Source organism: Haematobia irritans, chromosome 3, assembly GCF_050003625.1.
Source record: "Haematobia irritans isolate KBUSLIRL chromosome 3, ASM5000362v1, whole genome shotgun sequence".
Classification (NCBI taxonomy): Eukaryota; Metazoa; Arthropoda; class Insecta; order Diptera; family Muscidae; genus Haematobia; species Haematobia irritans.
Window position 1 is genome coordinate 127,014,616 of NC_134399.1, and position 72,089 is coordinate 127,086,704.

Below are 72,089 nucleotides of genomic sequence, written 5' to 3' on the forward strand. Positions count from 1 at the left end.
TCGTGACCACCCTCAAAAAATTGAAAAATCCACCCAAAACCTAAATAATTGAAATTTTTACATGAAAAACTTCTTTTGGCCATATCTCCTTAAATATACGTCCTAAAGCGAAAAGGACTTTAATTCGTGACCACCCTCAACAAATTGAAAAATCCTCCCGAAACCTAAAAAATTGAAATTTTTATATGAAAAACTTCTTTTGGCCATATATCCTAAATTAAGCGTCCTAGAGCGAAAAGGACGATAATTCGTGACCACCCTCAAAAAATGAAAAATCCACCCAAAACCTAAAAAAAATTTAAAACTTATTTTGCCCATACCTCCTAAACTTTGCGTCCTAGAGCGAAAAGGACTTTAATTCGTGACCACCCCCAAAAATTGAAAAATCCACCCAAATCCTAAAAAAAATGAAATTTTTATATGAAAAACTTCTTTTGCCCATATCTACTAAACTAGGCGTCCTAGAGCGAAAAGGACTTTAATTCGTGACCACCCCCAAAAAAATTAAAAATCCACCCAAATCCTAAAAAAATTAAAATTTTTATATGAAAAACTTCTTTTGCCCATATCTTCTAAACTATGCGTCCTAGAGCGAAAAGGACTTTAATTCGTGACCACCCCCAAAAAATTGAAAAATCCACCAAAATCTTAAAAAATTGAAATTTTTATATGAAAAACTTCTTTTGCCCACATCTCCTAAACTAAGCGTCTTAGAGCAAAAAGGACTTTAATTCGCGACCACCCACAAAAAATTGAAAAATCCATCAAAATCCTAAAAAATGGAATTTTTATATGAAAAACTTCTTTTGGCCATATCTCCTTAAATATGCGTCCTAGAGCGAAAAGGACGATAATTCGTGACCACCCTCAAAAAATTGAAAAATCCACCCACAACCTAAAAAAATTTAAATTTTTTTATGAAAAACTTCTTTTGGCCATATCTCCTAAACTAAGCGTCCTAGAGCGAAAAGGACGATAATTCGTGACCACCCTCAAAACAATTAAAAATCCACCCAAAACCTAAAAAATTGAAATTTTTACATGAAAAACTTCTTTTGGCCATATCTCCTAAACTAAGCGTCCTAGAGCGAAAAGGACGATAATTCGTGACCACCCTCAAAAAAGTGAAAACTCCACCCAAGACCAAAAAAAATTGAAATTTTTATATGAAAAACTTCTTTTGGCCATATCTCCTTAAATATGCGTCCTAGAGCGAAAAGGACGATAATTCGTGACCACCCTCAAAAAATTGAAAAATCCACCCAAAACCAAAAAAAATTTAAATTTTTATATGAAAAACTTCTTTTGCCCATATCTCCTAAACTATGCGTCTTAGAGCGAAAAGGACTTTAATTCGTGACCAACCCCAAAAAATTGAAAAATCCTCCCAAAACCTAAAAAATTTAAATTTTACATGAAAAACTTCTTTTGGCCATATCTCCTAAACTAAGCGTCCTAGAGCGAAAAGGACTTTAATTCGTGACCACCCCCAAAAAATTGAAAAATCCACCCAAATCCTAAAAAATTTAAATTTTTATATGAAAAACTTCTTTTGCCCATATCTCCTAAACTATGCGTCCTAGAGCGAAAAGGACTTTAATTCGTGACCACCCCCAAAAAATTGAAAAATCCACCCAAATCCTAAAAAAATTTAAATTTTTATATGAAAAACTTCTTTTGCCCATATCTCCTAAACTATGCCTCCTAGAGCGATTAAACTATGCGTCCTAGAGCGATTTAATTCGTGACCACCCCCAAAAAATTGAAAAATCCATGAAAATCCTAAAAAATTGAATTTTATATGAAAAACTGCTTTTGCCCATATCTCCTAAATTATGCGTCCTAGAGCGAAAAGGACTTTAATTCGTGACCACCCCCAAAAAATTGAAAAATCCACCCAAATCCTAAAAAATTTAAATTTTTATATGAAAAACTTCTTTTGCCCATATCTCCTAAACTATGCGTCCTAGAGCGAAAAGGACTTTAATTCGTGACCACCCCCAAAAAATTGAAAAATTCACCCAAATCCTAAAAAATGGAATTTTTATATGAAAAACTTCTTTTGCCCATATCTCCTAAACTATTCGTACTAGAGCGAAAAGGACTTTAATTCGTGACCACCCCCAAAAAAATTGAAAAATCCACCAAAATCCTAAAAAAATTGAATTTTTATATGAAAAACTTCTTTTGCCCATATCTCCTAAACTATGCGTCCTAGAGCGAAAGGGACTTTAATTCGTGACCACCCCCAACAAATTGAAAATAACAATAATTCGTGACCACCCTCAAAAAATTGAAAAATCCACCCAAAACCTAAAAAATTGAAATTTTTATATGAAAAACTTATTTTGGCCATATCTCCTTAAATATGCGTCCTAGAGCGAAAAGGACGATAATTCGTGACCACCCTCAAAAAATTGAAAAATCCACCCAAAACCTAAAAAAATTGAAATTTTTATATGAAAAACTTCTTTTGGCCGTATCTCCAAAATTCCACCCAAAACCTAAAAAATTTAAATTTTTATATGAAAAACTTCTTTTGCCCATATCTCCTAAACTATGCGTCCTAGAGCGAAAAGGACTTTAATTCGTGACCACCCCCAAAAAATTGAAAAATTCACCCAAATCCTAAAAAATGGAATTTTTATATGAAAAACTTCTTTTGCCCATATCTCCTAAACTATTCGTACTAGAGCGAAAAGGACTTTAATTCGTGACCACCCCCCAACAAATTGAAAAATCCACCCAAAACCTAAAAAAATTTAAATTTTTATATGAAAAACTTCTTTTGGCCATATCTCCTTAAATATGCGTCCTAGAGCGGAAAGGGCAATAATTCGTGACCACCCTCAAAAAATTGAAAAATACACCAAAAACCTAAACAAATTGAAATTTTTATATGAAAAACTTCTTTTACCCATATCTCCTTAAATATGCGTCCTAGAGCGAAAAGGACAACAATTCGTGACCATCCTCAAAAAATTGAAAAATCCACCCAAAACCGAAAAACATTGAAATTTTTATATGATAAACTTCTTTTGGCCATATCTCCGTAAATATGCGTCCAAGAGCGAAAAGGACTTTAATTCGTGACCAACCTCAAAAAATTGAAAAATCCACCCAAAACCGAAAAACATTGAAATTTTTATATGATAAACTTCTTTTGGCCATATCTCCCAAACTAAGCGTCCTAGAGCGAAAAGGACGATAATTCGTGACCACCCTCAAAAAATTGAAAAATCCACCCAAATCCTAAAAAAAATTTAATTTTTATATGAAAAACTTATTTTGCCCATATCTCCTGAACTAAGCTTTCTAGAGCGAAAAGGACTTTAATTCGTGACCATCCGCAAAAAATTTGAAAAATCCACCCAAAACCTAAAAAAAAATTAAATTTTTATATGAAAAACTTCTTTTGCCCATATCTCCTTAAATATGCGTCCATGAGCGAAAAGGACTTTAATTCGTGACCACCCAAAAAAATTTAAATTTTTATATGAAAAACTTCTTTTGCCTATATCTCCTTTACTAAGCATCCTAGAGCGAAAAGGACTTTAATTTGTGACCACCCTTAAAAAATTGAAAAATCCACCCAAAACCTAAAAAAAATTAAATTTTTATATGAAAAATTTATTTTGCCCATATCTTTTAAACTAAGCGTCCTAGAGCGAAAAGGACTTTAATTCGTGACAACCACCAAAAAAGTGAAAAATCCTCCTAATTTTTATATGAAAAACTCTTTTTCCTTATATCTTCTAAACTGATCGTCGTGAAGCGAAAATGATGTTAACTCGTAATCATATCCAAAAGATTGAAAATTCCCTCCAAATTCTAAAAAAACTAAAGTTTTATTTTATGCCGAACTAATTGCGTTGCTTTAAGAATTTACATAAATGGGCTTATATTTCATAAGGAGCTTATTGGAAATACCGTTTTCCATCAATCGCATAGTATCACCTATTCATAGAAATCGTTCAATTTCATTTGATGTTAAATGAGGGGGCTTAAATATTTAAAATGAATGTAGGATCAAATGTAGCACAATATTAAATTCTTCTCCATCATTATCCACCTTGCTTATCCTTCGCCTATTGATAGACGTGAAATTCTATGTGATGAGCTTTAAGCAGATTTCCTCACTTAGATGGAGAGAGACAGACAAACAGACATCGACACTGTAGACAAGTGTGTCGGCGGAGGGTCTTACCATCATTTGAATAAATTTCCTTAGGAAAATTTTCGCTGCAACTGCAACAGCCATATTTAACGTTGCACCTTTTGACTTGAAGCATTTTTGCTAAGGTTGTTTGTTTCCACTCTTTGCATAGCACCTAAAGTAGTGAGTATGGGTCTTAAGACATGGATAGGAGGGTGGAGGAGATTCACTTCAAAACATCGACAAGATTTTGGCATAAAGCCAAAGTCAAAGCCACCATAAAATGTTTGAAGCCAACGCGACGATTGCACTCTGGTTGCACAAGAATTGCGCCTTTTGCCCATCGAGGAGTAGAAATGCTTTGCGTAATGTTAGCCAGATAGTCAGTCAGACAGTGTTAGTGTTAGTTGTAAAGGACACCAAAAGGATATTGGTGGCCACAAATCGAGGACAGGGTGTGGAAATTTTAAGTTTTATTGTCTTTTTGATGTCTAACGTTGAAGTTACCTTCTTAGCCAACCATTGTTGGCCATAACCTTAAGTGCAGTGGAATTTGTCTGCAAATAAATGGGACTAAGGGAACAATGCAAAGTTGCTATCATCCGCCCAGGTTGGTGATGGCTTGGCTTTGATGACGATATACTTGATTTTACATTTAGATTCTTGCGAAGGTGAATTGTTCACTTTTTGGATTTAGCTATCTCTTGTGAAGAGTCCACAGTGTTATGTGAGTTTAAAAAAAAATCAAGGGATAAATTGTTCAGGGATGTAAAACATGGTGGGATAATGTTGAACACAGGGCAATCCTTATTTTAGGACACCCAATTTACCAAATATTAAGGTAAAATTTCTTAAAAATAAAGGCACTTTAATTAAGTTGAGTTAATTCGAGATTTCCAGTATTGGAGATTTCCCCCAATTGGGTATTGGATGAAGACTAAATTTTTGAGTTGGGGACATGGAGATTTGATGGGAAATTTGGTACACTATGTTAAAGGGTGATACGGTCAAAATTTGGTCAAGGGAAAACGCGTGTAAATCGGTGAAATCGTTTATTTAAAAAATCAAATTAAATTTCTTTTTTCAAGTTCAATTATTATAAAATTCAGGAAAAATATTCAGTTAGGCTTTCGCTTTTCCGAATCCGAATTGCCGGCCCTCACGCTTGACACCTGCCATCAGATTTTGTACAGCCACCTTGTCCACTTTCTTCGCCGCAGGAAGCCAGTTTGCCTTGAACTGCTGCTCGTCCTTTTTGGTCTTCTTTAGGTTCCGCTTGACAATAGCCCAGTATTTCTCAATTGGGTGGAGCTCTGGCGTGTTGGGAGGGTTCTTGTCCTTGGGAACCACCTGCACGTTGTTGGCGGCGTACCACTCCATGGCCTTTTTACCGTAATGGCAAGATGCCAAATCCGGCCAAAACAGTACGGAACAAACGTGTTTCTTCAGGAAAGGCAGCAGACGTTTTTTCAAACACTCTTTCACGTAAATTTCTTGGTTGACAGTCCCGGAAGCTATGAAAATGCTGATTTTCAAGCCACAGGTACAGATGGCTTGCCAAACCAGATATTTCTTTGCGAACTTTGACAGTTTTATGTGCTTGAAAATATCTGCTACCTTTCCCCTTCCTTTTGCCGTATAAAACTCCTGTCCCGGAAGCTGCTTGTAGTCGGCTTTGACGTAGGTTTCGTCGTCCATTACCACGCAGTCAAACTTCGTCAGCATCGTCGTGTACAGCTTCCGGGATTGCGCTTTGGCCGTCGTATTTTGTTTATCATCGCGATTTGGAGTCACTACCTTCTTGTAAGTCAATGCACGGCTATAGACGATACACCCAGCTTATTTGCGGCATCTCGGAGAGAGAGGTTAGGGTCTCGCTTGAAACTACCGGCAACTCCCTTTGTCGTCTCAGCGGCTTCCGGTTTTCGATTTCCCCCCCGATCCAGACTTTCTGGCTGTCGACAAACGTTCCCCAAACACTTTAATTACATTTGATTTGGCAACTTTTAGCGATTTTGCCAGCTTTGCGCGCGAGTAGCTCGGATTTTCGCGATGCGCGAGCAAAATTTTGATACGCTGCTCTTCTTGCTTGGACGGCATTTTGACAACTGAAGAGTGAATTCCAAATTCAAAATAGGAGCAACATTCCACACACTCACACCTTCAAAATGAGGGGTGTTCAGGTTTTTTAAATGCAAAATTGAAAGAAATACGTCAAGTTTATATTGACCAAATTTTGACCGTATCACCCTTTATTTTAATTCTACTCCCTGTGCAATATTTCACGTAAATCGGACTACAACTTTGAACTCTGTGGTCATATGACGGAAAATCGATATATATTTATATATATATATATATATATATATATATATATATATATATATATATATATATATATATATATATATATATATATATATATATATATATATATATATATATATATATATATATATATATATATATATATATATATATATATATATATATATATATATATATATATATATATATATATATATATATATATATATATATATATATATATATATATATATATATATATATATATATATATATATATATATATATATATATATATATGGGAGCTATATCTAAGTCTGCACCGATTTCAATCAAATTTAGCACACTTGACTACACTACTAATTTTACTCATAGTGCAAAATTTCAACCAAATTGGGCTAAAACTCAGGCTTCTGGGGCCATATAAGTCTATATCGGGCGATAGATATATATGGGAGCTATATCACAATCTGAACCGATTTCAATCAAATTTTGCACACTTGACTATACGACCATATGTTATGTCGTCAAGCAAATCAGGGTAAAACTCTGGCTTCTGGGTCCATATAAGTGCATATCGGGCGAAATATATATATGGGAGCTATATCTAAATTTGAATCCATTTCAACCAAATTTGGCACGCATAGCTACAATGCTAATTCTACTCCCTGTGTAAAATATCACCTAAATCGGAGTTAAAAATTGGCCTCTGTGGTCATATGAGTGTAAATCGGGCGAAAGCTATATATGGGAGCTTTACCTAAATCTGAACCGATTTCAACCAAATTTGGCACGCATAGCTACAATGCTAATTCTACTCTCTGTGCAAAATTTCAAATCAATCGGAGCAAAAATTGGCCTCTGTGGTCATATGAGTGTAAATCGGGCGAAAGCTATATAAGGGAGCTATATCTAAATCTGAACCGATTTCAAACAAATTTGGCACGCATAGCTACAATGCTAATTCTACTCTCTGTGCAAAATTTCAAGTAAATCGGAGCAAAAAATTGGCCTCTGTGGTCATATGAGTATAAATCGGGCGAAAGCTATATATGGGAGCTATATCTAAATCTGAACCGATTTCAACCAAATTTGGCGCGCATAGCTACAATGCTAATTCTACTCCCTGTGCAAAATTTCAAGTAAATCGGAGCAAAAATTTGCCTCTGTGGTCATATGAGTGTAAATCGGGCGAAATCTATATATGGGAGCTATATCTAAATCTGAACCGATTCCAATAAAATTTGGCACACTTGACTATAGTACTAATTGTTCTTCTTGTGCAAAATTTCAAGCAAATCAGGGTAATACTCTGGCTTCTGGGTCCATATAAGTGCATGTCGGGCGAAAGATATATATGGGAGCTATATCTAACTCTGATCCGATTTCTTCCAAAATCAATAGGGTTCTATTCTGACCCAAAACAGAAACGTGTGCTAAATTTGAAGTCGATTGGACTTAAACTGGGACCTAGACTTTGATCACAAAAATGTGTTCCCAGACAGACGGATATGGTTAGATCGACTCAGGATGCCACCCTGAGCATTATTGCCAAAGACACCATGTGTCTATTTCGTCTCCTTCTGGATGTCGCAAACATATGCACTAACTTATAATACCCTGTTCACAGTGTGGCGCAGGGTATAAAAACATGCCCGGTCCCAAAGATTTTGTATTTAAACTAATAATTTTGGTATTGATTCCTAGTCAAAGAAGCGGATAAATGAAGTAAAAATTTGTCAACGACAACTTAAATTTCCTAACTTAGACTCGACTTCGAGTAGAGTTAATGACATCTTTCAAGTACAAAATGTCTTTGAAAGAAGGTATTGAAGAACATGTCCCATTTTGTAACTTTTTTTTTTGCTTTTTGGTCAAGGCAATTGCTTTTAAAGAATTTTTCAGAATTACTAAAGGCAAGTTGCATCTTCTTCGCATTTGAATTTCAGGAACAAGAAATCCTTAACCTCACGACAATATATTTTTCGTTACATGATGAAAACAGACAGACAGACGGACATGGTTATATCGTCTTAGAATTTCTCTTGATCAAGAAACCGATATTTTGGTGTATTACAAACGGAATGGCAAATATATTATTTTTATACCGACATTTATTTGTATGTGAATACTTTTGTTGATATATCGCAAAAAGGGAATAAAAATGCGTCAAATTATTATTAGTATCCAAATTTAAATTTCATAGATCCTAGATGTGAAGGCAAAAAATTTCTTTACTTTAAACAATTGGGAAAAAAGTCTTTATTTTAAAGAAGCCTCATTGGTGTTGGTTCGGAATCAACTAAAAACCTTATGGGACGGCCAAATTCTTGGATTCAAGTAAACTTTGTTTTAGAGTGATTTTGGTATGGCAATGGACTAATTATCTTAGAGAAAATGAATTGTGGAAATTCCACCGTTTTCATAGAGGTGAAAATTGATATTTACAAAATTTATCTACTCTCGTCCCACTGTGCTATGCTTTGGGGTTTCGTTGATTTTTTTTTTAACTTTTTAGTTTTAGTTGGCAACCGGATAAAATATGAACTTGTTGTTTGCGGTAGCTTTAGGAAATTATAGACTCTTACCTCTTAGGCTGCATTTTTCTTTTGTTTTTTTGTTGTTTTATGCAATACCGGCTAAGGTAAACACCCTTCGGTATTGTTTGCCTTTTTAATATATGTATTATTTTATTGTAGGATCTTGGCTTTGGCATTATTTGGGGTAAACATTTTGGCATGCAAATCACAATAGTAAATCTTTGGTGAAGAAAATCATCTCAGTGTTTTTCTTTGAGAGGGGAGAAGGTTTTGGCAGCCAAAGGATTTTTAAAGATTTATTTAATGTTGGTTCTTTAAACATTGGTCGGTGGTCATAGTTTCACTTTTGTAGTAAGTAATACGAGTTTAGATTACACAGCCCACTAAAAGAAAGAAAGAAAAATAAAAAAATCAATTTAAAGTAATTTTAAAATTCTCTAACATACTACACACAAAAAAATAATTCTTTCCTCCCAAACGAAATTTAAGACAAACAAAGTTCGTTTCTTATTTGTTTTTCGCTGTAAGGAAGTGTATTTGGAAGAAAAGTATATACTTTTTGTGATAAACATTTATTCTTTTCCAGGATTTAACAACAATTTCATAAAGACTAACTAAAAAAAATTTTTTCTTGCTAATTGCATTTTCCCTCACATCTTTCTCACGTCCACGAGATTTTTTAGTTCTTAACACCTCTTCCTGTAATACCAACAATGTAGAAGAAATTATACGAATTTATAAATTTTTAAAATTTTTTTACCTTTCGCCTGGACAGAGAATCGAACCGCGGACCATGCACTTTGTAAGCCAACACACTAACCACTGAGCTATGTACCTGTTATGGTCATCAATAGATTATTATCCATATAAGTTATATTTATATAGCATAGCTTGCGGCGCCCACGAACCGAATAAACAAAGTTTATTTAACAGAAACAAACATTTAGTTTGGCACCGTGGAGCAGTGGTTGCTACGTCTGACTCTCATGCCAAGGGTCGTGGGTTCGATCCCTGCTTCGACCAAAGTTTTTTTTTTTTGTTTCTTTTTTTTACATACATTCTACATATGTTCGGAAGATTCCGAAAAAATGTTCAACATTACATTGTACTATATTAAATTTTGAACTGTAAAATGTGTTTTATTAAAGACCAAAATCCAGAAAAGAACAGTGTTTGATATAAACGAAATGGACTCTGTTGTTGTTTCAAAAATAACTTTTTTTTATTGAAAAAATAAAAATTTTCTAACAAACGAATTTTTTTGGTGATAAAAGTTTAAAATTTTCGAAGCAATTCAAAAAACTCTAACAAAAGAAAAACGTTTTCGGTACACGTTTTCCAAACGTTTTTTTTCTTTGCGTGTAGTGTAAGAAATATGTCTCTAAAAAACACAAGCAACTTTTTCTGTGTACGCTTGAGAATCTTTAAATTGTTTGTTTTTGTATATACACACAGAATAAGAAGTCTTAGACCCACACGGACGAAAAAGACTGTTTTTCATATGTTTGGGTCTAAAAATTATATGTTTGGAATTCAAAATTTTTAACACAATATTTTTAAATGCAAGCATATAATGTTCATAAACCAGCATAACATGTCTGGGACATATATGTTAATATGTTAGAACATTTTATGTTTGGGACTTAAAATGTTTGTAAATATAATATGCTTAGATGCAAACATATATTAATTTAGAAATAGCCTATAAACATGTATGTATTTAGAAAGGGAGATCTAGAGGGTATGCAACAAATAAAACAAGTATATACGGCCGTAAGTTCGGCCAGGCCGAAGCTTATGTACCCTCCACCGTGGATTGCGTAGAAATTTCTACTGAAGACTGTCATTCACAATCGAATTACTTGCGTTGCGGTAACACTTGCCGATGGCAAGGTATCTTAAAACTTCCTAACACCGTCATCTAAATTACAAGGTAGTCCATACGTAGTATATATTAAACTAAAAAAGGCCGATTAAATACGTATATAATTAAGTTTAAAGTCTCTATAGAAATAAAATTTTGACATTTTCTATAGAAGTAAAATTTGGAAAAAATTTTCTATAAAAATAAAATTTGGAAAAAAATTTCTATAGAAATAAAATTTTGACAAAGTTTTCTATAGAAATAAAATTTTGACAAAATTTTCTATAGAAATAAAATTTTTACAAAATTTTCTATAGAAATAAAATTTTTACAAAATTTTCTATAGAAATAAAATTTTGACAAAATTTTCTATAGAAATAAAATTTTGACAAAATTTTCTATAGAAATAAAATTTTGACAATGTTTTCCACAAAACTAAAATTTTGGAAGATCATTTTTGGCTCGAGTGGCAACCATGAATATGAACCGATATGGACCAATTTTTGTGTGATTGGGGATCGGCTATATATAACTATAGACCGATATGGACCAATTTTGGCATGGATATTAGCGGCCTTATACTAACACCACGTTGCAAATTTCAACCGGATCGGATGAACTTTGCTCCTCCAAGAGGCTCCGGAGAACAAATCTGGGGAACGGTTTATATGAGGGCTATATATAATTATTGACCGATATGGACCAATTCTTGCGTGTTTGTTAGAGACCACATTCTAACACCATGTTCCAAATTTCAACCGTATCGGATGAATTTTGCTCCTCCAAGAGGCTCCGGAGGACAAATCTGGGAATCGATTTATATGGGGGCTATATATAATTATGGACCGATATGGACCAATTTGGCATGGTCATTAGAGAACATATACCAACACCATGTGCCAAATTTCAGCCGGATCGGATGAAATTTTCGTTTCTTAGAGGCTCCGCAAGCCAAATCGGGGGATCGGTTTATATGGGGGCTATATATAGTTAAGGACCGATGTGGACCAATTTTTGCATGGTCATTAGAGAACATATACCAATACCATGTACCAAATTTCAGCCGAATCGGATGAAATTTGCTTCTCTTAGAGGCTCCACAACCCAAATCGGGGGATCGGTTTATATGGGGGCTATATATAATTATGGACCGATGTGAACCAATTTTTGCATGGTTGTTAGAGACCATATACTAACACCATGTACCAAATTTCAACCGGATCGGATGAAATTTGGTTCTCTTAGAGGCGATTCCGAGGAATCGATTTATATGGGGGCTATATATAATTATGGACCGATATGGACCAATTTTTGCATGGTCATTAGAGAACATATACCAACACCATGTACCAAATTTCAGCCGGATCGGATGAAATTTTCGTTTCTTAGAGGCTCCGCAAGCCAAATCGGGGGATCGGTTTATATGGGGGCTATATATAATTATGGACCGATGTGGACCAATTTTTGCGTGGTCATTAGAGAACATATACCAATACCATGTACCAAATTTCAGCCGAATCGGATGAAATTTGCTTCTCTTAGAGGCTCCACAACCCAAATCGGGGGATCGGTTTATATGGGGGCTATATACAATTATGGACCGATGTGAACCAATTTTTGCATGGTTGTTAGAGACCATCTAGCAACACCATGTACCAAATTTCAGCCGGATCGGATGAAATATGCTTCTCTTAGAGGCTCCACAAGCCAAATCTGGGGATCGGTTTATATGGGGGCTATATATAATTATGGACCGATGTGGACCAATTTTTGCATGGTTGTTAGAGACCATATACCAACATCATGTACCAAATTTCAGCCGGATCGGATGAAATTTGCTTCTCTTTGAGGCTCCGCAAGCCAAATCTGGGGATCGGTTTATATGGGGGCTATATGTAATTATGGACCGATGTGGACCAATTTTTGCATGGTTGTTAAAGACCATACACCAACACCATGTACCAAATTTCAACCGGCTCCGCAAGCCAAATCGGGGGATCTGTTTATATGGGGGCTATATGTAATTATGGACCGATGTGGACCAATTTTTGCATGGTTGTTAAAGACCATATACTGGCACCATGTACCAAATTTCAGCCGAATCGGATGAAATTTGTTTCTCTTAGAGCGATCGCAAGCCAAATTTGGGGGTCCGTTTATATGGGGGCTATACGAAAAAGTGGACCGATATGGACCAATTTTTGCATGGTTGTTAGAGACCATGTACTAACACCATGTACCAAATTTCAGCCAGATCGGATGAAATTTGCTTCTCTTAGAGCAATTGCAAGCCAAATTTGGGGGTCCGTTTATATGGGGGCTATACGTAAAAGTGGACCGATATGGCCCATTCAATACCATCCGATCTACATCAATAACAACTACTTGTGCCAAGTTTCAAGTCGATAGCTTGTTTTATTCGGAAGTTAGCTTGATTTCAACAGACGGTCGGACGGACGGACGGACATGCTCAGATCGACTCAGAATTTCACCACGACCCAGAATATATATATATATATATATATATATATATATATATATATATATATATATATATATATATATATATATATATATATATATATATATATATATATATATATATATATATATATATATATATATATATATATATATATATATATATATATATATATATATATATATATATATATATATATATATATATATATATATATATATATATATACTTTATGGGGTCTTAGAGCAATATTTCGATGTGTTACAAACGGAATGACAAAGTTAATATACCCCCATCCTATGGTGGAGGGTATAATAATGGAAGTAACCCAGTGGCGCCTTAAAAATATATTCACACAAAGAAAATTTCATTAAAATTTTTACTACCAGTGTATGCCCTAAGGTGAAACATAATATGTTTGAACAATACAAACAATACTTTGTTTGGTCCAATCCTGAAAATATGTATGCTTGAAGCAAAATGTGTTTGGGGTATATGTTACAGAAGCGATTTTTTGATGGTGTAAAAAAACCAGTTTTGATTTAAAGATATAACCTTTAAATTAAATGAAATTATAATTCTGGGAACAACGATAAGAAGTATATACGTTCGAATGTTCGGTCAGGTCGAATCTTACGCATGCTGTTGTAGTTTTTTATTTACAAAACACTGCTTTGAACAAAATTCATATAGATCTACTTAACACCGTAAATTCATGTTAAAAAAGAAAATAATGAAATATAATGACAATTTATGTGAAATGTTCGTTATTTTAAAGCTGGCTCCAAGAATTTGATCAATTTTTTCGAATCGCTTTCAAAGATTTTGTCTTTACACTAATGATTTCAAAATTCAGATTCGACTTCAAGTAGAAATTTTACTATGTTTCAAGTAAAAAACGTCCTTAAAATAAAGTGTCGAAAAGCTTATGCTATTTTAAACGCTTTTTATACCCTGCGCCACACTGTGGAACAGGGTATTATAAGTTAGTGCATATGTTTGCAACACCCAGAAGGAGACGAGATAGTCATGTCCGTCTGTCCGTGAACACATTTTTGTAATCAAAGTCTAGGTCGCAGTTTTTGTCCAATCGACTTCAAATTTGGCGCAAGTATGTGTTTTGGCTCAGAATAGAACCCTATTGATTTTGGAAGAAATCGGTTCAGATTTAGATATAGCTCCCATATATATATTTCGCCCGATATGGACTTATATTGTCCCAGAAGCCAGAGTTTTACCCTAATTTGCTTAAAATTTTGCACAAGAAGAGCAATTAGTACTATAGTCAAGTGTGCCAAATTTTATTGAAATAGGTTCAGATTTAGATATAGCTCCCATATATATCTTTCGCCCGATATGGACTAATACGGTCCCAGAAGCCAGAGTTTTACCCCAATTTGATTGAAATTTTGCACAGGGAGTAGAATTAGCATTGTAGCTATGCGTGCCAAATTTGGTTGAAATCGGTTCAGATTTAGATAGAGCTCCCCTATATACATGTTTTTCTGATTTCGACAAAAATGGTCAAAATACCAACATTTTCCTTGTAAAATCGCCACTGCTTAGTCGAAAAGTTGTAAAAATGACTCTAATTTTCCTAAACTTCTAATACATATATATCGAGCGATAAATCATAAATAGACTTTTGCGAAGTTTCCTTAAAATTGCTTCAGATTTAAATGTTTCCCATATTTTTTTACTTAAGGACTGTCATCCACAGTCGAATTACTTGGGTTGCTGTAACACTTGTTGATGGCAAGGTATCTTAAAATTTCTTAACATCGTCTTCTTCGGGAATATATTAAACGAAAAAAGGCCGATTAAAATCGTATACAATTCAGTTTGACAAAATTTTCTATAGAAATAACATTTTCTGTAGATATAAAATTTTGACAAAATTTTCTATAGAAATAAAATGTGGACAAAATTTTCTATAGAAATAAAATTTGGACAAAATTTTCTATAGAAATGAAATGTGGACAAAATTTTCTATAGAAATAAAATTTTTACAAAAAAACTTCTGACAAAAATTTCTATAGAAAAAAAATTTGGTAGATTATTTTTGGCTATATGGACCAATTTTTGTGTGATCGGGGATCGGCTATAAATAACTGTAGACCAATATGGACCAATTTTGGCATGGTTGTTAGCGGCCATATACATTAGCTGAATGTGTCAAATTTCAAAAAAAATCAAATGAAATTTACTCCTCCAAGAGGTTCCGGAGGTCAAATCTGGGGATCGATTTATATGGCGGTTATATATGTTATAAGTTATAGACAAATTTTTGCACGGTCGTAAGAGACCATATGCTAACACCTCGTACCAAATTTCAAGCGGATCGGATGAAATTTGCTCCTCCACGGGGTTCCGGATATTAAATCTGAGGATCGATTTATATGGGCTCTATATATAATTATGGACCGATATGGACCATTTTTTGCAAGGTTGTTAGAGAGCATATATTAACACCCCAGCAAAAAAAAAATTGGAAGTGCTTCTAAAGGCACAACTTTAAAAGCACTTCCAAAAATGTTCTCCCAAAGATGTTCTTTATTTTAACTACTCAGGAAGCTCTTTTAATTCAATTTTTTGTAACTCGCTTTTTTATATTTGTGAAAGGAAATTTTAACTTTTTCTGTTTCAAATAGGTTTAAAACAGAATAAGGATTAATGAAATGGTACAAATTGTTAAAATTTTGTCGGAAAAATGCAAAATCCATTCTTAAAAATTGGCAATTTTTTTTTTTATTTGATGTTAGACTTTTTATGCTTTAAAATTCATAAAAAATTATAAAAAATTATTTATTTGGAAAATTATTGCAAAATTTTTTAATCTACATCCAACACAAAAATCGGATATCACCTTAAGAATTGCCGCAAATTCAGTGCAACGGCATTTGAAATGGTAGACATCAGTCCTATGACAAGCCCGTGTTAAATTCATCACTTCTGCGCCAATTTTGCACCACTTCCGGATCCAAAAAGAATATTTTCGCAACTTTTTTGGCGATGCTTTTTTTTTTTGCTGGGACCTCGTACCAAATTTCAAGCGGATCGGATGAATTCTGCCCCTCCAAGAGGCTCCGGTGGTCAAATCTGGGGATCGATTTATATGGGGGCTATATATAATTATGGGCCAATTTGGACCATATTTTGCATGGTTGTTAGAGATCATATACTAACACCATGTACCAAATGTCAACAGGATCGGATGAATTTTGCCCCTCCAAGAGGCTCCGGAGATCAAATCTGGGGATCGGTTTATATGGGGGCTATATATAATTATGGACCGATATGGACCTATTTTTGCATGGTTGTTAGAGGCCACGTGCCAAATTTTAACCGGATCGTGCCAAATTTTAACCCCAAATCTGGGGGTCGGCTTATATGGGGGCTATACGAAAAAGTGGTCCAATATGGCCCATTTGCAATACCATTCGACCTACATCAATAACAACTCTTATGCCATGTTTCATGTCGATAGCTTGATTTGTATGGAAGTTAGCGTGATTTCAACAGACGGACAAACGGACATGCTTAGATCGACTCAGAATTTCAACACGACCCAGAATGTATATTTTCTGGGATGTTAGGTCAGTATTTCGAAATGTTAACAAAAAGCCGCAACAATAGTTTTTTATTTGTTATCAAATTAACCCATTTTACTGTACCAAAAAATTTTTCCAAATGCACGAGTGATCTATTTCGTTTTAATATTGGCCTTAAATATTTTGCAAAAAAAAAATAATCAATATCCTCATCACAAAGTGACGTAGAGCACAAAAAGTACACTTTTAAATCCTAATGTTTTGATTTACAATTTTTTTCGAGCCACAAATGTGTTTCTTTTCTCAGTGCGGTAGTGAGTTACCCTGGCATTTGGTGTTAAACAACCAAATGAACAAAATTGCCATCATCGCGCCATAACAAATGCCATTATATGCAACGTGCAATGATACTTCCAACGATAGACATGACTACATCCTTTCATATCCCATGTTGTGGGATATTCGAATATTGCTTATACATGCCTCAAAGTAGCTTAATGCTACTTTACGATGATATTCATACATGACAAAATCCCCATCTTATGCCATTTTATGATTTCGCGATATGATAGATATGAAAGTGTAGAAAATTGGATGAAAACGGCAACTAAGTACTCTATACCATATAATAAGGTATCGAGTAGAAATCTTTCAATCGTCCAATAACTCTCAAAAGTTTTGTATATCACCTAGAGTACACAGAAAAAAACATGCCCCGTTCCAAAGATTGTGTCTTCGTCATAATATGTACGAAACATTTTCTTTGAAATAACGAAGAAAAAGAATAAAAGTGTTTTTGATAATGTGCTTGATTGTATTCCTTTATTCAATTTTTATACCCTCCACCATAGGATGGGGGTATATTAACTTTGTCATTCCGTTTGTAACACATCGAAATATTGCTCTAAGACCCCATAAAGTATATGTATTCTGGGTCGATCTGAGCATGTTCGTCCGTCTGTTGAAATCACGCTAACTTCCGAACGAAACAAGTTATCGACTTGAAACTTTGCACAAGTAGTTGTTATTGATGTAGGTCGGATGGTATTGCAAATGGGCCATATCGGTCCACTTTTACGTATAGCCCCCATATAAACGGATCCCCAAATTTGGCTTGGGATTGCTCTAAGAGAAGAAATTTCATCCGATCCGGCTAAAATTTGGTACATGGTGTTAGTATATGGTCTCTAACAACCATGCAAAAATTGGTCCATATCGGTCCATAATTACATATAGCCCCCATATAAACCGATCCCCCGATTTGGCTTGCAGAGCCTCTAAGAGAACCAAATTTCATCCGATCCGGCTGAAATTGAGTACATGGTGTTAGTATATGGTATCCAACAACCATGCAGTAATTGGTCCATATCGGTCCATAATTATATATAGCCCCCATATAAACCGATCCCCCGATTTGGCTTGCGGAGCCTCTAAGAGAACCAAATCTAATCCGATCCGGCTGAAATTTGATACATGGTGTTAGCATAAGGTCTCTAACAACCATGCAAGAATTGGTCCATATCGGTCCATAATTATATATAGCCCCCATATAAATCGATCCCCAGATTTGATCTCCGGAGCCTCTTGGAGGAGCAAAATTCATCCGATCCGGTTGAAATTTGCAACATGGTGTTAGTATAAGGCCGCTAATAACCATGCCAAAATTGGTCCATATCGGTCTACAGTTATATATAACCGATCCCCAATCACACAAAAATTGGTCCATATCGGTTCATAATCATGGTTGCCACTCGAGCCAAAAATAATCTACCAAAATTTTATTTTTATAGAAAACATTGTCAAAATGTTATTTCTGTAGAAAATTTTGTCAAAATTTTATTTTTATAGAAAATTTTGTCAAAATTTTATTTCTACAGAAGATTTTGTCAAAATTTTATTTCAAATAAAAAATTTTTTCCAAATTTTATTTCTATAGAAAATATTTTAAATTTAATTTTATTTCTATACAAAATTTCTTTCAAATTTTACTTCTATAGAAAATGTTGTCAAAATTTTATTTTTTTAAAATTTTATTTCTATAGAAACTTTAAACTTAATTTTCTATAGAAACTTTAAACTTAATATTTTTTTAGTTTAATACATACCACACGGATGAAAAAGACTGTTTTTCATATGTTTGGCTATAAACATTATATGTTTGGAACACAAATTTTTAAACACAATATTTTTGAGTGCAACATGTTTGGGACATATATGTTAATATGTTAGAACATATTATGTTTGGGACATAAATGTTTGTAAATATAATATGCTTGGATGCAAACATATATTAATTTAGAAATAGCCTATAAACATATATGTGTTTAGTAGCTTGGAGCGCTATTTAACAGGGAGCGATATTGAATTAAGTTGGTGGTTGTTGCTTGTTATTACAAAATTAACATTTTATTTTTCCTTGAGCAATTGATCAGCTACTTCTTTGATCCTTACAAACTGTGTGGTCCGCTGTTCGAATCCCCTTCCGGCAAAATGTAAAATTAAAATAAAAAAAATCATAAAATTGAATAATTTCTTCTAAAATGTTTGTAAAGGGTGATTTGTTAAGAGCTTGATAACTTTTTAAAAAAAAAAAAACGCATAAAATTTGCAAAATCTCATCGGTTCTTTATTTGAAACGTTAGATTGGTCCATGACATTTACTTTTTGAAGATAATTTCATTTAAATGTTGACCGCGGCTGCGTCTTAGGTGGTCCATTCGGAAAGTCCAATTTTGGGCAACTTTTTCGAGCATTTCGGCCGGAATAGCCCGAATTTCTTCGGAAATGTTGTCTTCCAAAGCTGGAATAGTTGCTGGCTTATTTCTGTAGACTTTAGACTTGACGCCCCACAAAAAATAGTCTAAAGGCGTCAAATCGCATGATCTTGGTGGCCAACTTACCGGTCCATTTCTTGAGATGAATTGTTCTCCGAAGTTTTCCCTCAAAATGGCCATAGAATCGCGAGCTGTGTGGCATGTAGCGCCATCTTGTTGAAACCACATGTCAACCAAGTTCAGTTCTTCCATTTTTGGCAACAAAAAGTTTGTTAGCATCGAACGATAGCGATCGCCATTCACCGTAACGTTGCGTCCAACAGCATCTTTGAAAAAATACGGTCCAATGATTCCACCAGCGTACAAACCACACCAAACAGTGCATTTTTCGGGATGCATGGGCAGTTCTTGAACGGCTTCTGGTTGCTCTTCACTCCAAATGCGGCAATTTTGCTTATTTACGTAGCCATTCAACCAGAAATGAGCCTCATCGCTGAACAAAATTTGTCGATAAAAAAGCGGATTTTCTGCCAACTTTTCTAGGTAATAAAATTCAATGATTTGCAAGCGTTGCTCGTTAGTAAGTCTATTCATGATGAAATGTCAAAGCATACTGAGCATCTTTCTCTTTGACACCATGTCTGAAATCCCACGTGATCTGTCAAATACTAATGCATGAAAATCCTAACCTCAAAAGAATCACCCTTTATTACAGAAAAAGGTGCTAAGAACTAAAAAATCTCTTGGAAGTGAGAAAGATGTGGGGGAATATACAATTAGGCAGAAACAAAATTTTGAGCATTCAGGTCGAAAACCTATGTTGTTAGCACCTATATTACCTGTTTATTTTCATAATTCATTATGATTGTAAATATATAAATAAATAAATAAAATTTTGAACACAATATTGTTTGGGAGAATTTTTTTAAGCATATAATATTTTTGGCTGCAAAATGCTTCCAAACATATTATATGTTCACATAATAACATATTGTTTTTTGGAAGACAACATTATTGAATTTGGATGCAAAAATACAAAATGTTTGGAACTTAGACTACCCAAACATATATTGTTTAGACCAATATGCTTTCAAACATATTATATATTGGAAGAGATCAAACATATAAATGTTTGGGCAATACCCAAAAATGTATATGCTTGAAGCAAAATATGTTTGGGAGTATATGTTACAGAAGCGATTTTTGGTGAGGGTGCACGTATGGACTATGTGGTATATATTACGATGTTAGGAAGTTTTAAGATACGTTGCCATCGGCAAGTGTTACCGCAACCCAAGTAATTCGATTGTGGATGACAGTCTTCACTAGAAGTTTCTACGCAATCCATGGTGGAGGGTACATAAGCTTAGGCCTGGCCGAACTTACGGCCGTATATACTTGTTTAGTTCTCATTTGGGTGACAGCATGCTAGGAATAAAAGTGAAGCAACCAAAGTAAAAATTATTCAAAAACTTAAGATGTAAAGTAGTGATGATGTGGATCAAATCTGGGGATGGGTTTATATGGGGCCTATATATAATTACGGACCGATTTGGCCCAATTTGGCGTGGTCGTTAGAAACCATATACTAACACCACATACCGAATTTCAACCGGATCTTTTGAATTTTGGGATCGGTTTATATGGGGGTATATATATAATTATGGACCGATATGGACCAATTTTTCCATGGTTGTTAGAGATCATATACTTACACCACGTACCAAATTTCAACCGGATCGGATGAATTTTATTAACTTTGTCATTCCGTTTGCAACACATCGAAATATTGCTCTAAGACCCCATAAAGTATATATATTCTGGGTCGTGGTGAAATTCTGAGTCGATCTGAGCATGTCCGTCCGTCCATCCGTCCGTCCGTCCGTCCGTCCGTCCGTCCGTCCGTCTGTTGAAATCACGCTAACTTCCGACCGAAACAAGCTATCGACTTGAAACTTGGCACAAGTTGTTGTTATTGATATAGGTCGGATGGTATTGCAAATGGGCCATATCGGTCCACTTTTACGTATAGCCCCCATATAAACGGACCCCCAAATTTGGCTTGCGATTGCTCTAATAGAAGCAAATTTCACCCGATCAGGCTGAAATTTGGTACATGGTGTTAGTATATGGTCTCTAACAACCATACAAAAATTGGTCCATATCAGTCCACTTTTACGTATAGCCCCCATATAACGGACCCCCAAATTTGGCTTGCGATTGCTCTAAGAGAAGGAAATTTCATCCGATCCGGCTGAAATTTGGTACACGGTGTTAGTATATAGTATCTAACAACCATGCAAAAATTTGTCCATATCGGTCCATAATTATATATAGCCCCCATATAAACCGATCCCCAGATTTGAACTCCGGAACCTCTTAGAGGAGCAAAATTCATCCGATCCGGTTGAAATTTGGTACGTGGTGTTAGTATATGGTCTCTAACAACCATGCAAAAATTGGTCCATATCGGTCCATAATTATATATAGCCCCCATATAAGCCGATTCCCAGATTTGGTTTGCGGATCCTCTAAAAGAAGCAAATTTCATCCGATCCGAATGAAATTTGGTACATGATATTAGTATATAGTCTCTAAGAACCATTCAAAAATTGGTCCATATCAGTCTTTAATTATATATAGCCCCTATATAAACCGATCCCCAGATTTGAACTCCGGAGCCACTTGGACGAGCAAAATTCATCCGATCCGGTTGAAATTTGCAACGTGGTGTTAATATATGGCCGCTAATAACCATGCCAAAATTGGTCAATATCGGTCTATAGTTATATATAGCCGATCCCCAATCACACAAAAAGTGGTCCATATCGGTTCATAATCATGCTTGCCACTCGAGCAAAAATAATCTAGCAAAATTTGTCAAAATTTTATTCCTATAGAAAATTTTGTCAAATGTTATTTCTATAGAAAATTTTGGCAAAATTTTAGTTCTGTAGAAAATGTCAAAATTTTAATTCTATAGAGAATGTTGTGAAAATTTTAAATCTTTGAAAATTTAGTAAAAATTTTAATTCTATAGAAAATTTTGTCAAAATGTTATGTGTATTGAAAATTTTGTTAAAATCGAATTTCTATAGAAAATTTTGTCCAAATTTTACTTCTATAGAAAATGTTGTCAAAATTTTATTTTGTCAAAATTTTATTTCTGTAGAAAATTTTGTCAAACTTAATTATATACGTATTTAATCGGCCATTTTAAGTTTAATATATACCACGTATGGACTACGTGGTATATATTACGGTATTAGGAAGTTTTAAGATCGGCAAAAGTTACCGCAACCCAAGTAAATCGATTTTGGATGACAGTCTTCAGTAGAAGTTTCTACGCAATCCATGGTGGAGGGTACATAAGCTTCGGCCTGGCCGAACTTATGGCCGTATATACTTGTTTGTTTTGTTGTTGAGCTAGTCTCTATGAAATTGTTTTTACATACTGGAAAAGAATAAACGTTTATCTCAAAAATTATAGGTATACTTTTCTTCCAAAGAAATTTCCTTACAGCGAAAAGCAAATGAGAAGGGATCTTTGGTTGTCTAAAATTTCGTTTGTGAGGAAAGAATATTATTTTTGAGTGTATTTATGGGAAAATGTCCTAAAGACTAACTTACAATTTAGACGACGGTGTTAAGAAGTTTTAAGATACTTTGCCATCGGAAAGTATTATCAAAAATCCAAGTAGTTCGATTGTGGACGACAGTCTTTAGTAGAAGTTTCTACGCAATCCACGGTGGAGAGTACATAAGTTTCGGCCTGGCCGAACTTACGGCCATATATACTTATTTTTGCAATAAAAATTATTTACATTTAGTATCAGTGTAGTCCATATGAATCTATGAAATCCGTTTCCAATTTTGAAATATTCACTGCATCATCAAAGCTGAATATAGGATATGCTGAAACTCCACTACATTCGATTTCACAAAACTCTAACGACGTATGCATATATTGCCTTATTTCTTATCCTCAAGAACCTTTATGGGATTTTGTTCACTTCTCCCACCAATAAACGGATGAAGAAGATCCACATCTATCCGAATGTTAGTGTTTTTCTCTGTCCTCATATATATGTGCTGCTGATTCTTCTTCTATTCTCTACTGTTTTGTTTATGCATTTGCGATTACATGTAAAGTAGTTGTTATCCTTGTAAGTCTTCTTCTGCGAACCACCTCTCAGCCCCAGCCCTAATGTATTCTTCAACTATTGCATATCATCCTTATGAATGAATGATATCCTTTCGCATAAAATCGGGGTAATAAATGTATTTATTATGTGCTTGTTTGTACATTCATTGCCTGCAACGACACAGAAATGGAATAAAAGACGAAGAATGGTTCATACGATTATGCGGATATGATTTTTTGGAGTATGAGTAATATTCAATATCGTTGAATTTATAGACTTTTGGGCTACTGAGGAAACTCTATTTCCTACGTATTTCGTGTTTGTAAGTTGAAACTCCATTTTGAAGAAATAATGTTAACGATTCCATTTTGGAAACTCATTGTAGATGTGATATGTAATTTCTAGGATTTTCTTTTTCGGTAAGAGGGTAATAAATTCAATGTTCTTAAAATGAATGGAGTTGTAAGAGGTTTTGTGAGTTCAATGGTGAGCCCAATATAACAACATGAAACTTTGTTTCTTGAAGCGTTAAAAAAAGGGAATGTTAAGGAAAATAAGTACTTGAAACTAAAGCTAATTTGAAGGAACTTTGAAAGAGTAAAGGACTGGTAGATTCATCGACAATCAAATATCAATTATACATGGTGGGTGATACAACAATGCAAAGCAAATTTTATTTTATTGGTCAAAAACAAAAATTGCCGAAAAATAATAAAGGGTGATCTGTTAAGAGCTTGATAACTTTTTTTTAAAAAAAAAACGCATAAAATTTGCAAAATCTCATCGGTTCTTTATTTGAAACGTTAGATTGGTCCATGACATTTACTTTTTGAAGATAATTTCATTTAAATGTTGACCGCGGCTGCGTCTTAGGTGGTCCATTCGGAAAGTCCAATTTTGGGCAACTTTTTCGAGCATTTCGGCCGGAATAGCCCGAATTTCTTCGGAAATGTTGTCTTCCAAAGCTGGAATAGTTGCTGGCTTATTTCTGTAGACTTTAGACTTGACGTAGCCCCACAAAAAATAGTCTAAAGGCGTCAAATCGCATGATCTTGGTGGCCAACTTACCGGTCCATTTCTTGAGATGAATTGTTCTCCGAAGTTTTCACTCAAAATGGCCATAGAATCGCGAGCTGTGTGGCATGTAGCGCCATCTTGTTGAAACCACATGTCAACCAAGTTCAGTTCTTCCATTTTTGGCAACAAAAAGTTTGTTAGCATCGAACGATAGCGATCGCCATTCATCGTAACGTTGCGTCCAACAGCATCTTTGAAAAAATACGGTCCAATGATTCCACCAGCGTACAAACCACACCAAACAGTGCATTTTTCGGGATGCATGGGCAGTTCTTGAACGGCTTCTGGTTGCTCTTCACTCCAAATGCGGCAATTTTGCTTATTTACGTAGCCATTCAACCAGAAATGAGCCTCATCGCTGAACAAAATTTGTCGATAAAAAAGCGGATTTTCTGCCACTGATTTTGGTAATAAAATTCAATGATTTGCAAGCGTTGCTCGTTAGTAAGTCTATTCATGATGAAATGTCAAAGCATACACGCAGAGAAGAAACATGATTGTCACAATCATATTCGAAGAGCAAAATAATATGATAGCAGCTATTTTTGCGGCGACCATGTAACATTTTAACCTGCAACCATGTTGGCTCAGTGAACATGGTTCTAAGAAAAATACAATTGTCCTCATCTAAAATGTTATTATATTGATAAAAAGAATTTTGTTTCCATTAAAAGACAATGGTCACGATTTAAAATGTTTTGGTATTCATTCAAAATGTTTTTCTTCCAGTTAAAAGAACATGGTCACAACCTAAAATGTTTTGATCTTTATGAAAAAACTTTTTTCGTCGTCGAAAAAAGGACGCCACTTGAGAAAAGAAAACACAAAATTAACTTTATTTATTTGTTTTTATTTATTTATAAACTAATTTATTGTTTATTTGTATTTATAATGCCGTTCAAGCAAACATCATATATTTTTACACACTCTATTTTATTTCAATTTCAACAATAAGTAATTATTCCATATTTACATCGTGCCCATCAAATGTACAAACGCAGGCATCATGTAACTGCAAATAAAAATAAATGATCCATATAGCCAAATGCAGAACAAAAAACAGGTACATTTTTCAATTACACTTTCCTTTTTTGTGTTCACATAAAACCACGTGCCACTTCTGAGTAAATAAATTAACACAATAGTTCCGTATTCTCCGTCCATTCAAAGCAACAATCAAAACACGACTGACGCGCAAAATGAAAATCGTGTGTACCTGCTCAATGTTTTTATAAAATTCTTGTCGCTGCAAAAAATTAAAAAAATTAAATGGTCACGAAAACAATGTACATGGTCTTTGTAGGTTGTAGACATGTCTATACGTAAACTATAAAAATACTTTTTTCTCTGCAAAAAAGTAAAAAAAATTGAATGGTCAGGTACATGATTTTCCCGACCATATAATGGTCTCAAATTCTATCATTTAAATAATAGAACATGTTTGCGACATTTGAGAACCATTTAAATGCTTATTGCCAACATATATTTTTCTCCGCTCGAAAATTATTTTTACAAAGACAAAATACATGGTTTTCGCGACCATTACATACTCTAATTAAGCATTAAATGGATGCGGCAACCATGTCCAAACATGTTTTTTCTGTGCGTGTACTGAGCATCTTTCTCTTTGACACCATGTCTGAAATCCCACGTGATCTGTCAAATACTAATGCATGAAAATCCTAACCTCAAAAGAATCACCCTTTATAACAGTTTAGAATCAGTTTAGACTTGTTCGAATTGGCTACATTTGGCACAAATTGTGCCCTACAAATGGCCGATAAAGCTATCACCCGTTGAACGAAGTAGTTCTGCTTTACTTGATTTCATTCCCGGCGAAGCGCCGTCTTGAAGTGATCGAAATTTTGGAATTTTTTTAGTACCAACCATTGTTCGTTCGAAATGAAGCGAGAAAACTCATCTTTAAGCCATCCTTGATTGATGCTTGCTGACTGCAATAGTGCTGAGTCCTGTTTGAATGCCCATGGTCTGCGACCGAAATGTTTGTCTATCCAGGTCTAAAGACATTATTGAATGCCGATAATATTCGAAATTTATTTTGATCCCACACTCGATGAATACAAGGGGGAGCGACCGTTACGGTAGCGAGCGCTTGAGTTCTAGTGGCCAGTCGAGCTGGCTTCTTTCACAAGTAAAACTTTTTTTTTTTTTTGGTTGTTGACAAACTGCTCAATTTGAAGAAAAGCAAATTCGATAACTAGTCACTTTTGTGCCAGCGTAGCCACTCTCTGGCAACTTCCAGTCTAACTTATTTTGGTGTATCGGAGAGCTCATACATTTTTTGGAACGCCAACGGCCTTAGTCCAAGTTCACTATACCCAACACCATAGAATGTAATGATTGGATAAGTCTCTTTGTAACACATCGAAATATCCATTTCAGTGTTTGTACGCAGGTCACGATCGAAGATAGGCTATATCGGTCCATATATAGACCGATCGTCGATTTGGCTGAAATTCAAAAGCTTCGAGCAATGGGGGTAAAATTCGAAAATCATATGAAAGCCGTTATTTCATTTGATATTCATGCACGTTTAGACAAGATGTTAAAGATTCCTCTAAATCACAAACAAATCTTGTTTTTATACCCTCCACCATAGGATGGGGGTATATTAACTTTGTCATTCCGTTTGTAACACATCGAAATATTGCTCTAAGACCCCATAAAGTATATATATGTTAAGTAGTTGATATTGATGTAGGTCAGATGGCCGTATCCGTCCACTTTTACGTATAGCCCCCATATAAACCGACGCTGAGATTTGGCTTGCGTAGCCTCTTGGAGAAGCAAAATTCATCCGATCCGGTTGAAATTTGGTACATGGTGTTTGTATATGGTCTCTCACGACCATGCAAAAATTGGTCCAACATCGGTCCATAATTATAACATATATAGCCCCCATATAAACCGTTCTCCAGATTCGAACTCCGGAGCCTCTTGGAGGAGCAAAATTCATAAGATCCGGCTGAAATTTGGTACATGGTGTTGGTATATGATCTCTAACAACCACGCAAAAATTGGTCCACATCGGTCCATAATTATATATAGCCCCCATAAAAACCGACGCTCAGATTTGGCTTGCGTAGCCTCTTGGAGAAGTAAATTTTATCCGATCCGGCTGAAATTTGGTACATAGTACTAGTATATGGTCTTTAACAAACATGCGAAAATTTGTCCACATCGGTTCATAATTATATATAGCCCACATATAAACCGATCCCCAGATTTGGTTTGCGGAGCCTCTAAGAGAAGCAAATTTCATACGATCCGGCTGAAATTTGGTACATGGTGTAAGAATATTGTCTCTAACAACCGTGCAAGAATTGGTCTATATCGGTCCATAATTATATATAGCCCCCATATAAACCGTTCTCCAGATTCGACCTCCGGAGCCTCTTGGAGGACCAAAATTCATCCGATCCGGTTCAAATTTGGAACGTGGTGTTAGCATAAGGCCGTTAATAATCATGCCACAATTGGTCCATATCGGTTTATAGTTATATATAGGCGATCCCCAATCACACCAAAATTGGTCCATATCGGTTCATTATCATGGTTGCCACTGGAGCCAAAAATAATCTACCAAAATTTTATATCTAAAGAAAATTTTGTCAAAATTTTATTTCTATAGACAATTTTGGCAAAATTTTATTTCTATAGAAAATTTTGTCAAAATTTTATTTCTATGGAAAATTTTGTCAAAATTTTATTTCTATGGAAAATTTTGTCAAAATTTTATTTCTATAAAAAAATTTGTCAAAATTTTATTTCTATAGAAAATTTTGTCCAAATTTTACTTCTATAAAAAATGTTGTCAAAATTTTATTTCTATAGATACTTTTGTTAAAATGTTATTTCTATAAAAAAAATTTGTAAAGCTTAATTATATACGTATTTAATATATACCACGTATGGACTACCTTGCAATTTAGAAGACGGTGTTAGGAATTTTTAAGATGCCTTGCCATCGGCAAGTGTTACCGCAACCCAAGTTATTCGATTGTGGATGACAGTCTTCAGTAGAAGTTTCTACGCCATCCACAGTGGAGGGTACATAAGCTACGGCCTGGGCGAACTTACGGCCGTAGATACTTGTTATAAATTCAAAATCTGATGGAGTCTCCATATCTAGAAACTGTAAACTTAACTTCAGGAACAATTTGAACCGATCTGCATAGAGAGTTCTGCCATCAAACCCACCTCAAAATTGTATATATTTTCAAGTAACCCGCTACGACGACGATTTTTCAAAGGAAAGTTTTATACTGGATTGATTGTGATGGGTGTTTAAGATTCGCCCGGGTCGAAATTAATTCCGCATAAACTTGTTAATATGTCAAAAGTATATAATTTATTCCGTAAAGTGTGTAACATCAAAAAAAAATGGAATTTCTTCTAAACGTATGATTTCCAAAAATGGCCTCCCAAACATGTTCTTTATTTTAACTACACGGGACGTTTCTTTAATTCATGTTAATGTAACTCGCTGTTTTCATATTTTTAAGGGGTAATTTTATTTATTTTTTGTTTCAAATAGGGTAAAATTAGAATAAATGTTAATAAAATGGAACACATTATTCAAATTTTTTCGAAAAAAAATCTAAATCCATTCTAGAAAAATTTATATTTTTTCAAATATTTGGGGTCTACAGTTTCAGAAAAGCGTTAGGATGCTTTAAAATCATAAAAAATATAAAAATTAGTTATTTGGCAAAATATCACACAATTTTTTACCACACATCCAAAACACTGAATTCACACCTTAAGAAGTGATGTCCATTCAGCGCAATGGCTATTGAAATGGTAGACATCCCTCTTATGACAAGCCAATATTAAATCGCTTCTGCGCCAATTTGGCACCACTTCAGGATACAAAAGGAATATTTTCACTACTTGTTTGGCGAGGCTTTTTTTGTTGATATGTCCAGCATTAGAGTTGAAAAAGTAGAACTTTGGCTGTTTGGGAGAGTGGTAAAATTCTTGCAGTAATGATAGATTTTGTAAAATATTAACCTCCATCTAAGAGGTACTTCACAAATTTTCTACAGAAATAAATTGTTGACAAAATTTTCTGTAGGAACAAATGTTGACAAAATTTTCTATAGAAATAAAATTTTGATAAAATTTTCTATAAAAATAAAATTTTGACAAAATTTTCTATAAAAATAAAATTTTGACAAAATTTTCGATAGAAATAAAATTTTGATAAAATTTTCTAAAGAAATAAAATTTTGACAAAAATTGTCTATAGAAATAAAATTTTGATAAAACTTTGTATAGAAATAAAATTTTGACAAAATTTTCTATAGAAATAAAAATGTTGGAAAAATTTTCTATAGAAATAAAATTTTGACAAAATTGTCTATAGAAATAAAATTTTGGCAAAATTGTCTATAGAAATAAAGTTTTAACAAAATTGTCTATAGAAATAAAATGTTGACAAAGTTTTTTATAGAAATAAAACATTGACAAAATTTTCTATATAAATAAAAAAAAATGTTGACAAAATTTTCTATAAAAATAAAATGTTGACAAAATTGTCTATCGAAATAAAATTTTGGCAAAATTGCCTATAAAAATAAAATTTTGACAAACTTGTCTATAAAAATTTAAATTTTACAAAATTGTCTATAGAAATAAAATTTTGTATAGAAATAAAACTTTGATAAAATTTTCTATATAAATAAAAATATGTTGAAAAATTTCCTATAGAAATAGGTGTTGACAAAATTTTCCATAGAAATGAAATGTTGACAAAATAGTCTACAGATATAAAATTTTGACAAAATTGTCTATAGAAATAAAATTTTTACAAAATTTTCTACAGAGATAAAATTTTGACAAAATTTTCTACAGAAATAAAATTTTGACAAAATTTTCTACAGAAATAAAATTCTGACAAAATTTTCTATGGGAATAAAATTTTGATACAATTTTCTATAGAAGTAAAATTCAAATATGCTTGCGCAGACCTTTAATATGTTTTTAGTGTTTTTTTTTTGTTTTTAAAATTCATTGAAGCCACAGGTGCGTATACTTCACATAAATCCGTTTATAACTATCATACGATCAGTAGTTCAATGGTTTACCCAAAGATTATCTGAAATAACAAGATGTTTATATGCTTCCTCTTTTTTTCCAATAGACTCATGAGTTTAGGTCCATACATGTATGAGAGAGTTGAAAAAAAAAATGGGTATAATGTTATGAATTTAAAAAAGAAAAGCAAATGAAGAATTTTCAATTTGGTTAATAGGCCTGTTTCTGCACTCTTTTCATTCAACATTTATGCCAAAAGAAATTACTTCAAGTAAATTGTGTTTATTTTTATTTTGTTGTGTCTTTATTGGTACTGTAAAGGGTGATACGGTCAAAATTTGGTCAATATAAACTTGACGTATTTCTTTCAATTTTGCATTTAAAAAACCTGAACACCCCTCATTTTGAAGGTGTGTGTGTGTAGAATGTTGCTCCTATTTTGATTTTGGAATTCACTCTTCAGTTGTCAAAATGCCGTCCAAGCAAGAAGAGCAGCGTATCAAAATTTTGCTCGCGCATCGCGAAAATCCGAGCTACTCGCACGCAAAGCTGGCAAAATCGCTAAAAGTTGCCAAATCAACCGTTACAAATGTAATTAAAATGTTTGGGGAACGTTTGTCGACAGCCAGGAAGTCTGAATCGGGGGGAAATCGAAAACCGGAAGCCGCTGAGACTACAAAGAGAGTTGCCGGTTTCAAGCGAAACCTTAACCTCTCTCTCCGAGATGCCGCAAATAAGCTAGGTGCATCGCTTACAACCGTGCATCGAGCCAAAAAACGAGCCAGACTGTCGACTTACAAGAAGGTAGTGACTCCAAATCGCGATGATAAACAAAATACGACGGCCAAAGCGCGATCCCGGAGGCTGTACACGACGATGCTGGCGAAGTTTGACTGTGTGGTAATGGACGACGAAATCTACGTCAAAGCCGACTACAAGCAGCTTCCGGGACAGGAGTTTTATACGGCAAAAGGAAGGGGAAAGGTAGCAGATATTTTCAAGCACATAAAACTGTCAAAGTTCGCAAAGAAATATCTGGTTTGGCAAGCCATCTGTACCTGTGGTTTGAAAAGCAGCATTTTCATAGCTTCCGGGACTGTCAACCAAGAAATTTACGTGAAAGAATGTTTGAATAAACGTCTGCTGCCTTTCCTGAAGAAACACGGTTGTTCCGTACTGTTTTGGCCGGATTTGGCATCTTGCCATTACGGTAAAAAGGCCATGGAGTGGTACGCCGCCAACAACGTGCAGGTGGTTCCCAAGGACAAGAACCCTCCCAACACGCCAGAGGTCCGCCCAATCGAGAAATACTGGGCTATTGTCAAGCGGAACCTAAAGAAGACCAAAAAAAAACTGCTAAGGACGAGCAGCAGTTCAAGGCAAACTGGCTTTCTGCGGCGAAGAAGGTGGACAAGGTGGCTGTACACAATCTGATGGCAGGTGTCAAGCGTGAGGCCCGGCAATTCGGATGTGGAAAAGCGAAAGCCTAACTGAATATTTTTCCTGAATTTTATATTAATTGAACTTGAAAAAGAAATTTAATTTGATTTTTTAAATAAACGATTTCACCGATTTACACGCTTTTTCCCTTGACCAAATTTTGACCTTATCACCCTTTAAGATTCGGTCTGACCGAACTTACGGCCGTATACGTATACTTGTTATTTTTTGTTTTGTTTTCTTATTTTTCAAACGAAATAGGGAATTAGCATATTAATACGCGATGCGAACTAGAATGGCTTTAAGCCTATTACAAGCATGTATCAAAAATTATGTTGATTCTTAGATTCAATTAAAAAAACGAGTAGTTTTTTTTCGTAGTATTCGTATTTCGCCACAAAGATGGGAAGTATGTAATGGATAGCGATGGACAATACTTCCATTGACCAGTCGATTAAAATTTCGGTATAAATTATTAAATATTTGAAAAAACCCTTATTTTTAATTTGCACTCCCAACATATTAGGAAATTTAAAAATTTAGATAAACTAGAGCTTCGGTAGAAATTTTTAATCCTACGACAATATTTTTTTCAGTGTTCTTTTAATCAAAATATTTTTGTGATACGAATTCTACTTAAAAATTTATGTATTTGATTATATCTTTTAACCCCAAAAACACTGGAATAATCACAACAAAAATATATCACAAACTAGTAGACCAAATAAGATCACATTCCCGTTTAAAAGGACAGTCATCCGAATATTTCCATTACCTCTTTACAACTTCACAGATTCTCATATCACAAGAAAAAAAAAATACATTAAGGATTATATGAACATATATGGACATAAATATAAAACATAAATTCATATACGACAAACTGAAAACATGAAGGATATCAAGAAAATCCTTTATTGAAGGCAAAAAAACGAGGATATAAAGAAATAAATTGAATTTCCCTTCTTGGCAATGATGGAGTAAGTAATAAAGTAATGTGGTGCCATATCATATTGAAACATTATTCGCTGCTGCCAGGATACTTTACAACTTAATAATGACACATATGGTCATTTCTTGTTAAATCCATGGACTTGACCACAAATTAAATTCCTTACATTTGTTTGACACGACTCTCGTCCAAGGACTTATATTGGTCGAGTATCATTCGAATGACATGGAGTATAGCATCAAAATGGGAAAAATATTTGTATCATTCACCATAATAGTCATATGTTTCATTGATGAGTAATAATTGTAAGAACTCTTGGGTTGGGGTCAACTGAATGAGGATGATGGTTTTTTTTTTATAACCAACCCTTGTATCACCTGTTTTTATTGGGGGTTTATTTATTTATTTATTTTTTTTTTCTTGAAAGGAACAGTGGAATTTTTATGTTCATTAAACATACATATTTAATATATTAACAATTTTATCAGAAGAGAAGCCTTTGTTCCTCATTACTGATATAAGTGGCCCTAACTGTACTCATAAGCTGTGTCACAGTTGGAAATTTTGAAAAAGTCGCATATTCAAGAAAAGGTCGCACAAAAAAGTAGCATAATGATAAAAGAGTCGCTCAAATTTGTGAAGTATTTTTGTTACAAAAATCTATATATATATATATATATATATATATATATATATATATATATATATATATATATATATATATATATATATATATATATATATATATATATATATATATATATATATATATATATATATATATATATATATATATATATATATATATATATATAAAATTCAATCTATGTTTGTTTGATTGTTTGTTTGTTTGTATGTTCCGAGTTGGCTTCGAAACGGCTGAACCGATTTACCTGAAATTTCCACTAAACGTAGAGGGCTATCATGTGGTGAGAATAGGGTATCTCATTTCTTGATACCCTTGCCCGACTTTTTAAAAATTTGACTGAAGCTCCCCGAGTTGCTCGAAATTTTCAGGGATGGTAAGGGGTGAGCCCTAGAAAAAAACCCGCAAATTTATTTTTCGAAATTTGGTCGGAAGGGGGTACCTCCCCCTTACACGACTTTTTGAAAATAGAGCTCAAATTTTCCGATTTACTTGAAATCGGAAACGGCTGAACCGTCTTACTTGCAATTTTAAGATAAGGTAAAGGATGATCATGGGGTGAAATAGGGTAAATCACTTTTAGATTTCTGGCCGGGGAGGGGTACCTCCCCCTTGCTCGATTTTTTAGAATTGGACTTACGTTTTCGGATTTGAACGTAAACGGTTGAACCGATTTACTTGAACGTTTTATAGAAGGTATAGGGTGATCAAGTGGTAAAAAAAGAGTACCTCATATCTTGATATCTGGGTGCCTCCCCCTTGCCCGGCTTTTTGAAAATAGGGCTTAAATTTCCGGTTTGCTTGAAATCGAAAAAAGCTGAACTGATTTACTTACGAGAAGGTGAAGGATGATCATGTGGTAGAAAAAGTAACCCATTTCGTGATATCCGGTCGAGGAAAGGTACCTCCCCCTTGCCCGACTTTTTTTATACCCTTCACCACTACTGTGGTACAGGGTATAATAAGTTTGTGCATTTGTATGTAACGCCAAGAAGGAAAAGTCTGAGACCCATCGTTTAGTATACCGATCGTCTTAGAATTAAATTCTGAGTCGATTTAGCGATGTCCGTCTGTCTGTCTGTCCGTCTGTCTGTCTGTTGATGTATTTTTGTGTGCAAAGTACAGCTCGCAGTTTTAGTCCGATTAACCTAAAATTTGGTATGGGGTCCTGTTTCGGCTCAAAGACGATCCCTATTGATTTTGGAAAAAATCGGTTCAGATTTAGATATAGCTGCCATATATATTTTTCACCGATCTGGTCATAATTGGCGTGTATATCAACCGATCTTCCTCAAATTCCGTACATCTCAATATTTTATGAGTCTCGAAAAACTTGCAAAATATCATCCAAATCGGTTCAGATTTAGATATAGCTCCCATATATAGCTTTCGCCCGATTTACACTCCTTTGTCCACAGAGGCCAATTTTTTGCTCCGATTTAGATGAAATTTAGCACAGGTAGTAGAATTAGCATTGTTGCTATGCGTGCCAAATTTGATTGGAATCGGTTCAGATTTAGATATAGCTCCCATATATAGCTTTCGCCCGATTTACACTCATATGACCACAGAGGCAAATTTTTTGCTCCGATTTAGTTGAAATTTTGCACAGGGAGTAGAATTAGCATTGTTGCTATGCGTGCCAAATTTGGTTGAAATCGGTTCAGATTTAGATATAGCTCCCATATATATGTTTTTCTGATTTCGACAAAAATTGTCAAAATACCAACATTTTCCTTGTAAAATCGCCACTGCTTAGTCGAATAGTTGAAAAAATGACCCTAATTTTCTTAAATTTCTTATACATATATATCGAGCGATAAATCATAAATAAACTTTTGCGAAATTTCCTTAAAATTGCTTCAGATTTATATGTTTCCCATATTTTTTTACTAACATTGTGTTCCACCCTAGTGCATTAGCCGACTTAAATTTTAAGTCTATAGATTTTGTAGAGTCTATCAAATTCTGTCCAGATCGAGTGATATTTAAATGTATGTATTTGGGACAAACCTTTATATATAGCCCCCAACACATTTGACGGATGTGATATGGTATCGAAAATGTAGATCTACAAAGTGGTGCAGGGTATAATATAGTCGGCCCCGCCCGACTTTAGACTTTCCTTACTGGTTTTAAATTAGACTTAAGTTGTTCGATTTGCTTGAATTTTCAGTGAAAGTTGGGGGTGACTTTGAAACAAAGATCCGCAACTTAATTTGTCGAAATTGGGTAAGGGAGGGACCTTCCCGTTGCGCGGAGGGATACCTCCCCCTTGCCAAACTTTTTGTAAGTTGGGCTTACGTTTTCGGTATTGCCGTAATTCGGAAGCGGTCAAACAGATTTACTTGAACTTTTCAAGAATGTAGAGGGTGACCATATGGTGGAAATAGGGTACCTCATTTGTTGATATCTGGTTGGGGAGGGGTACCTCCCCCTTGTCCGATTTTTTTTTGAAAATTTGACATAAGTTCTCCAATTAGCTTAAAGTTTGCCAGGATGGTAAGGGGGATGGCCCCTAGACAAGGATTAGCGGATCCTTTTTTCGAAATTTGGTCGTGGAAGGGTACCTCCCCTTTACCCGATTTTTTTTAAATATAGTACAGTACAGTAAAATACAGTGTACAGTACTACTCTTCTCCGGTTTTATTGAAATTTACACAGTAGTCGTGGCTTTGGCTAAGCATCTGCTCTCAAATTACCTCTAAATATTCAGTTTAAGGAAACTCATACATGTAACATCCGGAAATATTCTTCGATGGGGAAAGCTCTACAGACGTGCAAGATAATTGTATGGGATGAGTGTACCATGACCCATAAAAATTCTTTAGAGACACTGGATAGGACATAAAAAGACTTCAGAAGCAATGGCAAAATTTTTGATGGAGCGCTTTTGTTACTAGCTGGAGACTTTCGCCAGACATTACCATGAGTTCCCCGATCAACTCCTGCAGACGAGATGAACGAATGCCTGAAGTCGTCATTTCTATGGCGACACGTTAAATCTTTGCAATTGAAAACAAATATGAGAGTTCAACTATAAAATGATGCCTGAACTGCACAATTTTCAAAAGCGCTTTGGGAAACAAACAAATTCCTGGGAAACCCTCAACTAACTGCATATCATTTCCTCCACACTTTTGCAAAATGGTGGAATCATTGGAAGATCTAATTTCCAGCGTATTTCCTAATGTTCAAACTAACTTCAAAATCAAGATTGGTTACAAGAGCGAGCATTACTAGCGGCAAATAATTTCGATGTGAATATTACCTATAGGTTAGGTTAGGTTAGGTTAGGTGGCAGCCCGATGTATCAGGCTCACTTAGACTATTCAGTCCATTGTGATACCACATTGGTGAACTTCTCTCTTATCACTGAGTGCTGCCCGATTCCATGTTAAGCTCAATGACAAGGGACCTCCTTTTTATAGCCGAGTCCGAACGGCGTTCCACATTGCAGTGAAACCACTTAGAGAAGCTTTGAAACCCTCAGAAATGTCACCAGCATTACTGAGGTGGGATAATCCACCGCTGAAAAACTTTTTGGTGTTCGGTCGAAGCAGGAATCGAAGCCACGACCTTGTGTATGCAAGGCGGGCATGCTAACCATTGCACCACGGTGGCTCCCAATATTACCTATAACAATATATTGCAAAGAATTCCTGGATGTGTCACTACTTATAAATCAATAGATACAATTACACGTGAAGAAGATATTGTAAGTTACCCTGTTGAATTTCTTAACTCATTGGATTTACCCGGATTCCCACCTAATACATTGCAACTTAAGATAGGTGTAGCAATCATTTTGCTACGGTATATTGATCCACCTCGCCTTTGCAACGGAACCAGACTAACTGCTAGTCTGCACAACAATTTAATAGAGGGACCAATTATAACAGGAAATTATAAAGAAACCGATGTTCTCATTCCCCGCATTCCAATGATCCCAACTGATTTACCCTTCGATTTCAAAAGGCTGCAATTCCCTATTAGATTAGCATTTGCCATGACGATCAACAAAGCCCAGGGGCAATCTCCTCAAGTATGTGGCTTAAATTTAACGTACCCCTGATTTTCGCATGGACAACTATATGTAGAATGTTCACGACTAGGTAAACAACGATAAAACAACGACTGAACAAACCAGAATACCGTGTAGGTTAGGTATCGTATGTTAGATTAGGTGTCCTATACTATACGTGATTTATTTCTCTCTTATTAATGAGTGCTTCTATGGGTAGCTCAATGACAAGTGAACTGCATTTTATAGCCGATTTCAAACGGGGTTTCAAGTTTTTAGAGAAGCTTTGAAAAACTCAGCATCTACCGATGAAACACATTTTGCTGTTTGGTCGAAACTGGGGTTGAATACATGACATATGCGAGGGCACAACGGTGCCTCCCACGTTAGGCGCACGGCGATGAATTCCTATTTATAAAAATTGCTTCAAATTAAAGCACTTCAAATTGAAGCGTGCGACTAAAATCGCACATTTTGCATATTTTAAAAAAGTCGCACAGAAAGTTGCATGATGTCAGAAAAGTTGCAAAATGCGACTAAAGTCGCACAACGGTAACACTGCATACAAGAGCTCAATGCTAATGTGTCTGAGTGGCAGGTACTTCAGATATATATTCCTCGGATTATTTTTCAGCCAAAATATGAGCAAGAAGAATATCCAATTAGTTTGGAGGCTTAAAAAATAAGGCTTATCTGGTTCAAACAATTGTGTCTTTTAAAATGACGTATTTTTAAACCCTGTCAAGCCACACAACAAAAAGTCACAAAATTTAAAGACAATTTCATTAATTTTGAAGAATATCAACTAGGCTTTAATAAGTCAGAATGAAAGCCATATTGACCTTAATATATATTAAAATACTCATTTTTAAGTCCTTAACTGTAAGAAGAAGATGCCTTCATTGAAAAGGCCAACTACTTCTGAGTATGGAAAAATATATATATCAGAGAAATGCATCCTCATGCTAAGCCAAATTCGTATTCGTATTTCAAGGACAAGATACCTTAAGTCTCACTATAATATTTTTTTTTTTCGTACAATCTATGAAGATAAAAGCGAGAACTGAGAAGGACTCTACACAAGTCTTGGACCGACTGTTGTAGCAACATTAGAAGTTGTAGTGTATTTCAGTAAATAAAACAGATTTACCTGTGATGGTTGATTTTTATGATTACTTTCCAAATATTTCCTATTGCCTTTGTTAATCCAGAAATACTTAATTTAATAATTTTTGACAAAGCATTTTAAAGAAATAGTGCAAGAAAATCCAATGAAACAATACCTTTCATATGATTTGATATCGAAATTCTATAGCTCTTTACCCCTATTAATCGAATGAGCACGAGAACCTAAATCGGGAAATTTTACTTCAACTTTCGAGCAATTTGGATGATCAGTGCGCCTTCTATCCCCTCAAGAAGTTAAATCAGGAGACCAGTATATAAAAGGATTATAAAAAGCCCTTACCGATATAAATCAAATTTGACACATTTCTTATTATTCTAACCTGACTCTACATTTACAATTTAAGAACAATCGGATAAACATTGCGGTGACAAGAATTGAAAATGGGAAATTGGTCGATCGGGGGACTTACCAAAATATGGATGTAAACCAAATTCGACACAGGTCTTTATGCACATAAACTTCCTCCATATGTTCATGTTTAGACAAATCTGATAAAAATCGGGGTGTCTAGAAGCCCAAGAAGTCAAATCTGGAGATCGTTCTATATTGGGGCTATGCCAAAACATGGACCGATACCCACAATATTTGCCATACCTATTTGTGGTCTTCAAATATTTTTAGATTTTGAATTTCATACACATCAGATAAAACTTGGCGTGTCTAGACTCTCAAGAAGTCAAATCGGGAAATCGGTTTATATGGAGGCTATATCAAAACATGTACCAATTCACACTATAAACAGCACAGCTATTTGTGGACCTACCGTACCTCTACATTTTAAATTTCAAGCAAATCTAATAAATTTTTTTTGGGTCTGGAAGCTCAAGAAGGTAAATGGGGAGATCGGCCAATATGGGGGCTATACCAAAACATGGACCGACATATACCATATTCGGCACCCCTCTTTGTGGGCCCTTTGTTTTGGATGACAGGCACATCGGATAAATATTGAGGTATCTAGACGCCCAATAAGTCAAATTGGGAAATCGGTCTATATGGGAGCTATACCAAAACATTGACCGATATACAAAATATTCGGCACACCTCTTTGTAGATCTAAAATAGCTCTAGATTTTCGATTTCAGGCAAATGGGATGAAAATTGCGGTGTCTTGATACTCAAGACACCAAATCGAGAAATTGGTCATATGGGGGCTATACCAAAACATGGACCGATATATTTGTTAACATATTCGGCACACCTCTTTGCGGTCCTAAAATACCTCTAGGTTTCCAATTTCCAGCAAATCGGATGAAAATTGTGGTATCAAGATTCTGAACTCCCCAAATCAGGGGTCCGGTTTATACGCGGTCAATATCAAAACCTGGACCGATATAGCCCTTAGAAATTGGCCTAAGTACAGACAAAACATGAATCTCTGCAAAATTTCAGGACGATAGCAGCATTTTTGAAGGCTGTAGCGTAGCTAGGTTATAATTTCTCTCTGATCTTGAATATATATATAATTTCTATAGTTGGAAATTGATATTTCGATGTGTTACAAACGGAACCCATTTTATGGTAGTGGGTATAGAAAAGTGCAAATGAGTTTTGAAAACGAATTGTATTGTAAAATACAACAAATTCATTGTAATAAAATTAACTTATCACGCTATGGAGCGATTCATTGAGTTGAAGTGCACAATTTAAAAGTATATTTTGTTAATTTTTTTATGAAAATATAGATGTCGATGCATAATTAATACTGTCGTGAGGTCAAAGATTTATTATCCTTAAAATACGAATGCGAATATTTTTTTTTTTGCTTTTCAATGAGGTCGTTCTGAAAAATTTTTTCAAAATTAATGAAATCGTTTTTAAATTTGTAGACTTTTTATATCTCGACTACAAGGCAAAAAAGACTTTTAAAAATAGGACATGTTTTTCAACACTTTATTTTAAAGACGTGTTTTACTTGAAACATGGCATAATTTCCGCTTGAAGTCAAGTCCTAATTTTTAATTTTGAGGTTTCGTTAACACATTTTAAAAAGTGCTCATGATAAAAAAAAGTATATACGGCCGTAAGTTCGGTCAGGCCGAAGCTTATGTACCCTCCATCATGAATTGCGTAGAAACTTCTACTGAATACTGTCATCCACAATCGAATTACTTGGGATGCGGTAACATTTGCCAATGGTATCTTAAAACTTCCTAAAACCATCTTCAAAATTGCAAGGTAGTCCATACGTGGTATATATTAAACTAAACAAGTATATACGGCCGTAAGTTCGGCCAGGCCAAATCTTATGTACCCTCCACCATGGATACCGGTGCCAAGGTATCCAGAATTGAAATATGGGGGTCGCTTATATGGGAGCTATATACAAATATGAACATGATATGGACCAATTTTTGTGTGACTGTTGATCGATTTATCTGAGGGCCATATATAACTATAGACCGATATGGACCTAGTTAGGCATGGTTGTTAACAACCACATACTAGCACAATGTACCAAATTTCAACTCACTCGGATGAAATTTGCTCCTGCAAAAGGCTCCAAAACCAAATGTCGGGATCGGTTTATATGGGGCTATGTATGATTATGGACTGATATGGACCACTTTTGGCATGGTTGTTAAATATCATATACTACCACCACGTACCAAATTTCAAGCAGATCGGACGAATTTTGCTTCTCCAAAGGCATCGGAGGTTAAATCTGGGGATCGGTTTATATGGTAGCTATATATAATTATGGACTGATAGGAACCAATTCATGCATGTTGTTGGATACCATATACTAACATCACGTACCAAATTTCAACCGAATGGGAAGAATTTTGCTCTTCCACGGGGCTCTGTAGGTCAAATCTGGGGATCGGTATAATTATTGACCGATGTGGACCAATTTTTGCATGAGAGTTTGAGGCCATATATTAACACCACGTACCAAATTTCAACTGAATCGGATGATTTTTGTTTTTCCAAGAGGCTCCGGAGGTCAAATCTGGTGATCGGTTTATATGGGGGCTATATATAATTATTTACCGATGTGGACCAATTTTTGCATGGTTGTTAGAGACCATATACTAACCCCATGTACCAAATTTCAGCCGGATCGGATGAAATTTGCTTCTCTTAGCGGCCTCGCAAGCCAAATCGGGGGATCGGTTTATATGGGGGCTATATATAATTATGGACCGATGTGGACCAATTTTTGCATTGTTGTTAGAGACCATATACTAACACCATTTACCAAATTTCAGCCGGAGCGGTTGAAATTTGCTTCTCTTAGAGGCCTCGCAAGCCAAATTTGGGGGTCCGTTTCTATGGGGGCTATACGTAAAAGTGGACCGATATGGCCCATTTGCAATACCATCCGACCTACATCAATAACAACTGCTTGTGCCAAGTTTCAAGTCGATAGCTTGTTTCGGACGGACGGACATGCTCAGATCGACTCAGAATTTCACCACGACCCAGAATATATATACTTTATGGGGTCTTAGAGCAATATTTCGATGTGTTACAAACGGAATGACAAAGTTAATATACCCCCCATTCTATGGTGGAGGGTATAAAAATGCCGATTAAATACGTATATAATTAAGTTTGACAAATTTTCTATAGAAATAAAATTTTGACAAAAGTTTCTAAAGAAATAAAATTTTGACAAAAAAAAATTTTGACAACATTCTATAGAAGTAAAATTTGGACAAAATTTTCAATAGAATTAAAATTTTGACAACAGTTTCTATAGAAATAAAATTTTGACAAAATTTTCTATAGAAATAAAATTTTGACAAAATAAAGAAAAAAGAAATAACATTTTGACAATGTTTTCCATAAAAATAAAATTTTGGTAGATTATTTTTGGCTCGAGTGGCAACCATGATTATGAACCGATATGGACCAATTTTTGTGTGATTGGGGATCGGCTATATATAACCATAGACCGATATGGACCAATTTTGGCATGGTTATTAGCGGCCTTATATTAACACCACGTTGCAAATTTCAACCGGATCGGATGAATTTTGCTTCTCCAAGAGACTCCGGAGATCAAATCTGGAGAACGGTTTATATGGGGGCTATATATAATTATGGACCGATATGGACCAATTCATGTCCTTATCGTGTTGGTTAGAGACCATATACCAACACCATGTACCAAATTTCAACCGGATCGGATGAATTTTGCTCCTCTTAGAGGCTCCGAATGTCAAATCTGGGGATCGGTTTATATGGGGGTTATATATAATTATGGACCGCTATTGCCCAATTTTTCATGGTTCTTAAAGACGATATACTAATACCATGTACCAAATTTCAACCGGATCGGATGAATTTTGCTCCTCTAAGAGGCTCCGAAGGTCAAATCTGGGGATCGGTTTTATGAGGACTATATATAATTATGGACCAATATGGACCAATTTTTGCATGATTGTTAGAGACAATATGCTAATACCATGAACCAAATTTCATCCAGATAGGAAATTTCATCCGGATCGAACGAAATTTCCTACTCTTATAGGCTCCGCAAGCCAAATCTGGGAGTCCGTTTATATGGGGGCTATACGTAAAAGTGGATCGATATGGCCCATTTGCAATACCATCCGACCTACATCAATAACAACTACTTGTACCAAGTTTCAAGTCGATAGCTTGTTTCGTTCGGAATTTAGCGTGATTTCAACAGTCGGACGGACGGACATGCTTAGATCGATTCAGAATTCCACCACGACCCAAAATATATATACCTTAGAGCAATATTTCGATGTGTTACAAACGGAATGACAAAGTTAATATACCCCCCATCCTATTGTGGAGGGTATAAAAAACAGAATAAACGAGTACATTAAAATTTGTTTCTTAGTATCAAGTACGCAAAACTCAAATTTAAAATAGAACTGTGTGTTAAAGTTATCTTACTACAATTTTTTCACTTATGTGACACGAAATCAATACCAAAATAATTAGTGTTTATATAAAATCTTTGGATCCGAGCAAGTTTTTTTTAAATAAATTTTCTTTCGATTTCATCGTAAAAAACGAAATCATCGTATAAACGGTGGCTTAATAAAATATTTTATTAAATACTTAAAAAGCCTACGACGACTCCTATTATTAAGTTCACATATGTTTTTCCTCTGCATACCTTTAGCGATTATTTATTTCACAGACCCACTGTATTCAATAACAAAGTTGTCACATTCTTACTTCTCTCAATAAAATAAGATTTCACATATACATACACTGAAAAAAATATTGTCGTGATGTCAATGATTTCATGTCTTTAAAATACGAATGCAAATTTTGCTTAGCATAGAAGACGCATTTCTCAAAGATAAAGTTTTTTTCCTTGTCCAAAAGTCGATAAACTTTTCTATGAAGTCGTATTGTCCTTATAATTAAGTGATTTGACTTAGAAATGGGTATCATAACATGAAAGAAACCATTTTTGGGCTAAGGTCAACTTGACTTTAATAATTCTGAAAAATTCTTTAAATTTGTTGTGTTTTTGCAACTTGACTACAAAGCAAAAAATCGTTCAAATATAGGACACATTTTTCAACACTTTATTTTAAAGACGTTTTTTTACTTGAAACATAGCATAATTTCTACTGGAAGTCTAGTCTTAATTTAGAAAATAAAGTTGTCGTTAACTCGTTTTAAAGGACTTTAATAGCGTATGAAGAAAAAAAAGATGAAAAAACGAAAAATTAAAATTTGCTTCCTAGAAGCAAGAACACAAAACCCAAATTTAAAAGAGAATTGTGTCTTTAAATTATCCTTACTTGTATTCTCTGCTTCTTTGGCTCGGAATCAATACCAAAATATTTAAAGTAAAGACAAAAAGAACCGAGGATGCTTTTTTTTCAGTGTACATATGTACTTATGTGGGGGAGGGTTAATGATACTTTACCTTCTTTCAACCATCATAGAGAGCTATAATTTTGACTATTATGAAAGGGCTTTCCAAAATTGATTTTATTTCTGCTCCACTATGTTCCTGCATTTCTCTCTCTCTCTCTCTCTCTCTGTGACAAATGTCACGGTTCATTGATTCAGAAGTTTTCCCATTTACCTTAAGCCTCTTTTAACAGTAAAAGCAATAACAACGATAACAAATAACCACTCAATAACTAAAGTAAACGCTACAACAAAAGCAAAGGACGAACAACAACAATAATAACGGCAACAGAAAATAGCAACGATTCTAATGACAAATTTTATTGAATTCCCTCTCTCTCGTATATTGTTGATGCCATTGAAGTCACAATGTTAATAAAACGGCATGCAACATAAATGGCAATATTGTAGGAGTGAGAGCGATTCTTTCACCTGCAAATGTTAAGTGGATTTAAAGAGGCTCTCTGGCACATTGTCGATATTCTGATTCACACACACACACAAACGTATTAAAGTCAATTTCGTAGGTGAAAGTGGAAAAGAGGTTAAATGTACAGCCTAATGTTGTGCAGTTAATGTTGGCTATTTAAACTACTGCAAAAAATATTCTTGCATTCATTGCCTGACTTTTTGAAAACTTACTTAAGTTCTTTGATTTCCTTTAAATATTCAGAGAAATTAACCCTCTAATGCCCCAATTTTTTGCCAGCTGATTAAATTTTCAATGTTAACGACACAAAAGCAAGAGAACTAAGCAAGAAAAATTTATACGATAAAATTCAGCATATGCTGCAAAGCCTCTCGAATAGTTTTAAAATTTTTTTCTTTTTATTTTGCCCATTTTTATACCCTCCATCATAGGATAGGGGTATATTAACTTTGTCATTCCGTTTGTAACACATCGAAATATTGCTCTAAGACCCCATAAAGTATATATATTCTGGGTCGTGGTGAAATTCTGAGTCGATCTAAGCATGTCCGTCCGTCCGTCCGTCTGTTGAAACCACGCTAACTTTCGAACGAAACAAGCTATCGACTTGAAACTTGGCACAAGTAGTTGTTATCGATGTAGGTCGGATGGTATTGAAAATGGGCCATATCGGTCCACTTTTACGTATAGCCCCCATATAAAGGGACCCTCAGATTTGGTTTGTAGAGCCTCTAACAGAAGCATATTTCATCCGATCCGGCTGAAATTTGGTATATGGTGTTGGTATATGGTCTCTAACAACCATGCAAAAATTGGTCCATATCGGTCCACTTTTACGTATAGCCCCCATATTAACGGACCCCCAAATTTGGCTTGCGATTGCTCTAAAAGAAGCAAATTTCATCCGATCAGGCTGACATTTGGTACATGGCGTTGGTATATGGTCTCTAACAACCATGCGAAAATTGGTCCATATCGGTCCACTTTTACGTATAGCCCCCATATAAACGGACCCCCAAATTTGGCTTGCGATTGCTCTAAGAGAAGCAAATTTCATCCGATCCGGCTGAAATTTGGAACATGCTGTTAGTATATGGTCTCTACCAACCATGCAAAAATTGGTCCACATCGGTCCATAATTATATAGCCCCCATATAAACCGATCCCCAGATTTGGCTTGCGGAGCCTAAAAGAGAAGCAAATTTCATCCGATACGGCTAAAATTTGGTACATGATGTTGGTATATGGTCTCTAACAACCATGCAAAAATTGGTCCATATCGGTCCTCAATTATATATAGCCCCCATATAAACCGATCCCCAGATTTGGCTTGTAGAGCCTCTAACAGAAGCATATTTCATCCGATCCGGCTGAAATTTGGTACGTGGTGTTGGTATATGGTCTCTACCAACCATGCTAAAATTGGTCCACATCGGTCCATAATTATATATAGCCCCCATATAAACCGATCCCCAGATTTGGCTTGCGGAGCCTAAAAGAGAAGCCAATTTCATCCGATCCGGCTGAAATTTGGTACATGATGTTGGTATATGGTCTTTAACAACCATGCAAAAATTGGTCCATATCGGTCCTTAATTATATATAGCCCCCATATAAACCGATCCCCAGATTTGGCTAGTGGAGCCTCTAAGAGAAGCATATTTCATCCGACCCGGCTGAAATTTGGTACATGGTGTTGGTATATGGTCTCTAACAACCGTGCAAAAATTGGTTCATATCGGTCCATAATTATATATATCGCCCATATAAACCGATCCCTAGATTTGGGTTGTGGAGCCTCTAAGATAAGCATATTTCATCCGATCCGGCTGAAATTTGGTACATAATGTTGGTATATGGTCTCTAACAACCGTGCAAATATTGGTCTACATCGGTCCATAATTATATATAGCCCCCATATAAACCGATCTCCAGATTTGGCTTGCAAAGCCTCAAAGAGAAGCAAATTGCATCCGATCCGGCTGAAATTTGGTACATGGTATTGGTATATGAACTCTAACAACCATGCAAAAATTGGTCCACATCGGGCCATAATTATATAAAGCGCCCATATAAACCAATCCCCAGATTTGGGTTGCGGAGCCTCAAAGAGAAGCAAATTTCATCCGATCCGCCTGAAATTTGGTACATGATATTGGTATATGGTCTCTAACAACCATGCAAAAATTGGTCCACATCGGTTCATAATTATATATAGCCCCCATATAAAACGATCCCCAGATTTGGCTTGCGAAGTCTCCAAGAGAAGCAAATTTCATCCAATCCGGTTGTAATTTGGAACATGGTGTTAGTATATGATCTTTAACAACCGTGCCAGAATTGGTCCATATCGGGCCATAATTATATATAGCCCCCATATAAAACGTTCTCAAGATTTGACCTCCGGAGCCTCTTGGAGGTGCAAAATTCATCCGATCCGGTTCAAATTAGGAACGTGGTGTTAGTATATGGTCGCTAACAACCATACCAAAATTGGTCCAATCACACAAAAATTGGTCCATATCGGTCCATAATCATGGTTGCCACTAGAGCCAAAAATAATCTACCAAAATTTTTTTCTATAGAAAATGTTGTCAAAATTTTATTTCTATAGAAAATTTTGTCAAAATTTTATTTCTAGAGAAAATTTTGTTAAAATATTATTCGGTTCATAATAAAATTTTCATCATTGTCAAAATTTTATTTCTATAGAAAATTTGTGTCAAAATTTTATTTCTATAGAAAATTTTGTTCAAATTTTATTCGGTTCATAATCATGGTTGCCACTCGAGCCAAAAATAATCTTCCAAGATTTTATTTCTATATAAAATTTTGTCAAAAGTTTATTTCTATAGAAAATTTTGTTAAAATTTTATTTCTGTAGAAATTTTTGTCAAAATTTTCTTTCTATAGATAATTTTGTCATACAATTTAGAAGATGGTGTTAGGAGGTTATAAGATGCCTTGCCATCGGCAAGCGTTACCGCAACTTAAGTAATTCGATTGTGGATGGCAGTGTTGAGAAGAAGTTTCTACGCAATCCATGATGGAGGGTACATAAGCTTCGGCCTGGCCGAACTTACGGCCGTATATACTTGTTTTATATTTGCATTTTGTGGTGGACATCCCCCTTGTCCAATTTTTTTAATTGTACTTAAAACATTTTCTTCGATTTTTATACACACATGGCTGATATATATTGCAACCAACGTCAGGTTGCTATAATTGCCATTACACGATACACCGCTCATTTGACAGCTAAGACCAGTGACAGTTCATTTTATTGTTAAAAATCTTACAAAAGCAGTTTGATCTATTACATTCAGAAATAAAGTTATACATGATGGAATTCAAGCATGAAAGTATCTATCGTCAGAGCTCTCCAGCATGTAAATACGATGGTTGCCTTTTATATTTCGAGATTGGCGAACAAACATCAAATATTACAAAAATTGTTTGGTGTTCGGTCAAAGCAGGGATTGAACCCCCGACCCTTTGTATGCAAGGCGGGCATGTTAACAATTGCACCACGGTGGTTCTTATATGTTAGTTTCCTATGGAAATTACATATGAGAATTAATCCTCCCAACATGAATAATTTTTCACCACCACTATGTATCATATTCTCACATAAATAGAATTCCTTAATATTATTTTTATACCCACCACTATAGAATGGTGACGGGGGTATACTAAGTTTGTCATTCCGTTTGTAACACATCGAAATATCGATTTTCGACTATATAAAGTATATATTCTTAATCAGGTAGAAATTGTAAGACGATATAAGCATGTCCGTCTGGCCGTCTGTCTGTCTGTCTGTTGTAATCACGCTACAGTCTTCAATAATGGAGCTATCGTCCTGAAATTTGACACAGAATCGTCCTTTGTCGCAGGCCAAGTTCGAAAATGGGCTATATCGGTGCAGGTTTTGATATAGCCCCCATATAGACCGATCTCCCGATTTTATTTCTTGGGCTTCTAGAATCTGTAGTTTTTATCCAATTTGCATGAAATTGGATATATAGAGGTATTCTAGGGCTGTAAAGAGGTGTGCCGAAAATGGTGAGTATCGGTCCATGTTTTGGTATAGCCCCCATATAGACCGATCTCCCGATTTTATTTCTTGGGCTTCTAGAATCTGTAGTTTTTATCCAATTTGTATGAAATTGGAAATCTAGAGGTATCCTAGGACCATAAAGATGTGTGTTGAAAATGGTGAGTATCGGTCCCTGTTTTGGTATAGCCCCCATATATAGCGATCTCCCGATTTTATTTCTTGGGCTTCTAGAATCTGTAGTTTTTTTTTTTTTATTTAAAATATCAGCTTTATTGTTTATACAAGATATAGATGCCTCAGCGTCTTATAGACCTTGTTGAGGAATAGTTTTTGTCCAATTGGCATGTGATTGGATATATAGAGGTATTCTAGGGCTGTAAAGAGGTGTGCCGAAAATGGTGATTATCGATCCATGTTTTGATATAGTCCCCATATAGACCGAAAATGGCGTGTTGTGCTCCATGTTTTTGTATATCTCCCATATAGACCGATCTCCCGAGTTTATTTCTTGGGCTTATAGATACCCGATTTATTTCTTGGGCTTCTAGAATCTTTAGTGTTTTTTCCAATTTGACAGAAATTGGAAATCTAGAGGTATTGTAGGACCACAAATACGTGTGCAGAAAATGGTGTGTAGTGGTCCATGTTTTCGTATATCTCCCATATAGACCGATCTCCCGATTTTATTTCTTGGGCTTATAGATACCGTAGTTTTTATCCAATTTGCCTGAAATTGAAAATCTGGAGATTTTTTAGGACTATAAATAGAAATATCAATTCTAGAATTATTTTGCGACCATAAAGAGGTGCGCTGAAAATGGGGAGTATCAGTCAATGTTTTAGTATAGCCCCCATATAGACCGATCTCCCGATTTTACTTTTTGGGCTTATAGAAACCTTAGTTTTTGTCCAATTTGCCTGAAATTGAAAATCTGGAGGTTTTTAGGAGGTTTAAGTATAGCCCTCATAAGACCGATTTCCCAATAAAACTCCTTGCATTTCTAGAAACCGTTGTTTTTATTTAATTTGTTTGAAATTCTAAATATATCTATGTATATCCCTTCTTAAGGGTATAGAAGGCGCACTGATAATGAAACTTGCTAGAATCTGAATGTAAAATTTCCAGATTTTACTTCTCGTAATCATTTAAATAATGTGTGTGAAAATCTACAAATTTTAGATATAAAATCAAGGCGTTATTTCATAATTTTCTTGCACACTTACAAGAGATGTTAATGATTCCTCTAAAACTCAAACAAAAATGGTTCTTGTTAATCCAGAATCTGATATAGCCTTCATAGGTTAGGTTAGGTTAAAGTGGCAGACCGATTAAGTTTCAGGCTCACTTGGACTATTCAGTCCATTGTGATACCACATTAACTAAAAGTACCTATTACATATGGACACTACTAGTTTTAACCGCTGAACCTTCTCGATTATTTCCCTCTGTTGAACCAACCAGATTGTCCCAAAAACATTAGCAGACTGCTTAAGTTAACGTTTTCCAGGTCCGCCAGTAATCTAAATCTATATGCCCCTAAAATTCGCTTACGCCTTACACAAAAAGCAGGATACTCACACAAGTGAGTCTTCATAGGTAAAATCTTTAAATTTATCTTCGGGAAGTGCACTAGTTGAACTGCTCTGCTTGGGAGAATATCTGTCATCAAAACCCCCTGAAATTTCGAAGGAAACTATAATATTTGATTCATGGTGGTGGGTATTTAAGATTCAGCCCGTTCGAACTTACTGCTGTATATACTTGTTTAATTTCGCTTTGTTACTTTCGAAATCTATTTTTAGAGACAGTGCTAAATTCAACTGCTTGGTGAACGATCACACAATGTCTTGTTTATAGATAACAGATTTATAGATTTTATTTTGTGGTTTATGCTCTTTTGCATTTCAGCCAAAACACCATGATAATTCTTTGAATACCTGTGGTTAACTTCTATGCAATAGAGTCAGACATACTTTTGCATGCGGCACTTAAATACTTAAATGAATGTGTTTATAATTGAATTATGAAGTACTGAAGCCTTGTATTTACGAAAAGATTATGAATGCCAATATGTATTTATAGATTTGTCATATTCCGTATAAAAGGTCTTTTGGGAGAAAGTCAACGTTGTACGGATACATTTGTGTTGATCCTAATTAAATTGAAAATTAATTCATTAAAATTATAGGATTTTTAAATTTTATATTTTTTTATGTAAGGAAAATTAAAAATGTACATTAATCTGTTGGGCAAAAAAACAAATATGAACGACCGTAAGTATACGAGTATTTTAAAAATTCCTCATCACAGCGGTTTACTTGGTGATATATTTATAGAATTTCAATGGGATTTGATGAATCCCACTCCCTCAAGCAGATCAATGCAAATGCTACCTTTTCCGAAGTTCAATGTTCAGTTTACACATATGAAGACTACATTAGGTTCTGAATTTATAAGAACCATTTTTGTTTGAGTATTATATAAAACCTAAATTTCTCGCCTGAGCGCGAAAACAATGAAACAAGGCATTTCATATGATTTGAAATCTAAATTCTGTAGATTTTTACCCCACTACTCTAATAAGAACGAAATTTGAAATTGTATTTCTATATTTGGGAAATATGGATAAATTCAGGCAGTTCACTAAACCCAAAAGTAAACCACTCTTGAACCTTCCGAAAAAAGGTTTTACATGATAGCATAAGCCGGCTATCATGTAAAACCGAAATAAATTCGTACAAACATATCTCTTTTCCTTTGCCACCGTCAAATCATCGATTTGAGTGCAGTTGGCTGGGTTTATTTTGAGCGTGCTTCCTCTTTTTATATCCACCACCATACAATGGTGACGTGGGTATAATAAGTTTGTCATTCCGTTTGTAACACATCGAAATATCGATTTCCGACTATTAAAGTAAAGGGTGATTTGTTAAGAGCTTGATAACTTTTTTTAAAAAAAAAACGCATAAAATTTGCAAAATCTCATCGGTTCTTTATTTGAAACGTTAGATTGGTCCATGACATTTACTTTTTGAAGATAATTTCATTTAAATGTTGACCGCGGCTGCGTCTTTGGTGGTCCATTCGGAAAGTCCAATTTTGGGCAACTTTTTCGAGCATTTCGGCCGGAATAGCCCGAATTTCTTCGGAAATGTTGTCTTCCAAAGCTGGAATAGTTGCTGGCTTATTTCTGTAGACTTTAGACTTGACGTAGCCCCACAAAAAATAGTCTAAAGGCGTCAAATCGCATGATCTTGGTGGCCAACTTACCGGTCCATTTCTTGAGATGAATTGTTCTCCGAAGTTTTCCCTCAAAATGGCCATAGAATCGCGAGCTGTGTGGCATGTAGCGCCATCTTGATGAAACCACATGTCAACCAAGTTCAGTTCTTCCATTCTTGGCAACAAAAAGTTTGTTAGCATCGAACGATAGCGATCGCCATTCACCGTAACGTTGCGTCCAACAGCATCTTTGAAAAAATACGGTCCAATGATTCCACCAGCGTACAAACCACACCAAACAGTGCATTTTTCGGGATGCATGGGCAGTTCTTGAACGGCTTCTGGTTGCTCTTCACTCCAAATGCGGCAATTTTGCTTATTTACGTAGCCATTCAACCAGAAATGAGCCTCATCGCTGAACAAAATTTGTCGATAAAAAAGCGGATTTTCTGCCAACTTTTCTAGGGCCCATTCACTGAAAATTCGACGTTGTGGCAGATCGTTCGTCTATTCATGATGAAATGTCAAAGCATACTGAGCATCTTTCTCTTTGACACCATGTCTGAAATCCCACGTGATCTGTCAAATACTAATGCATGAAAATCCTAACCTCAAAAGAATCACCCTTTATATATATTCTTGATCAGGGAGAAACTCTAAGACGATATAACCATGTCTGTCTGGCTGTATGTCTGTTGTAATCACGCTACAGTCTTCAATAATGAAGCAATCATACTGAAATTTTGCACAAGCTCGTATTTGGTCTGCAGACAGGTCAAGTTCGAAGATGGGCTATATCGGTCCAAGTTTTGATATAGTCCTCATATAAACCGACCTCCCGATTTGGGGTCTTGGGCTTATAAAAACCTTAGTTTCTATCCAATTTTCCTGAAATTGGAAATCGAGAGGTATTTTAGAACCATAAAGAGGTGTGCCACAATGGGTGAGTATCGGTCCATGTTTTGGCATGGTCCCCATATAAACCGACCTCCCGATTTGGGGTCTTGGGCTTATAGAAACCGTAGTTTTTATCCAATTTGCCTGAAATTGGAAATCTATAGGTATTTTAGGATATATAGGCGTGCCGAAAAATGGTGAGTATCGGTCCATGTTATAGTATATAGTATATGGTATAGCCCCCATTAGACCGATTTCACTTCTTGAGCTTCTAGAATGAGAAGTTTTTTCCAATTTGCCTGAAATTGGAAATCTAGAGATATTTTTGAACCCTAAAGAGGTGTGCCGAAAATGGTGAGTATCGGTCCATGTTTTGGTATACCCCCATAAAGACCAATCTGCCGATTTTACTTCTTGGACTTATAGAAACTGTAGTTTTATCCAATTTGCCTGAAATTGGAAATCTAAAAGTATTTTATGACCATAAAGAGGTGTGCCGAAAAGGGCGTGTATTGGTTCATGTTTTGGTATATCCCCAATATAGACCGATCTCCGGATTTTATTTCTTGGGTTTATAAAAACCCTAGTTTTTATCCAATTTGCATGAAATTCGAAATCTAGAATTATTTTTGGACCATAAAGAGATACGCCGAAAATGGGGAATATCGGTCAATGTTTTGGTATAGCCCCCATATAAACCGATCTCCATATTTTACTTTTTGTGTTTGTAGAACCGTGGTTGTTGGATTTTGTTTAGGACTATAAATAAGTGTACAAGAAATGATTTTATTGTTTGGGATTCTAGAAACCGTAGTTTTTATCCAATTTGAATGAAATTCGAAATCTAGAATTATTTTTGGACCATAAAGAGGCAAAAACGGTGATTATCGGTCCATGTTTAGTATAGGCCCCATAAGAACGATTTCCCGATTTAACTCCTTGGGTTTCTAGAAATCGTAGTTTTTATCAGATTTCCCTGAAATTTCACTTCTTGAGGGTATAGAAGGCGCACCAATCATGAAAATTGCTTGAAACTCAATGCAAAATTTCCAGATTTTACTTCTCGGGTGAAAATCTACAGATTTAAGATTTCAAATCAAGACGTTATTTTATAATTTTCTTGCACTCTTACAAGAGATGTTAATGATTCCTCTAAAACTCAAACAAAAATGGTTCTTATAAATCCAGAATCTGATATAGTCCTCATAGGTGAAATCTTTAAATTTATCTTCGGGAAGTGTACTGGTTGAACTGCTCTGCTTGATTTGCCCTCAAACCCCCCTGAAATTTCAAAGGAAACCCTAATATCTGATTCATGGTGGTGGGTATTTAAGATTCCACCTGGCCGAACTTACGGCCGTATATACTTGTTTTCATTCGTTTTGTTTTGTTATTGTTGTTTTTTTTTTTTCTTTAATCATTGTTGTTGTTTTTTTGATTTCAGATTAAAACCATGCATTGACTAAACTACAAGTGTAGCTTAACCAACAGAGGAAAATAAAGTTTGTCATATTTATTTGGGCAAAGCCCTATAGACTGCAAGATGGTTGGATGGACGCACGTTTCGGACTTACCACATTCCTCATCAGAATCCTCTACTTGCAGCAAAACTATCAACCAATTATCAGAATAAATTCAGGCAGTTCACTAAACCCAAAAGTTCACTAAAGTAAAAGTAACAAGTATATAAAGCAGTAAGTTCGGCCGGGCCGAATCTTAAATACCCACACGGACGAAAAAGATTGTTTTTCATATGTTTGGGTATAAACATTATATGTTTGGAACTCCAATTTTTAAACACAATATTTTTGAGTGCAAACATATAATGTTCATAAACTAGCATAATATGTTTGGGACATATATGTTAATATGTTAGAACATATTATGTTTGGGACATAAAATGTTTGTAGATATAATATGCTTGGATTCAAACATATATTAATTTAGAAATAGCCCATAAACATACAGTATGTCAAGAAAGTGTTTTGACAATAGGATAAAAATTATGTTTTGTTCCAAAATTAAATATAATGAAATTTAAGAAAAAAAAAAAAATTTTTATTCAATTATTTATTTATTATTATATTTTATTTTATTATTTATTTTATTCTATTATTTCTGGAATTTGAAATATTTGGCTATGTCAAAAGACTTTCTTGACATACTGTATATGTGTTTACAAAGAGAGACAAAGTGTATGCTGGAAGTAAAATAATGAAAGTAACCAATTGGCGCATTACAAATATATATACACAAAGAAAATTTCATTAAATAGAGGAAAAATACTACGTGTGAATATAAACAAGTATAAATTTACATATTATGAGTAAACATATATATTTTGTGATATAAGACTTCGCAAAAAAATTGTATATGCTTAAGTAAAATATTAAAATGAGTATTCGGAGAGAAAATTCATTCGGAACCAAGATAAAATATATTTGAAAAAAAGAGCATGATTTTTGTTTATCATTTTCGCATTACCGCACATTTTTTTTGTTTCGTCAAAACAAATCGGAACGTAGGACGAGTAAGTCAAAATATTCAAACAAAGGTAATTAAAGGGATCTTCATAAAAACTAACGAAAGGGCACTATAAACTGAACAAAAAGCATGTCCGGTTCCAAGGATTGTGTCTCCACTTTAACAATTTTGGTATTGGTTCTGAACCAAAGAAGCGGAGAATACAAGTAAGGATACTTTTAAGACACAATTCTCTTTTAAATGGGGTTTTGTGTACTTGACTCTACGAAGCACATTTCAATTTTTCGCTTTTTCAGCATTTTTTCATATGCTATAAAATGTCCGTTACAAACAAGACTTCCAGTAGAAATTATGCTATGTTTCAAGTAAAAAATGTATTTAAAATAAAGTATTTTTTGAATGATTTTTGCCTTGTAGTCAAGATGCAACAATTCAACAAATTTAAAGACAGTTTCATTAATTTTAAAGAATTTTTCTGAATTATTAAAGTCAAGTTGACCTTAGTCCAAACATTTGTTCTTTCATGTTATGATACCCATTTTTAAGTCAAATCACTTAATTATAACGACAACACGACTTCATTGAAAGTATCGACCTTTGAAAATGGAAAAAACTTTATATTAGAGAAATGCGTCCCCTAAGCTAAGCAAAAGTTGTATTCTTATTTTAAGGACATGAACTCTTTGGCCTCACGACAATATTTTTTCAGTGCACTCTTTTTAGAGTTGTGAAAGTAAAATGAAAACAGGGCGAAACAGTGAAAAATTAAACAGTAAGATCTATAAAAACAAAGATTAGTTCCTCTTTATTAATGAGTAGTCCAAGAGGAGTTGACGTATTTTTTCGAAAATAAAAGAGGGCATTGAGTTCGAGTTTTGCCGCTAAAATTATTTCTCATTTTAGCGGCAAAACCAGAGTAACATTACAACTTTTTCCGGTAAATTGTATTATAACATGGTGGGGAAAGATCCAAAGCAACAATTGAATAAGTTTATTTTCTTTAAAAGAAATTATTAAAGAAAAGTAAAAGGGTATACATGGCCATTTTAACGCGATAATACCAATTTATACCGGTCTTAAGAATTAAATTAAGTACAAAATTATTCGTTAATAAAAATTCATATTTATTTGTATTTCTAAATTAATGGTGTTACATGCTAGCAAACAATTGTTCACACCAAAATAAATTTATGTGCTGTTGTAAAATTACTGTTTAGACTTTAAATATAATGTGCTTTTGAATGGTTATCGTTAACCTTAGGATTCGATGGAAAAATATTTTTATATTCTCGAATTCACGTTCTTCTTTTGTAAGAGTTTTTGAATTTCTTCGAAAATTGTAAACTTGTATACAAAAACCTTTATTTGTTACACAATTTTTATTTTTGCAATAAAAAAATAATATTTGATTTAAACTCAGTCCATTTCGTTTATATCAAGCATTTTTCTTTTCTGACTTTAAGTCTTTTATAAAACACACTTTACAATTTCGTAGTAAAAATTTAATATAATAGTATGTAATGCTGAACACATTTTCGGGAACTTCCGAACGAATCTGGAATATATGTTAAAAAATATATTAAAAAAAAAAATGGTGTTGGTCGAAGCAGGGATCGAACCCAGGACCCCTGTCACGCAAGGCGGACGACCAACCACTGCTCCACGCTGCCAACAAATGTAAAGGGTGATACGGTCGAAATTTGGTCAAGGGAAAACGCGTGTAAATCGGTGAAATCGTTTATTTAAAAAATCAAATTAAATTTCTTTTTCAAGTTCAATTAGTATAAAATTCAGGAAAAATATTCAGTTAGGCTTTCGCTTTTCCAAATCCGAATTGCCGGGCCTCACGCTTGACACCTGCCATCAGATTTTGTACAGCCACCTTGTCCACCTTCTTCGCCGCAGAAAGCCAGTTTGCCTTGAACTGCTGCTCGTCCTTAGCAGTTTTTTTGGTCTTCTTTAGGTTCCGCTTGACAATAGCCCAGTATTTCTCAATTGGGCAGAGCTCTGGCGTGTTGGGAGGGTTCTTGTCCTTGGGAACCACCTGCACGTTGTTGGCGGCGTACCACTCCATCGCCTTTTTACCGTAATGGCAAGATGCCAAATCCGGCCAAAACAGTACGGAACAACCGTGTTTCTTCAGGAAAGGCAGCAGACGTTTATTCAAACACTCTTTCACGTAAATTTCTTGGTTGACAGTCCCGGAAGCTATGAAAATGCTGCTTTTCAAGCCACAGGTACAGATGGCTTGCCAAACCAGATATTTCTTTGCGAACTTTGACAGTTTTATGTGCTTGAAAATATCTGCTACCTTTCCCCTTCCTTTTGCCGTATAAAACTCCTGTCCAGGAAGCTGCTAGTAGTCGGCTTTGACGTAGGTTTTGTCGTCCATTACCACGCAGTCAAACTTCGTCAGCATCGTCGTGTACAGCCTCCGGGATCGCGCTTTGGCCGTCGTATTTTGTTTATCATCGCGATTTGTAGTCACTACCTTCTTGTACGTCGATAGTCCGGCTCGTTTTTTGGCTCGATGCACGGTTGTAGACGATACACCCAGCTTATTTGCGGCATCTCAGAGAGAGAGAGGTTAGAGTTTCGCTTGAAACTACCGGCAACTCTCTTTGTCGTATCAGCATCTTCCGGTTTTCGATTTCCCCCCGATCCAGGCTTCCTGCCTGTCGACAAACGTTCCCCAAACACTTTAATTACTTTTTTGTAACGGTTGATTTGGCAACTTTTAGCGATTTTGCCAGCTTTGCGTGCGAGTAATTCGGATTTTCGCGATGCGCGAGCAAAATTTTGATACGCTGCTCTTCTTGCTTGGACAGCATTTTGACAACTGAAGAGTGAATTCCAAAGTCAAAATAGGAGCAACATTCTACACACACACACACCTTCAAAATGAGGGGTGTTCAGGGTTTTTAAATGCAAAATTGAAAGAAATACGCCAAGTTTGTATTGACCAAATTTTGACCGTATCACCCTTTATGTTTAACAATGTTATATTTGCATCGGCTCGTGGGCGCCGCAAGCTATGCTATATAAACATAACTTATAACGATAATTATCTCTTGATGACCACAACAGCTACGTAGCCCAGTGGTTAGTGTGCTGGCTTACAAACTGTGTGGTCCGCTGTTCGAATCCCCGTCCGGCAAAAGGTAAAATTGAAAAAAAATTATAAAATTTAATAATTTCTTCTACAATGTTTGTATTATAGAAAAAGGTGCTAAGAACTAATAAAAACTCATGGAAGTGAAAAAAATGTGAGGCAATATACAATTAGGCAGAAAAAAAAATTTGAGCACAATATTCTTTGGGAGAAAATTCTTCTCAGCATATAATATTTTTGGGTCCAAAATGCCTCCAAACATATTATATGTTCACATAATAACATATAGTTTTTTGGAAGACAACATTATTGAATTTGGATGGAAAAATACAAAATGTTTGGAACTTAGACTACCCAAACATATTATATTGTTTAGACCAATATGCTTTCAAACATATTATATATTGGAAGAAATCAAACATATAAATGTTTGGGCAATACCCAAAAATGTATATGCTTGAAGCAAAATATGTTTGGGAGTATATGTTACAGAAGCGATTTTTTTAAGGGTGCACCACCATGAATCAAATATTATAGTTTCCTGTGAAAATTTCAGGGGGATTTGATGACTGGCAGATCAGTTCAACCAGTACACTTCCCGAAGATAAATTCAAAGATTTTACCTATGAAGACTAGATCAGATTCTGGATTTATAAGAACCATATTTGTTTGAGTTTTAGAGGAATCATAAACATCGTGTGGAAGTGTGCAAGAAAACGCCTTGATTTAAAATCTAACATCTGTAGAATTTTACCCCCAATATTTAAATGATTACCAGAAGTAAAATCTAGCAACTATAATTCAGTTTCAAGCAATTTTCATTATCAGTGCACATGGGCCGATATTCACCATTTTCGGCACACCTCTTTATGTTCCTAAAATACTTCTAGATTTAAAATTTTATGCAAATTTAAAAAAAGCTATGGTTTCTAAAAGCCCAAGAAGTAAAATCGGGAGATCGGTCTATATGGGAGATAAACCAAAACATGGATCACTACACTCCATTTTCGGCTCTCATATTTAAGGTCCTAAAATACCTCATTTCAGGCAAATTGGATAAAAATTACGGAAAAAATAAAATCATTTCTTGCACACCTATTTGCATTCCTAAAAACCTCCAGATTTTCGATTTCAGGCAAAGTGGACAACAATTACGGTTTCTAGAAGCCCAAAAAGTAATATCTGGAGATCGGTCTATCCGATGGCTATATCAAAACATGGACGTATACTCACCATTTTCGGCATACCTCTTTATGGTCCTAAAATACCTCTAGATTTCAAATTTCAACCAAATTGGATAATAACTACGGATTCTAGAAGCCCAAGAAGTAAAATCGGGAAATCGGTCTATATGGGGGCTATACCTAAACATCAACCGATAGTCACCATTTTTGGCACACCTCTTTATGGTGCTAAAATACCTCTAGATTTCCAATTTCAGATAGAAACTATCTATTCTAGAAGTCCTAGAAATATAATCGGGAGATCGGTCTATATGGGGACTATACCAAAACATGGACCGATACTCACCATTTTTGGCATTCCCCTTTGTGGTCATAAAATACCTCTAGATTTCCAATTTAAGGCAAATTGGATAGAAACTAAGGTTTTTATAAGCCCAAGACCCCAAATCGGGAGGTCGGTTGGGGACTATATCAAAACTTGGACCGATATAGCCCACCTTCGAACTTGACCTGCCAGCAGACAAAAGATGAGTTTTTGCAAAATTTCAGCACGATTGCTTCGTTATTGAAGACTGTAGCGTGATTACAACAGACAGCCAGACAGACAGACATCGTTATATCGTCTTAGAATTTCTCCCTGATCAAGAATATATATATATACTTTATATAGTCGGAAATCGATATTTCGATGTGTTACAAACGGAATGACAAACTTATTATACCCCCATCACCATTCTATGGTGGTGGGTATAAAAAAATTTTATTTCTATAGAAAATTTTCTGAAATTTCAATTTCTATAGAAAATTTTATCAACATTTTATTTCTATAGGAAATTTTGTCAAAATTTTATTTCTATAGAAATTTTTGTCAAAATTTTATTCCTGTGGAAAATTTTGTCAATATTTTATTATACCCTCCACCATAGGATGGGGGGTATATTAACTTTGTCATTCCGTTTGTAACACATCGAAATATTGCTCTAAGACCCCATAAAGTATATATATTCTGGGTCGTGGTGAAATTCTGAGTCGATCTGAGCATGTCCGTCCGTCCGTCCGTCCGTCCGTCTGTTGAAATCACGCTAACTTCCGAACGAAACAAGCTATCGACTTGGAACTTGGCACAAGTAGTTGCTATTGATGTAGGTCGGATGGTATTGCAAATGGGACATATCGGTCCACTTTTACGTATAGCCCCCATATAAACGGACCCCCAAATTTGGCTTGCAAGGCCTCTAAGAGAAGCAAATTTCATCCGATCCGGCTGAAATTTGGTACATGGTGTTAGTATATGGTCTCTAACAACCATGCAAAAATTGGTCTACATCGCTTCATAATTATATATAGCCCCCATATAAACCGATCCCCCGATTTGGCTTGCGAGGCCGCTAAGAGAAGCAAATTTCATCCGATCCGGCTGAAATTTGGTACATGGTGTTAGTATATGATCTCTAACAACCACACAAAAATTGGTCCACATCGGTCCATAATTATATATAGCCCCCATATAAACCGATCACCAGATTTGACCTCCGGAGCCTCTTGGAAGACCGAAATTCATCTGATTCAGTTGAAATTCGGTACGTGGTGTTAATATATGGCCTTAAATATCCATGCAAAAATTGGTCGATATCGGTCCATAATTATATATTGGCCCCATATAAACCGATCACCAGATTTGACCTCCGGAGCCTCTTGGAAGACCGAAATTCATCTGATTCAGTTGAAATTCGGTACGTGGTGTTAATATATGGCCTTAAATATCCATGCAAAAATTGGTCGAAATCGGTCAATAATTATATATAGGCCCCATATAAACCGATCCCCAGATTTGACCTCCGGAGCCCCTTGGAAGAGCAAAATGCATCCGATTAGGTTGAAATTCGGTACGTGGTGTTAATATATGGCCTTAAATATCCATGCAAAAATTGGTCGAAATCGGTCAATAATTATATATAGGCCCCATATAAACCGATCCCCAGATTTGACCTCCGGAGCCCCTTGGAAGAGCAAAATTCATCCGATTAGGTTGAAATTTTGTATGTGATGTTAGTATATGGTATCCAACAACCATACAGGAATTGGTTCATATCAGTCCATAATTATATATAGCCCCCAAATAAGCCGGTCCGATGCCTTTTCGAGAAGCAAAATTCATTCGATCTGGTTGAAATTTTGTACGTGGTGGTAGTATATGATATTTAACAACCATGCCAAAAGTGGTCCATATCAGTCCATAATTATACATAGCCCCATATAAACCGATCCCGAGATTTGGTTTTGGAGCCTCTTGGAGGAGCAAATTTCATCCGAGTGAGTTGAAATTTGGTACATTGTGCTAGTATATGGTCGTTAACAACCATGCCTAACTAGGGCCATATCGGTCTATAGTTATATATGGCCCTCAGATAAATCGATCCCCAATCACACAAATATTGGTCCATATCAATAATTGTACATAGCCCCGATATAAGCGACCCCCTTATTTTAATTCTGGCTCCCTACATACCGTGCAAAAGTCCATATCGATTCCTAATTATTTATAGACTTACCTAAACATACCTTTTTTGTCTAAATGGACTAACTCACAATTTAGAAAACGATTTAAGATACCACAACCCAAGTAATTCGATTGTGGATGACAGTCTTTCGTAGAAGTTTCGACGCAATCCATGGTGGAGGGTACATAAGATTCGGCCTGGCCGAACTTACGGCCGTTTATACTTGTTTTTTTATAGAAAATTTGTGAAAAATCTACCAATACATCAATAATTTTACCAATCTACCAAATCCTACTTCATTTAGGTTTTGGGGCTAATTTTCATAGGACTCATAGTCTTCACACCTCTCAGCAATGAATTTGCCCTATGGTAAAGAAATCCGACATACGATGAAGGCCTAACATCTTAAGAATAGGCTAAATTTTAAATAAAACTCGGATTTGTTTAAATATCGCCCGGTTTTTTAAAGTATTATCAAAAACCCACAATTTGCTGCTTATTTTATAGAGATCAAGCACGCAACCTCCTATGTAATAGTTGCACTAAACGCCCCTAATAAGTATTATTGTTGAAGAACCTATGGCATCATCCACATATTCAAAATGAGCCCTTCATATTAAACATGACCTACTTATGAATGATATCTAATTGCAAAATGATATGCATGAAGTTAATCAAGCTTTTAAAGTGTTAAAAGAGCAACAAAACAAGTTTTAAAATAAAATAATTTGCCAAGGGAAATACTGTGAACAGCCATGGAGAATTTCCAAAGGAATCTTCAATGATGAATCTACTACCCGGGCAATGAAGTATAAAATGACAAAACAAAATACCATCAAAACCACTACCTGTTTACTTTGCTGATTTCTGGCCCCGAAAGGCGAAGAGGGGTTTTCTGCAAAGGACAACCATCAACGGTGAGTTGATGACGAAAATGACAAGCAAAGTGGAAAACGAGCATTGTTATGTGGTGTTAGAGTAACTAAATATCCCAGGTGAGGAGGTAGATCTCCTCATTTTTCTCACACATTGCATCTCGTGAATACGAAACGGCTAAGAGTGATGAAAAGAGAGCAAGCAAAGGTATCCTGTGTCACCTCAACTCATGTTTGCCGTTTAATTAGTTGAACGACAGACAAAGCCATAAATGCAAGATGATGATGAGTAGGGGGCCAGATGTGATGACGACGACGACAACAGCAACAGCAACGATGGCAGTGATGATGGCCAAAAGGTATTGGTGATGATGACTACACAACAACAGCAACAATTATAATATAAAATGGTATAGTGCGGTACCGGGCATATAGTACAATCCTTTCGAGCTCAGTGTTTACGGTTTTCCAAGTGCAAAATTCCAAGTATACTCACGTCATCCTAGTGATGAGGTTGGTCAGAGAGAACACACTGGTAATCAGAAACTGCTTTAATTATTCAAGGTTTCAGGTTGATAAATGGCAATAAGCGTAATTCAAGTTGCAACAGGACATCAGAATCCTGCTCTCATCTCATACCACCTCATGTCAATGAAAGGAGTGAAAAGGTGGAGATTTTCAGTATGACCATGCATGGGATGGTCATTGTGACTGATGCAGATTCACAAAAAAAAAGCAAAGCAAAGAGGAACTGTGAACAAAAGAACCTGGATTAAAAGTCACCCGTTAACAAATCTGAATTGTTTGGATTTTTTTGCCTGATGTGTCTACATTTCTCTTCCGTAGCCTTTGTGTTTATTTTGTTGAGATATAAAATCGATTTCCCAAAAAAACATTACCCTACAACTATGAGGGACTTTGGTCGATGGAGTTCTTTGATGTGTTCCCTGACAAAAATAACTGCAACTTTCCAAACGAGGATTTAAACTAACCACTACACACTGAATATGTCATCATCAGTTAAAACAACTGTTGGTGAATACGGAAAATGTGTGGACATCATAAAGAGATTTTCAAAAATGTCCAGAACAAAAAAAAAAATGACAAAGAAGAAATTGTAAGGAGTTAAAAAGCAGTGATTATTATACATGGCCTGTAAAGGATGGAATCATTGGTAAAACTAAACAAGTATATACGGCCGTAAGTTCGGCCAGGCCGAATCTTATGTACCCTCCACCATGGATTGCGTAGGAACTTCTACTAAAGGCTGTCATCCACAATCGAATTACTTGGGTTGCGATAACACTTGCCGATGGCAAGGTATCGTAAATCTTTTTAACACTGTCTTCTAAATTGTCAGTTAGTCCATAAGGCGTACATATTAAACAAACAAGTATATACAGCACCAAGTTCGGCCGGGCCGAATCTTAAATACCCACCACCATGAACCAAATATTAGGGTTTCCTTTGAAATTTCAGGAGGGCTTGAGGACTTGAGGACACTTCCCGAAGATAAATTTAAAGATTTCATCTATGAGGACTATATCAGATTCTGGATTTATAAGAACCATTTTTGTTTGAGTTTTAGAGGAATCATTAACATCTCTTGTAAGTGTGCAAGAAAATTATAAAATAACGTCTTGATTTGATATCTTAAATCTGTAGATGTAAAATCTGGGAATTTTACATTGAGTTTCAAGCAATTTTCATGATCAGTGCGCCTTCTACACCTTCAAGAAGTGAAGTCGGTCTACATGGAGGCATTACCAAATGGACCGATAAAAACTTAATCCGATACATGTATTTTTGAGCCTAAAATACCAGAATATTTACAATTTCAGGCAAATCAGGTAAAAACTGCGGTTTCTGGAAACCCAAGGAGTTAAATCGGGAGATCGTTCTTATGGGGGCTATACTAAAATAAGGACCGATACTCACCGTTTTCGGCACACATCTTTATGACCCGAAAATACCTCTAGATTTCCAATTTCAGGCAAATAGGATAAAAACTTTGGATTCTAGAAGCCCAAGAAGTAAAATCGGGAAATCGGTCTATATGGGGGCTATACCAAAATATGGACCGATACTCACCATTTTCGGCACACCTCTTTATGGTCCTAAAATACCTCTAGATTTCCAATTTCAGACAAATTGGATAAAAACTACGGTTTCTATAAGCCCAAGACCCCAAATCGGGAGGTCGTTTTATATGGGGACCATACCAAAACATGGACCGATACTCACAATTTTTGGCACACGTACTTGTGGTAGTACAATACCTCTAGATTTCCAATTTTAGGTAAATTGAATAAAAACTGCGGTTTCTATAAGCTCAAGAAGTAAAATCGGGAGATCGGTCTATATGGGGACTATACCAAATTATGGTCCGATACTCACAATTTTTGGCACACGTATTTATGGTCCTACAATACCTCTAGATTTCCAATTTCAGGTAAAATGAATAAAAACTGCGGTTTCTATAAGCCCAAGAAGTAAAATCGGGAGATCGGTCTATATGGGGGCTATACCAAAATATGAACCGATGCTCACCATTTTTGTCACACCTCTTGATGGTCATAAAATACCTCTAGGTTTCAAATTTCAGGCAAATTGGATAAAAACTATGATTTCTATAAGCCCAAGACCCCAAATCGGGAGGTCGGTTTATATGGGGACTATATCAAAACCTGGACCGATATAGCCCATCTTCGAACTTGACCTGCCTGCAGACAAAAGACGAGTTTGTGCAAAATTTCAGCACGATTGCTCCATTATTGAAGACTGTAGCGTGATTACAACAGACAGACAGACAGACAGACAGACAGACGGACAGACGGACATCGTTATATCGTCTTAGAATTTCTCCCTGATCAAGAATATATATACTTTATATAGTCGGAAATCGATATTTCGATGTGTCACCATTCTATGGTGGTGGGTATAAAAAAAGGCCGTTTAAATACGTATTTATATACGTTTGACAAAATTTTCTATAGAAATAAAATTTTGACAAAATTTTCTATAGAAATAAAATTTTGACAAAATTTTCTATAGAAATAAAAATTTGACAAAATTTTCTATAGAAATAAAATGTTGACAAAATTTTCTATGGAAGTAAAATGTTGACAAAATTTTCTATAGAAATTATATGTTGACAACATTTTCTATAGAAATTATATGTTGACAAAATGTTCTATAGAAATAAAATGTTGACAAAATTTTCTACAGAAATAATTTTTTTACAAAATTTTCCATAGAAATAAAATTTTGACAAAATTTTCTATGGAAATAAAATGTTGACAAACATTGCTATAGAATATATACAAACTTTCTATAGTAATAAAATTTGACAATTTTTACATGGCTGTTAGAGGCCATATACTAACGAAATGTACCAAATTTCAACCGTATCGGATGACTTTTGCTCCTCCAAGAGGCTCCGGAGGTCAAATCTGGGGATCGGTTTATATGGGAGCTATATATAATTATGGACCGATATGGACCAATTTTTGCATGGTTAGAGACCATATACTAACACCACGTACTAAATTTCAATTGGATCGGATGAATTTTGCTCATCCAAGAGACTCCAGAATTCAAGTCTGAGGATCGGTTTATATGGGAGCTATATAATTATGAACCGATATGGACCAATTTTTGCATGGTTGTTAGAGGCCGTATACTAACATCAGGTACCAAATTTCAACAGGATCGGATGACTTTTGCCCCTCCTAGAGGCTCCGGAGGTCAAATCTGGGGATCGGTTTATATGGGGGCTATATATAATTATGGACCGATATGGACCAATTTTTGCATGGTTGTTAGAGACCGTATACTAACATCAGGTACCACATTTCAACCGGATCGGATGAATTTTTCTCCTCCAAGAGGCTCCGGAGATCAAATCTGGGGATCGGTTTATATGGGAGCTATATATAATTATGGACCGATATGGACCAATTTTTGCATGGTTGTTAGATGCCGTATACTAACATCAGGTACCAAATTTCAACCGGATCGGATGAATTTTGATGCTCCGGGAGGCTCCCCAAGCCAAATTTGGGGATCGGTTTATATGGGGGCTATACGTAAACGTGGTCCGATATGGCCGATTTTCAATACCATCCGACCTACATCAATAACAACTACTTGTGCCAAGTTTCAAGTCGATAGCTTGTTTCGTTCGGAAGTTAGCGTGATTTCCACAGACGGACGGACAGCCGGACAGACGGACGGACGGACGGACATGCTTAGATCGACTCAGAATTTCACCACGACCCAGAATATATATACTTTATGGGGTCTTAGAGCAATATTTCGATGTGTTACAAACGGAATGACAAAGTTAATATACCCCCATCATATGGTGGAGGGTATAAAAAGGCCGATTAAATACGTATATAACTAAGTTTAAAGTTTCTATAGAAATAACATTTTGACAAAATAAAATTTTGACAACATTTTCTATAGAAGTAAAATTTCGACAAAATTTTGTATAGAAATAAAATTTGGAAAAAAATTTCTATAGAAATAAAATTTTGACAAAATTTTCAATAGAAATAAAATTTTGTCAAAATTTTCTGTAGAAATAAAATTTTGTCAAAATTTTCTGTAGAAATAAAATTTTGACAAAATTTTCTATAGAAATAAAATTTTGACAAAATTTTCTATAGAACTAACATTTTGACAATGTTTTCTATAAAAATAAAATTTTGGTAGATGATTTTTGGCTCGAGTGGCATCCATGATTATGAACCGATATGGACCAATTTTTGTGTGATTGGGGATTGGCTATGTATAACTATAGACCGATATGGACCAATTTTGGCATGGTTATTAGCGGTCTTATACTAACACCACGTTGCAAATTTCAACCGAATCGGATGAATTTTGCTCCTCCAAGAGGCTCCGGAGATCAAATCTGGGGAACGGTTTATATGGGGGCTATATATAATTATGGACCGATATGGACCAATTCTTGCGTGTTTGTTAGAGACCACATTCTAACACCATGTTCCAAATTTCAACCGGATCGGATGAAGTTTGCTCCTCCAAGAGGCTCCGGAGGACAAATCTGGGGATCGATTTATATGGGGGCTATATATAATTATGGACCGATATGGACCAATTCTTGCGTGGTTGTTAGAGACCATATACTAACACCATGTACCAAATTTCAACCGGATCGGATGAATTTTGCTCCTCTAAGAGGCTTCGGAGGTCAAATCTGGGGATCGGCTTATATGGGGGCTATATATAATTATGGGTCGATGTGGACCAATTTTTGAATGGTCATTAGAGAACATATACCAACACCAGTACGAAATTTCAGCCGGATCGGATGAAATTTGCTTCTCTTAGAGGCAAGCCAAATCGGGGGGTGGGTTTATATGGGGGCTATATATAATTATGTACCGATGTGGACCAATTTTTGCATGGTTATTAAAGACCATAAACTAACACCATGTACCAAATTTCAGCCGGATGGGATGCAATTTGCTTCTCTTAGAGCAATCGCAAGCCAAAATTGGGGGTCCGTTTATATGGGGGCTATACGTTAAAGTGGACCGATATGGACCAATTTTTGCATGGTTGTTAGAGACCATATACGAACACCATGTACCAAATTTCAGCCTGATCGGATGAAATTTGCTTCTTTTAGAGCAATCGCAAGCCAAATTTGGGGGTCCGTTTATATGGGGGCTATACGTAAAAGTGGACCGATATGGCCCATTTTCAATACCATCCGACCTACATCAATAACAACTACTTATGCCAAGTTTCAAGTCGATAGCTTGTTTCATTCGGAAGTTAGCGTGATTTCAACAGACGGACGGACGGACGGACATGCTCAGATCGACTCAGAATTTCACCGCGACCCAGAATGTATATACATTGTGGGGTCTTAGAGCAATATTTCGATGTGTTACAGACGGAATGACAAAGTTAATATACCCCCATCCTATGGTGGAGGGTATAAAAACTGTTACAACAACAACAAAAACCATCGGCGGCGCTTGATTTCTAAACTATTTCGCAAGTTATCGCCATAATTTAGTATGTTCACAAACTACTCAATGTTGGCTTCTCATCGGAGGAAAACAATTTCAGTAATGCCCTACTTCCGTGCCAGCGAAGCAACCGCTCGGCTTTTTTGATCAAATCAGGACTTCACTTTTCCGATCATTTCTGATGTTGTTATCGCTTTTTCACCCACTTTATGGATGCAATGAAATTAAGTTATCAGCTCTCAGACAAGCATTTTAGAAATGACAGCATCTTCAAGGTAGTTGCCATACACATCACCCACCCTGTACATGGTTTGTATTACAAAAGGAATGGTGGTGAAAATTTCGGCTTCCATGCTCTCAAGAAGACAAATCGGGAGATCGATCTATGGAGCTATATCAAAATATGGATATATACCAAAATTGGCACTGTTATTTATGGACAAAATCAAACCAAACATGGCGCATCTCTATATGGAGGCTATTTCGAAATATACACCGAAATACTCAATTTTTGGAATAGAACTGACTGCAGCCGAAAAAGACGAGTTTCAGCACGATATCTTCATTACTGAAGGCTGTAACGTGATTATATATTCGGAAATCGACATTTCGATTTGATACAAATGGAATGACAATCACTACCTAAGGCGGCCTTAGACACTAAATAAATTTGATCATAAGCATGAAAAATTTACAATTTTCACCGCGACCATTTGACCAGATTTACCATTTCAGTTCATATCGTTGGGGCCCTGGAAAATATGTGCTTTAACTGCTTACATCAAAAGTATCTCCATTCTATACCAAAGGCCAATGGTAAATATCATGATAATTGGTACAGACAAATGGCAGCAGTAAATCCTGTAATATCCATTCTCGGCTGGCAGTCACATGCAGTATTAAACGCATTTTCACAATATGCCATTCGGGAATAAAAACTTTTGTGTGGTGTGGTGACCAGAAGCAGCAGCCAAAGGCAAACTCACTGTCGCCATAAATTAAAAATAATATTTTGACACGGAACGAAAGTAACAACACTTGTTTGGAGTGTCCTGGCTGGTCAACTTAACCCAATTCATTTATGGGCCCAATTGTTAAAGCCAAAATATCCTTTATGGAATAAGAGTCTTTATACACGCAGTAGGAGGGAAACAGAATGGAGTGAGTGGCTCAATAGAGTTCAGCCATCATTTTTACTCAACTTTTAAATGTCCCCCAAAAATATATTGGAGGACATTGGAGTTTTTTTTTTTATTTATGCATACCATCATCGTTTGGATGTTATAAAAGTTAATATGTGTATGTCCATATGGTAGTAGTCTGTGTAAATTGCAATGGGTTCTATAATCCATGCATATCCATCGTTTATGAAGAGATACAGATAAGACTGAATGAATGCCAGTGGTTCTTCTACGGTAGATACCATCAGACTATCAATGGGTGAGAAACTCTAGGCACTTTGTCATCATTATCGTAACCATAAATATCATGAAGTCCAATGTGGCTAAACTCAATCAACATTGGTTATATTCATCGATATTGACATGTAGATTTGAAGAGGAACCACTTGGTAAGATGGATAGGGAGTTGTCCTAGACTCTAAACTCAATTGGCTCTAGAATATAGCGGATTGTTTGACGAAGACCTATTCAGGATTATACGCATGTCAGAAGTTGGATGGAGAACTTTGGGGAATGAAACCGTCTCATTTTAACTGATTTTATACAGCGATAATAAGACCAGTAACTGCGTACGGATGTCACGTCTAATAGCCCATCACGAACCTCCACAACCATATACTGAGGTTGAGCAGAATAAATAGAACGCCTCTTATTTATATGACCGGTACGATGAGGAAAACGGCAACTATCGCCCTGGAGGTATTAACCCTCCGGTGAGTGACATTTCTGAACATCACGGCCGTGAGAAAATGTACCTACAGACCTTTTTTTGTAAATCATGTTTTTTTTTCATACAATTTTTTTTTTGTGTTGAAACAATAAAAAATTACAATGAAGCCCAAAAACATGCATTTATTAGTAAAATTCAGTACAAGGTCCGTACGGACGTCCGCGTACTATTCTCACTAAAACCTCAATAACTCCTAAAGTAATGATCCGATCGGCTTGATTTTTTTTTTCAAAAAGATGCGCAACAAAACTCTTGGAATACAGAGTAACTTTGGGGGTGGGTTGTAGTGGCCGAAGTAGAAGTAATTTCAGTTTGAAAAATCAAAAAGTCCCTAG

General features: G+C 35.4%; 1 protein-coding gene across 1 annotated transcript; it reads left to right on the forward strand.

Moving 5' to 3' along the window:
• Window positions 1-37,141: 37,141 nt before the first annotated feature.
• LOC142231177 (uncharacterized) lies at window positions 37,142-39,122 on the forward strand. The gene is made up of 3 exons (XM_075301795.1): window positions 37,142-37,214; window positions 37,687-38,039; window positions 39,069-39,122. The coding sequence occupies exons 1-3, from the start codon at window positions 37,142-37,144 to the stop codon at window positions 39,120-39,122; spliced, it is 480 nt and encodes a 159-aa protein (XP_075157910.1).
• The last annotated feature ends 32,967 nt before the right edge of the window (window positions 39,123-72,089 follow it).

What these genes read in the sequence shown, in the direction of transcription:
- LOC142231177 (XM_075301795.1), top strand. Translation starts at nt 37,142, where the DNA reads ATGGTGGAATCATTGGAAGATCTAATTTCCAGCGTATTTCCTAATGTT. An exon ending in TAACTTCAAAATCAAGATTG is followed by an intron (nt 37,215 to 37,686) that starts GTTACAAGAGCG and finishes ATAAATCAATAG; the next exon opens with ATACAATTACACGTGAAGAA. An exon ending in CCCAGGGGCAATCTCCTCAA is followed by an intron (nt 38,040 to 39,068) that starts GTATGTGGCTTA and finishes CAATCTATGAAG; the next exon opens with ATAAAAGCGAGAACTGAGAA.